General features: G+C 37.5%; 3 protein-coding genes, 1 long non-coding RNA gene and 2 pseudogenes across 7 annotated transcripts; all 6 read left to right on the top strand.

The window, feature by feature from the left end:
* Nucleotides 1-3,379: 3,379 nt before the first annotated feature.
* On the top strand, nt 3,380-6,076 carry LOC137742708 (receptor-like protein 2). The gene is made up of 2 exons (XM_068482648.1): nt 3,380-5,590; nt 5,677-6,076. Exons 1-2 carry the CDS (start codon nt 3,441-3,443, stop codon nt 5,888-5,890), a joined length of 2,364 nt encoding a protein of 787 aa, XP_068338749.1. The 5' UTR covers nt 3,380-3,440; the 3' UTR covers nt 5,891-6,076.
* A 5,948-nt stretch (nt 6,077-12,024) lies between these two features.
* On the top strand, nt 12,025-18,137 carry LOC137743245 (tyrosine-sulfated glycopeptide receptor 1-like; annotated as a pseudogene).
* Nucleotides 18,138-23,703: 5,566 nt separating this feature from the next.
* Nucleotides 23,704-26,547, top strand: LOC137741971 (receptor-like protein 2). The gene is made up of 2 exons (XM_068481689.1): nt 23,704-26,086; nt 26,173-26,547. The coding sequence occupies exons 1-2, from the start codon at nt 23,901-23,903 to the stop codon at nt 26,384-26,386; spliced, it is 2,400 nt and encodes a 799-aa protein (XP_068337790.1). The 5' UTR covers nt 23,704-23,900; the 3' UTR covers nt 26,387-26,547.
* Nucleotides 26,548-42,208: 15,661 nt separating this feature from the next.
* Nucleotides 42,209-49,825, top strand: LOC137741973 (uncharacterized). Of its 4 annotated transcripts, none has more exons than XR_011069355.1 (11): nt 42,209-42,683; nt 42,781-42,876; nt 42,993-43,078; nt 43,585-43,644; nt 44,165-44,320; nt 44,642-44,730; nt 44,859-44,916; nt 46,353-46,464; nt 46,736-46,824; nt 47,439-47,705; nt 48,522-49,820. It is a non-coding gene; the product is annotated as an uncharacterized lncRNA (long non-coding RNA). The 4 variants fall into 4 exon arrangements; XR_011069356.1 differs by having other exon boundaries at nt 47,470-47,705; nt 48,522-49,819; XR_011069354.1 differs by having other exon boundaries at nt 42,762-42,876; nt 46,736-47,705; nt 48,522-49,825.
* Nucleotides 49,826-52,323: 2,498 nt separating this feature from the next.
* On the top strand, nt 52,324-58,948 carry LOC137741972 (receptor-like protein 2; annotated as a pseudogene).
* A 3,972-nt stretch (nt 58,949-62,920) lies between these two features.
* LOC137741539 (receptor-like protein 2) lies at nt 62,921-70,725 on the top strand. Its single transcript, XM_068481237.1, has 3 exons — nt 62,921-64,363; nt 69,346-70,217; nt 70,304-70,725. The coding sequence occupies exons 1-3, from the start codon at nt 63,083-63,085 to the stop codon at nt 70,521-70,523; spliced, it is 2,373 nt and encodes a 790-aa protein (XP_068337338.1). The 5' UTR covers nt 62,921-63,082; the 3' UTR covers nt 70,524-70,725.
* Nucleotides 70,726-72,089: the final 1,364 nt, after the last annotated feature.

Genomic DNA, 72,089 nt, shown 5'->3' on the forward strand with positions numbered 1-72,089 from the left:
AACTGATGCTTTGAAGTCTATCTACATTTTCTACACTTATTTCTCTTCTACATATGTAATGGATCTTATCGTCGACAACTTATTTGGCATCATTCCCGACCAGATTCCAGCCTCACCAACTTGGAGAGACGATTCAGACCTCTCAGGAAGTCATCTATCCGACAGAATCCTAGCGTCACTATCGGAGTATTCGTCCAAGGCCTTAATGCACGGCCGTTGAGGGCAACCTGAGACTTCGCCTCAATGCACTGCTGTTGAGGGCAACACGATACTTCGCGGGTCCCGCTTTCGAATTAGTGCAAGTAATAATACAACTAAGTACATGGAAGATGTATGCGAAAATTGCAAGTATAGAAACTGAATCTCACATTAAGTAAGTTAGGTTACTCCTTATATTGTCAATTAGTTGTATAGTTCAACCTCAACTTTTTTCAATAAATTTACCAGTCATTGCACCTAAAAGTTTCCGTAATTTACAGTTATTTCACATCACAAAACGACCATTTCACTGGCGAAACAGGAAAAAATTATTGGAAAAATTAGGGTCTAATTGTTATATTAAATCACATAAAAATTTAAGAAATAATCCATTCAATTATATATCAAAATTAATGCATGCACATGAGTAACCAATGTTAATGGAACATGATATAATGGAATAGAAAAACCTAGAAAATACGGTCGAGACAAGTGTTGGACACTTTGTCCTTAAGACAAGATTACGCCCCACTACGGAGCTTATGGTTGATCGGCGCATGTCTTCCAAGATACAATGACCCCGTCCTTGTAATAGTAGCACTCCAAATCACAAGGCTCCATGAACCACGATTGTGTTGAAAACTCTCTCATATGGATTCAATGAGACTCTCTAATAGTTAGTGCACTATAGGTATGATTATGTAAAACAATGAAAAGTTTTTTTGTGATTGTAGGGGACTTCCCTATTTATAAAATGTGAGATACCTCTTTGGAAAACATGTTACTATTCATGAAGAGTCAAAAGTTGCAACATTTCATTTAAGTAGACATATCTTTCTAACAAAAGGTTCCACTTCTAATTTCCATTCAATTAATAAATTTAATATAATAATATTATTATTAAATTTTCCAACAAAAATAAAAAACCCAAAGACCATTTTGAGGGGCATTTTCGTCTGCACATTGCATGTGAACAGTGCACCCGAGTTTGGGTTTTAGTATAGGCATAATATATCGAAAAAGTTGATTCTACCATAAAATCAAAAGTGCACAATTACGAATGCTGAATGAAATAGTTGTTGATATGATTTTACAATTAATTCTAATCTGATCAACTAATCCAGTTGAAATGGTGGTTGTCATTCGATAGTTAAATTTTCTAAGTTCTCTTCTTAATTTGGAAAACTTTTTTCTTACTTGTTTGATAATCATTTCAATTTTCAAAAAAGTTAAATAAAAAAAGCAAGTTTAAAAAAAAGCCAAATTTTGAAGGAAATTGACAATCGCACACAAATTTAATTATAGTCGTGGATTATGATTGGTTTATTCAATCTAATAGCTAGGAATAGCCACTTAGTAATACAGTCTAGCGATAGCAATACTATGATTCAAATTTGCTTTTGGCGGAAATCAAACCTAAAACGTCTTACTTACAAGTGAAGAAAAATACTACTAAACCGTAGTACTAAGTGACAATTCACCTCCCATTTAAAACTCAAAAAATTTAGCTGTCAATTTTCATTTTTTGAAAACTAAAAACAGTTACTAAATATATATTAGGTTTCATTTTTTAATAAAAGTGAAAACTAAAACTAAAAACGAAATTATTATAAAGTGGCTCCTATTTACGTTATGCACGAATTTCCTTAACTTGATTGCATGATTGCATCAAAAAACCTGTCTAGTGATTACAAGTATTGTGGGACTCATTGTCAAAGTATGTAAAACCTTCTTTTCTACCAAAAAAAAAGTATGTAAAATTTCTAATGTGAACTATTTTCACTTACTACTACTGATTTTTCATTCTATATATTGCGTACATAAAAGCAAAGACTTCAAATTTCAAATACTGTGGACAAATATCTAAAGCCACCCACCTTTTTAAACCTACTTTTTTAGTGAAAACTATAGCGATACAAAAGGACGTATGAATTAATATGAATTGAAAAACAGGGCTCACCATCTCCTAGTGCAAGATTTGAAAACCCTAGTTGAAGCATGTCTCACGAGTGTGGCTTTTATGCTACGCATTATTCAATAGTATGAAAGTTTTAATTGTTATATTTGATTTTTGCAATTATTTACATATTTTATTTTGATTCTCAACGAACCATGTCCCACATCAAAAACCTAGAAAAGCTCGGTTCATTAGTAGTGGCTCATTAGACTGACTCTACCTCAATTGGGACAATAGATTTGTTAAAATGCTAAAGTTTCAAGTTAATCCTACTATATATTGGTTTGCACATATGGTCAATGTCAATGTTCGATTAGTAGTGAGCTAATAAACTGTCTCTAAATCCTCAATTGAAGCATGCCCAGCATCAAAGAGTTTAAAAACCTCGGTTGGGGCACTAGATTGTCTTTACCCAAATTGGAACAATAAATTTATAACACTAAAGTTGTGGGTTGGCCCAACTATTGGTTTGCACATGTAATCAGTATTTTGTTTGATTAGTAGTAAGCCGATGAACCGTTTCTCGAACTTTGATTACTTTTGATGCCCTGCCTCTAATGTCATCAAAGTCGGAAAGGAATAATCCAAAAACCTTGTATGGACCCTCTTGTGCAACTGATGCTTTGAAGTCTATCTACATTTTCACACTTATTTCTCTTGTACATATGTAATGGATCTTAGCGACAGCAATTTCTTTGGCATCATTCCAGACCAAATTCCAGCCTCACCAACTTGGACAGACGATTCAGACCTCTCAGGAAATCATCTATCCGACAGAATCCTATCGTCACTATCGGAGTCCTCGTCCAAGGCCTCAATGCACTGCCGTTGAGGGCAACCCGATACTTCGCGGGTCCTGCTTTCGAATTAGTGCAAGTAAGTTAGATTACTCCTCATATTGTTAATTGATTGAATGGTGAAACCTCAACTATTTTCAATAAATTTACCTGTTTTTGCACCTAAAAGTCTTTGTAATTTACAGTTATTTCACATCACAATACCCCTTTTTCTCAAAAATCAAAAAACAAAAATAAACAATTGTGGGACAACTCAAGTGGTAGGGTACAGTCAAACCAAAGACCAAGAGATTAAAGAATTTTTCAACGACTTTGAAGTCGTTGCCTTATCGCCCATAATCTACCAAAACATTATATATATATATATATATAATATATATATATATATAGAGAGAGAGAGAGAGAGAGAGAGAGAGAGAGAGAGAGAGAGAAGGCTGCTGCTTAATATATTCATACTCTTACCAACCTGTGAGTAATCTGAACCTGAGATGGATCATCCATTCTCTCATGGCTTCCTTCTCATCCTCTTGTTTTCTTCCGTTATATTCACAATACATGCATGTGATCTAACCGAACGCAGCGCCCTCAAGTCCTTCGCGAGCGCTCTGTCTTCCCCGGCATTGAACTGGACTGCTTCAGTTGATTGTTGCCAGTGGGAAGGCATCACATGTAATCAGAACCGTTGGATCATCCAATTGCGGTTGCCATCCAAGGGCCTCACAGGAGGTACTTTTCCTTCATCACTTGGAAACCTTAAGCTTCTTTCGTACCTCAATCTCTCCTACAATCTGCTTTCCGGCTCTCTTCAAGCCGGGATGTTCTCGTCCTTGAGTCGCCTTGAGATTCTTGATTTGAGCCATAACCTTTTCTCCGGAGAAATACCATTGTCTTTATCATCAAGTTACATCCAAATGGTTGATTTTTCGAGCAATCAATTCAACGGAACAATTCCGTCTTCATTCCTCCAGCATGCCTGGAATTTGAGCAGTTTGAATGTCAGCAATAATCATTTTACAGGCCAAATACCATCCTCTATCTGTCTTCGTTCCTCCTCGCTTAGAGTTTTGGATTTCTCCCACAATAATTTCAGTGGTCCAATTCCTCCCGGACTAGGAAACTGTTCCGAGTTGGAGGTCTTCCGTGCTGGCGACAATACTCTCTCAGGATCCCTTCCTGCTGATATCTACAATGCTCAGGCACTTCAAGAAATTTCATTATCTACCAATGGGCTTGTCGGACCCATCAGTGAGAATGTTGGAAAGCTCTCCAAATTAAGGCTCATGCGCCTTCAATACAACAATCTCCAAGGTCATCTGCCCCCATCTTTGATGAATTGCACAAACCTTGTTGAAATAAATCTGGGATTCAACTTTTTTAGTGGGAATATCTCTGTGCTCGATTTCTCTAGACTTACTCAACTTAGTAAACTAGATTGTATAAGTAATAATCTCACTGGTACCTTGCCAATAAGCCTCTACTCATGCAAATCCCTCAAAGCACTTCGACTGGCTACAAATGATTTCGAGGGGCAAATCCAACCTGAGATTCTTCAATTGAAAAACTTGACCTTCCTCTCGCTTTCTCGTAACAGACTCACCAATGTCACGGGGGCAATGAAGATACTGACGGGTTTCAAAAGTCTCAAGGTGCTCCTTCTTGCAAAAAATTTTAAAGGTGAAGAAATGCCAGATGGGGATATAACTGTCGATTCCGGGTTACAAAATCTGTGTGTTTTCAGTTTACTTATGTGTCATATGACAGGGCACATACCTGCATGGATTTCAAAGCTCGGGAAACTGGAAGTCCTGGATTTGTCTTTTAACAGACTCACTGGCACAATACCTGGTTGGTTGGGGACTCTTCCGCATCTTTTCTTTTTGTTGTTGCATAACAACTTGATTTCTGGAGAATTTCCAAAGGAGCTTTGCAGACTACAAGCATTAGTATCGCAAAAGGCTGCGACTGAAACAGGCCATTGTTCTCTTGAGTTGCCCGTCTACTTTCAACGTGGTAATAATGGAACCGTGCTGTCTTCACAGTACAAGTATCTGCCCAACATGCCAAGAGTAATCTCCCTCGGGAACAACAGTTTAAGCGGCAGCATACCCCTTGAGATTGGCCAATTGCAATTTCTTCAACAACTGGATCTAAGCATCAACAACTTCTCCGGCAACATTCCAGACCAAATAGCCAACCTCCCAAAGTTGGAGAGATTAGAACTCAACAGTAACCATCTGTCAGGCGAAATCCCATCATCACTATCAAATCTCCATTTCTTGTCTACATTTACTGTTGCATACAATAATCTTGAAGGACCAATACCAGCCGGCACTCAGCTCCAAGGCTTCAGTGTCTCTGCATACGAAGGGAATCCGAAACTGTGCGGTGCCCCACTTTCAAACCAGTGCTTTCCAAGTAATGGCAATGAGACAGATGAGAATGAGAACAACCAGGATTTGGACGATGATGAGGAGCAAAGTCTATGGTTTGGGTTATCCGTTGTGCTTGGTTTCTTTGTAGGGTTATTGGGATTCTGTTGCCCTTTGCTTCTCAAGAGGACGTGGAGATATGCATATTTCCAACTCCTTGACAATATTCAATTCATGGTCAATCTGAAGTGGAGAAGGCTTAGAAGAAGGTAGAGTTCTAGAATCTAGACTCTCTGTTCATTTTTCTTTTTTCAATTTGTTTTCAATTCCTAATTCTTGTTCTTCTTCTTAACAGGAAAGCACAAGGCCAAGTCCAAGTCCCAAATCAAAAGGACGAAGTTAAAAGCAGCAAACCGGATAGTGAAACCGAGAGTACAAATCGGTCAGAATATGCAAACAACAGTAACTCTTTCATGGTCCCTGACAACTTCCAAACCACCTCTCTCGTCAATGTTCCAGTTAAAGCTCACTGCCCTGAAGATGAAGAAATATTAATGTGTACGGATTGAGCCAGAATTTCTCTAGTGCAAAATATCTATTTAAGAGTAGGATGTTCATTCCCCAATCGGATTGTAAGTTGAATAGCTCTTTTATTTATTTTCTCTCTTTGTTTAGCCAAAATTATGGACCAAACTATCAATCATCAGCTGAAATCACGATGGAAGATTGATAACATAACATATTAGACGATTTTACACGTGAATAAAGCCTAAGAGTATACATCATATATGTTTAACCACAAAAAGGTATGTCACATAATGAATCAAACTATCCATGAAAATCTCCTCGATTTTCATAAACTTGCGCAATCAGTTTAGTTAAGAAGAAAACTGAAACTAACAAAAGGGTCCTGATTGAATTTGATACTACACATCAAAATCTGTGTATATGCAGAATCATTGAGACGGGTTTATATTTTTCCCAAAGTAAAACAAAAAAACTAGTGTAAGTTGGGTTTTCACTTACTTCTTCTAGTTTGCACGGGTTGCAAGTCGGAAGTCGTTGAACACGAGCAGAAGCCGAAATCACAGAGCTCCAACTTTCGCAAGAGGAGGCGGTTCAGGAAATGTGTTACAGTGGCACCTAAGTTCCTAACCCTGCAAATTGGCCATTGTTGGAAACTTGAAAACAATCTGGAAATCTGGGAAAAAAAAAAAAAATGCAAAAGAACACGGTTCAGGAATTTCATCAAACAGTTTACGTGCAATATCTTTTCAAAAAGTTTAAAACTGCAATTGTATTGTGAGCGTAAGATAGCACATTAAGGAAGAAACATGTCAATGCAGCTTAATCGTCTACAAAACAAGCATGCAATGTAACAGTTTTTTCTGTTGAAATTTTTGGCAAACAAATGTCTGGGTCTACAATTTGATGATGTCGAAAGAGGTTTTCTTCGGGAAGGTTTTTTTGACGAGGCCTAATACACTAGGCCTACCTACAACTAAGGCGTCGGGAGTAAATTTAACTTCAGAGTAGGCTAAAAATAATATAGTTTAAATTCGTTTTTTACGAGAATCGAACCTAAAACTCATCATCTTCCTTAGTTAGGATGGGACTAACGAGTATAAGAATTGTGAAGCTTTATATGCATTAGGAGATGTGGCTGAAGAGGCGTGGGTGTTTCTTCTGTTTTATATAACATGCCCTTTATTCAAATGGATTCCATTTTTTTAATAAAATGGGGACTACTTCTGGCCCATTCTATATTGAATTTTAATATTCAAATTGTTTATTTTTCAAATTATATTTCATAGATCATTTTTAAAAAATATTAGTCAAAATAGAAATGTTTGAGATATTTAATTGAGTTGAGTTTAAAGAAATTGACAAACACTATGTTCTAAAAAATATTGAAATTTCCTTACGACAATTAAATGGGTACATAGTTTTGGAATGAATTGAATTTTTTTTTTATATGATCTATAAATGAAGACTAAAAAAATAGATAGTTTAAATCGTTGAAGTTTGATATAAAGTAAAACCTACAACTTATCCCCATTTTTAATATTATAGTATTTTGAATAAAGCATCTTAATCGCGAAAAAAATAAAAAAATAAAAAAATACAACGCATCTTACCCAACTAAAAAGAAAACAAAATGCTCCATTAAATCCCTTAATCATGACTTAATTAAACCACCGAGTCCAATCTGCTAAGAAATAAAGAAACCAACTTAGATAAGTGGGGCATGTCGATGTCCAAAATTTCAAGCATTCTTGGTGTTAATTATTCTGAGCTTATTTGGATAAAATGTACTTTTAAAATGGCTAAAAGTATTATGCATGTTAATTATTATGAGCTCGTTTGGACTTGATTAATTCCCTTAATCATGACTTAATTAAACCACCGAGTCCAATCTGCTAAGAAGGAAAAAAACCAACTTAGATAAGTGGGGCATTTCGATGTCCAAAATTTCAAGCATTCTTCGTGTTAATTATTATGAGTTCGTTTGAATGTACTTTTAAAATGGTTGAAAGCATTTTTAAATAAAATGTTTGTGATATCCGGTCCCCAAAATTATTTTTATTTTATTTTATTTTATTCTTGATGTATTTCGAATATTTGATTGGAACTGGTTCGTTAATTCTTCAAATTTGAGAAAAACAAAGTGAGAGGTACTTTAGTCATTTCCAATTTTCTCGACCTTTTTGGTCAACTCTTGAATTGGTTAGGTAGAGTTTGATTCCATGAGCGCGTAGGTGTAAACGAATCTTATTTCCAAGTCAGAACGGAAAAGTTAGAGTCGTTTGAAGTTGATGGCATTTTGGTAATTTTACCAAAATGCTATAAATGGGAGTGAAGCCTTCAGAAGAGGGGGAGGTTTCTGAAAATGAAAGGGGGTAGCTGTTATTAACCCGTTTTAGGGGAGTTTTGGAACCATTAACCCACAAACTTGACCCACTTGTATCTTCTTCATCTGAGCTTCATTTTGGGTGATCTTGGTGTTCATGGAAAGCTCTTGACGAACCCTACATTTCTGTGGTGTTAGATTTTCCAATTTCTTTTTCATCTTTGCAGTTCGAAGCCACAAAGCCCACGACTTTTCCGGCGGTTTTATTATTTTTCCGGTGATTCCGGCAACCCTTTCCTTTGAGTGAGGCATGAAACTTCATCTACTCTTCATAATCTTCAAGTTGGTATGCTTAGTTTGTGCTTTCATATTCATTTTAGAGTTGGGTATTTAGAACCCTAGAAATCCGGTTTTCTCCGGTGAATTTAGACGGTTTCTGGTTAGAATTTATCGTTGGCCTAGTTGTGAAAAGTGGTTCCCTTGTTGAGCTCTAGCTACCACGTAAATTTGAGCTTATCTAGTTAATGTTGAAAATTCGGGGTTTCTAAACCATCCATCTTGACTACCACCGCGTGTGGCGGTGCGTGGGGTCGTTCATGAGTGTTGTCTAGGTTCCAAATACCTTTTTGTGACCCTGTGAACCTATGTCTAGCTCGGTTTCCCAAAATTCAATTATTTGGTGTGGTGATCAATCTGGACCGCCACTTGTTTGTGTGATTGACAACAATCCGACCGTTGGATCATAATGAAATTTTAGTATGTTATTCTAGAAACATAATGTGGATTTTGGGAAGTTATGGATCATAAATTTGATGTGCAGATCTTCAAGATTGAATTACGTAGAGTGGTGGACCCTATCATTGACCGAGAGTTGAATTGTTGTCAACATGTCTCATTACATTCTAAATAATAAAATTAGTACGGAAGACTTAAGTGAAGTCTAGTGGCCTACATTGGTTAGAGAGTGACTTGAATATATGTGATATGGTTATTACCTTGATTTCTTATATTGGTATCATCTGTGAATATGACTTAGTTTTATAATGTGAGTTCTATTGACATGTGATTATATATATATATATATATATGTATGTATGTATGTATGTATTTAGCCATAGACCTATGTTTATTAAACATGATTTGGCTTGTGTACTAATAATGATCGTGATATGTGTTTTGACATGCATATTTGAAAGGTGGTTGATTTGCATAGATGGTATGATATGATGAAATGTGAGTGATTTTAATATATGTGAATATGAATTGGTTTTATACTTATGTTTCCTATAAATTGTTAATTTTTATATTTAGCCATCAAGGTAGTTTTATGAAGTGGGATTTGACGTGCATATTGGAAATATGGTTTGTTTTGTATGATTGGCTTGATTTGATGAAAGGTGAGGGTTAGTGGTGGACCGTTAACCCATTGTCATGGGGTTTGTTGCTTCCAAACATGTGTCAACGCTCGTTTCATTATTTCATTTCTTGTTTCGTTGAGCCTTTATAACTTAAGTAACTTGATTCATATGTTGTTTCATTGATTGGTGGTTATGCAATGTACTCCATAATTCCGTTGAGTGATGGTTCGGAATCCTTCCTACTCCACTCCGTGATTCCGTTGAGTGATGGTCCGAAATCCCTCTTACTCCGCGATTCCGTTGAGTGATGGTCCGGGATTGTATCCACCTTCGGTTTCATTGAGTTTAGATTGAGATAGCTTCAAAGATGTAGGCTTCGGCCGAACTGTATCGCTCTAACCCTACTTTTCATTGTGTGCATGAGAATATGGTTGTGAGAGGTTGTGATTGTTTCAGGCAAACCGTTGGATGTCTAGGTGACTCCCTCTGAGTTTTCAAAAGTTTGGTATTGATTACTTATGAATGATTTATATTCAAGGTTTATAAATTGTGATTGATGGCTGGTTTTATTATTGTATCACATGCTTATATTATTGTCACTCACCCGAGCCTCTCGGCTTATCTGAGTGCCTGATTTGCCATTTTACCAATCCCATAATATTGGTATTGACTTTACATATGACAAGTCTGGGTAGATTATGAGAAACCGCTTGATATTTTGGTTCTGTTGAGTGGTCCGGAATCCTTGCCCTTGTTCATTCCGTAAGTTGATCTTAGAATCCTAAATTCGAGTAGATGGGAATTACCCACAATAGATATTGTGAAAATAAATTCGAATTAGCATGTTTATTACTCATAATCCAAGTGGGGAATTATATAGAGTTTCTTGGTTAATTTGTGAAATGTTACATTATCACACTGTTTGATTAACGTAATTAAATGCTAAGATTGTGCATCTTAGATTCATGAATTGATTAATTGACGGGATTGTGGAATGACGTTGGATATGAGTGTGGTTATTATGAGTATTTTAGTTGATTAATATTTCTAGAGAATAATATGTACTTTGTTAATTCTTAAATATGTTACACGCTATGAAATGCGATTTTATGTGGGAAACATGATGAATTATGTGATGGATGAAGTGGAAATGTTAATCGTCATGTGGGATTCTCATGTTGGATATCATTGTTATTGTTATGATTAGACTTGTTGATAAATGTGGCTAGAGAATGGTATTGTGCTTCGTTGGTTCTTTGAAATGATATATGTTGTGAATTGCGGTATCATGTTGCGACATAATGACCTATATATAGATGGAGGGGAAATCATGATTTTCAGGTGGGTTTGTTATGTAACCCTGAGTCTAGTAATTTCATGCTTGTCAAGTTCTATTGATTGATTGAGAAATGTTATGCCTTTTGACTTAATCGGACTGTGATATATGTCAATTATTGTGCATGACGAACTACGAATGGCTTGATCCTTGTTTAGGGTACGTAGGCAGTCTAACAGGAAGGTTAGATGCAGCCATAAGGAATACGAAAAATTACTATGCGATTCGATTATTGAGTTGTGCTTTGCCCATATCCTAGAGGCGGGGTATGATAGAGACAGATTTTTGGTGACGTCATGTGTCAATTCTGGACGTATGTCGGGATTGGGGCCTGACAATGTTCATGTGTTTCTTCTAGGAAACACTTTAAGTGCTTCGAAGATTTACTTACATCTTTACTAAAGATTGGTTCTAAAAACATTTTCACCAAAAACGTTTTCAATCATTATAAAAGTATATTCAAACGAGTTCTATAACTTTGCAAGAGGAATGTTAAGTAGATTCTATCAAAATAAGATTCTCTCAAAATTGACTTTTTGTAAACTCTTTGTCACTTTATATTTTTGGCACAGTGTTTTGTACCGTTGACACAAGAATTTACTTTAGACTGTGAGATGACAGAGAGTTTATAGAAAGTTTCATTTTGAGTGATTCTCTTCAGCATTCCACTCTCTTTCCAATTCCAAAGTTAAGATAGAGATAAAATATAAGAAAAACTAATGAAAATGGGTTGAAAATTTTGAATTTTAACGATAAAGACAAAATAAAGGGTAAAGTGAATAGTACCAGGATTGACTTTTAGTGTAAAAATGTGGTTTTTCGTTAAAATGAACAGTACTACAGGCTTTTCGTTAAAATTTCCTAAAATATATAGTAGTAAAATAAGTCACACATGATGGACCGACACCATTCTATGGTAGTAATTCTAACGCGTGACTGTATTATTTATTTTTTACGAGATATATTTAGAGAAGAAAAATAGAGCAGGTGACCTTGACTTATAAGTTCCTTCATGGAATAGTACTTGTGCGATGCTAAATCTTGGAGAGTTCACGAATTAATTAATGATGATCTCATTTCTACTTTTTAATTCTTAACTACATAATTATTTATCTGTTAGTTCATAACTCTCCTATTTAACACTACTCCAACAACACTTTATCAAACAACCATTTTCACGGTAAAAATGCTTTTAACTCTTCAAAAAGCATGAGCCCAAATTCAATTTAAATTAGGGATAAGCAAGATTTGATTTTGTGCGGTTTTGAGTGAAATTGAAAACAAAACCGAAAGTTTTACGGTTTGATTCGGTATGTTTTTTAGACTAAAATTGAAATGAAACCAAATCATTTGGTTCGGTTTCGGTTCAGTTTTAAACCATTTACAAACAAAATAAAAAAATAGCTTCAAATCTCTTATCTTAATTTAATTTGTCAACTCCCTATACTCTTTCAATGTCGTTTCATAACAATATTATCAAACCATGAAAAATAGATTGCTGAAAGATTAATTAGCAATGTAAGTTCCAAATTCGTGTTGGAAAATATAGTTTCTTGCTAGACTTGTTGAAGTGGAAAGGAGCAAAAGGGACTTCTCATTTATGGGCATATTAGAAGGAGGAAACACCTTCTCTTTCAAATCAAAACAATGTTGTTGACTCTGGAGCTGTGAAAGAGAACTTACAGGCTTACAATGGTTCATTGTTTGGCGGTGGGGGGTTTAGCCTCCAAGAATCAAAGTTGTTGCACGGTGAGCGTGAGACAAATTGATTTGCAAATTTTGTTTTGTGTAAGGTGCGAAGAACATATGAGAGTTGAGATAGAAAGAATGATTGGATGAGTGACCGAGAGTCGAAGACTAAGAGAGAGATGAATTTTTAGCATGGTCGAGTCCATACTAAAGTAATGGACTTTAACAAACAATCAACTATAACACAACACCTAATATGGGTATTTAATTAAATATTTTATTTTTTGCTTTGCGGTTCAGTTTCAAAAGGCTGAAACCAAAGCCAAACCATTTTCCTTCACTGCAATTCGATTTCAAACTGAAACCGTTTCAAAACTGCAAAATCAAACCGTTCGATGCGGTTCGATTTGATTCGTGTTTCAATTTCGATTTCCGATTTCAAATGCCCACCTCTAATTTAAACCATTTTTCAAGACAAAAGTGCTCTTAACTCTTGAAAAAGCACGAGCCCAAAATCAATTTAAACCTTCTAATACGTTGCCAACCCAATGATTAGACCTTCCGTTAGTGACGTCCCATTTCACTTATGGGTAATTCCGAAACCGAAATAGAATGCGAACAAACACAATTACATTTCTCCCAAAGCATTCCAGCGTTTATCGAGCTTTTGAAGAATTAGAAAATTGCTGGGATCCATGTGCAAATAATATTAGTAATCAATTTTCTAAATTACTCAGAATTAGATTACTTAGATGGAGGTGCGATCTGGACTGCAGGGTAAAGTCTCTATCCGGAATCAAACCAAGTGATGTAGAACACTTGTGGCTGTTAGACTTCACACATGCGATAACTTGCTCTGATTTCATGAAGAAGTTGAGGTTCCACTTTAAAATAGCAATGTGGAAGTAGCTCAATTACTCATAAGCACACGCCAAGTCCTTTCTTTTTCCAATATGAGATTTATATTCTCAATAATATTAAGGTGCTTTGAATAAAGCATCTTAGAGCATCTCCAAAGTAGATGCCAATTTTAAACATCAAAATGATATTTGATGGTTTATGTGGTAATTTGACATTTTATACAATATTTTGTTCCACCCGGTATGTTAAATAATAATGTCATTTAATAAAAAAAAATTATCTTTTTGTGGAGTCCAATGATTAAGGCAACCAATCGAATATTTGAAAAACATAACAACATTTATTATATATTATATTAATCTATTAAAAAAATCATTTAATAAATTTGACAGCAAAAGACTTTGCCTTCAAATGACTCAACACCATGTAAGAAATTGAAGGCTAGGTTGGAGAGAGTTTGCTGCCATTTTTTGCTATTGTATGCCTACGTGACAGATTTGAAAACCCAAGTTGAAGCATGTCTCGCCGGTGTAGCTTTTATGCTATGCATTATTCAATTGTATGAGAGTTCTAATTGTTATATTTGTTATACCTTCCTCTAGCTGTCTTCGTTCCTCCTCGCTTAGAGTCTTGGATTTCTCCCACAATAATTTCAGTGGCCCAATTCCTCCCGGACTAGAAAACTGTTCCGAGTTGGAGGTCTTTCGTGCTGGCGACAATACTCTCTTAGGGTCCCTTCCTGCTGATATCTACAATGCTCAGGCACTTCAAGAAATTTCATTATCTACCAATGGGCTTGTCGGATCCATCAGTGAGAATGTTGGGAAACTGTAACAACCCGTCTCGGAATTTACGTAAGAAAATAGGTATTTTTGTATTTTCACTAAGTTTGGGGGATACCTTTCTTTTTAAAATTGTTTTTGAGTTTTAATTGGTGAGCCCAAAGGGCCCATCCCCTGATTCTGTCCCCCCGAGCCTCTCATCTCTTTCTTCTCTCTCAGTCTCTCTTCTCTCTTTCTTTCTCTCTGTCTTTCTCTCCCTCCCTCCGAGCAAAACACACACACACACACACACACCCATGCCCACACCTATAGCTCTTTTCTAACCCCGTGGTTGTGTTTTAGACGTCAAACCATGAAGAAACCACCTCATAGACATTTCCTAGTTTTCCGGCGATCACTGCCCCTTTCGAGGAAATTTCAGGCCAAACCACTGCGATTTGGCCGGCGTGCAAGGTATCAATCTCTTCGTCTCGCTGAGTACTAAAACTTTCCTTTTTGTTTCACCCAATTGCATTGAGTATTGAAGAAGTTATACTCATTTGAATCTTACCCAATTTCCGGCGGACACCCATGGCTTCCAGGCTGTTTTCCGGCCAACTCCGACCACTATGACGGGAACCAAGGGTATATTTCGATTCCTTACCTTCGGGGCTTCAATTTGGTGAATGACATGTTTTGGTTGAGTTTTGAGCTCCATCGGAGCTTGGGAATTCTCCAGCCGAAATCTTGCCCTCTCCCTCATTGGAATCCGGCGAACCACCAAACCCAAGGCCTTTGGGCCTTTCCTGCCAAGTCCAAAACCCTGGGCAGCCCAACCCAACCTTTTTTTTATTATTTTTATTTTGGTTTTGTTACTTTAAAGGCCTTTCGGCTGTTTCCTTTAGGGCATTCGGCCCATTAACCCTAAACCCACTAGACCCAAACCCAGATCCAACCCAAGTCCAAACCCTTTAACCCAATCCGGATCCAAGCCCAAACCCGTTTGACCTGTTGACCTGGACCCAGACCCGGTCAACGGTCATCGTTGACTTTGACCGGTCAACGGTCAACATTGACCGTTGACTTTTTGGGTTTTCGTGCGGGACTCTTCCTAGGCTAATTTCGACGTCCTTAACCCGTTTCCGATGTCCGTTTTCCCAAATTCAATCGTTTGAGTAGAGTTTGACTAAATGTACCATTTATGTGCTTAGGGGCGATTATCTGTGGCGTTTCCTTCCTTGCTAGATGGCGTGGCTTTTTTACGGCAAAGTACTGTGAGTGGACCCCTTCTAAAAATGCATGTTTTAATGGTAGAATTGCATACATAGAAAAGCATGACTTCACAATTATGTTTTATGAACGTTTTACGAGATAATATGCTTACTGAGGCTAGTTTGAATTATTAATATCTTTTCCTATAACCCATGTTCTTGTAGAATATCTGATGGATGACGATATGATATTTAGAACATGTTTAGAACACCTCTTTATAGTATAGATGATGGATGACTTTATACTATGAAGTTGATTTTCAATATATATATGTTAACTGGTTTTGTACTTACCTAGTGGTCTTTTCCGCTACGGGACGTAGAGATAGATCCGGTCCGTCCCCGGCGACGGTTTGGTGTTGGCATAGGGCCTGGAGTGTGTTTTCCTCTGACTGTCTGCTCAGAGACGGGGAGCCGGCATGAGGCTTGAAGAGTTATCGGACATTCACTAGTGTTTATTATTTATGCGAATTATGATTTGAGATATTGCACGACATGCTAGGTTTCGGAAAACCTATGTTTATCATTATATATGTGTTTTCATAAAACCTGGGGGTTAGTATGTTGATAACTGTTTTATTATATATATATATCAACTTGGTCCACTCATGTTTGTTTTGCGCCCCCTTCAGGACTTAGAATTGAGGCATACAATCCCGACGTCCAGGCACTTCCGCATCGACATCTTCGAGTTCTCTCGGTGTAGGACCCACTCCTTTGTTTCTTTCAATTTTATATTATTTTCTTTTAATGTTCTAGATTAGTGGTGTGCTCTGAACACGGTCCTTATTTACATATTCATTATTCTTTTATATTTATAAACCTTATTTATCCTTTGTTTTCAGTATTTACACTCAATAAATGGCTTTCGTCACCCTCGGGTGTCGGCTAGCACGTGCCTATCCTAGTATTCGGGGAATATCGGGGTCGGGGCGTGTCAGAAGCTCTCCAAATTAAAGCTCATGCGCCTTCGTTACAACAATCTCCAAGGTCATCTGCCCCCATCTTTGATGAATTGCACAAACCTTGTTGAAATAAATCTGGGATTCAACTTTTTTAGTGGGAATATCTCTGTGCTCGATTTCTCTAATCTTACTCAACTTAGTAAACTAGATTGTATAAGTAATAATCTCACTGGTACCTTGCCAATAAGCCTCTACTCATGCAAGTCCCTCAAAGCACTTCGACTGGCAACAAATGATTTCGAGGGCCAAATCCAACCTGAGATTCTTCAATTGAAAAACTTGACCTTCCTCTCGCTTTCTCGTAACAGACTCACCAATGTCACGGAGGCAATGAAGATATTGACGGGTTTCAAAAGTCTCAAGGTGCTCATTCTTTCAAAAAATTTTAAAGGTGAAGAAATGCCAGACGGGGATATAACTGTCGATTCTGGGTTACAAAATCTGTGTGTTTTCAGTTTATATAGTTGTCATATGACAGGGCACATACCTGCATGGATTTCAAAGCTCGGGAAAGTGGAAGTCCTAGATTTGTCTTTTAACAGACTCACTGGCACAATACCTGGTTGGCTGGGGACTTTTCCGCATCTTTTCTTTTTGTTGTTGAATGACAACTTCATTTCAGGTGAATTTCCAAAGGAGCTTTGCAGACTACAAGCATTAGTATCGCAAAAGGCTGCGAATGAAACAGGCCATTGTTCTCTTGAGTTGCCCGTCTACTTTCAACGTGGTAATAATGCAACTGTGTTGTCTTCACAGCACAAGTATCGGCCCAACATGCCAAGAAGCAGCAACATACCCTTTGAGATTGGCCAATTGCAATTTCTTCAACAACTGGATCTAAGCATCAACAACTTCTCTGGCAACATTCCAGACCAAGTAGCTAATCTCACAAAGTTGGAGAGGTTAGAACTCAACAGTAACCGTCTGTCAGGCGAAATCCCATCATCACAATCAAGTCTCCATTTCTTGTCTACATTTACTGTTGCATACAATAATCTTGAAGGACCAATACCAGCCGGCACTCAGCTCCAAGGCTTCAGTGTCTCTGCATTCGAAGGGAATCCGAAACTTTGTGGTGCCCCATTTTCAAACCAGTGCTTGCCAAGTAATGGCAATGATGCAGATGAGAATGAGAACAACCAGGATTTGGACGATGATGAGGATCAAAGTCTATGGTTTGGGTTATCCGTTGTGCTTGGTTTCTTTGTAGGGTTATTGGGATTCGGTTGCCCTTTGCTTCTCAAGAGGACGTGGAGATATGCATATTTCCAACTCCTTGACAATATTCAATTCATGGTCTATCTGGAGTGGAGAAGGCTTAGACGAAGGTAGAGTTCTAGAATTTAGATTGTGTGTTCATTTTCCTCGACAATATTCAATTCCTTGTTTTTCTTCTTAACAGGAAAGCCCAAGGCCAAGTCCAAGTCCAAGTCCCAAATCAAAAGGACGAAGTTAAAAGTAGCAAACCGGATGGTGAAACTGTTAGTGCAAATCGGTCAGAATATGCAAACAACAGTAACTCTTTTATTAACTTCCAAACCACCTCTCTCTTCAATGTTCCAGTTAATGCTCGCTGCCCAGAAGATGAAGAAATATTAGTGTGTACGGATTGAACCAGAAATTCTCTAGTGCAAAATATCTATGTAAGAGGAGGATGTTCATTCCCTAATCGGATTGTAAGTTGAATAGCTCTTTTATTTATTCTCTCTCTTTGTTTAGACCAAAATTATGGACCAATCTATCAATTATCAGGTGAAATCACTACTCTTTTATTTACTTTCACTCTTAACGGTTGCGCGTATTCAAGTTAGTCAACAGTCTAGCCAGTGAGAATAATTGAGCTCTATATTAATTGAATACTTACTTTACCCAAGAAAAACAAAAGCAAAATGCTCCATTAATTTCCTTTGATCATGACATAAGTAAACCATTGAGTCCAATCTGCTAAGAAGAACAAAATCAACTTCGATAAGTTGGCATGTCAATGTCCAGAAAGCATTCCTCGTGATAATGATTATACTTTGCAATTTCGAAGTCAAATACACAGAAAAAATATATATAGTAGTGAAATAGGTCACGCATGGTAAATTTATGCTATTTTATATTAAATATTATGCGTAACTGTATCATTTATTTTTATACATATTTAAAGCGGAAAAATCAATCACATAACTTTGCACGTTATTAAATCAAGGAGAATTTTCTGATGAATAAATAAATTAATGATCATCTCAGTTCTACTTATTCTTAACTATATAATTATTCTTCAGTTAGTTCATAAGTCTCCTATTTAATCAAAATTCCTTAACTTGATTGCATCTAAAAAATTGTCCAAAGTGATTAATAGTGTTTCTACTTTCTATTCAAAGCACTTTTAATAAACAACATTTTTGAAGGGCTTTAAACTCTTCCAAAAGCACTAGCCCAAAGTCAATGTAAACCTTCTAATACGTTGCCAACCCATGATTAGACCCTCCATTAGTGACGTCCCATTTCACCTATGGCGTGGTTACGAAACCCGACTGGAATGGGAAGAAACGGAATGGCACTTCTCTCAAAGCATTCCAGCATTTACCAAGCTTGTGAGGAATAAAAAAATAGGTGGGTCCAGGTTCTTCTAAAATTAGTAATTAAATTTCTAAATTATTCAGAATTAGAATACTTAGATGGAGGTGATATTTGGATTCCGGGGTGAAGGCTCTAGCTAGAATCAAACTTTTCCGCTTGAAATACTCATACATTTATTACTTGTAACTCAAATGATTAAAAATATTTATCGTTGCATTTGAGTCCGAGATTTGATTATCCTCTTCTTCACTATTGATTGTATCCAAAAGGAAAAATAAAGAATTGTAATCTAAACGCATTTGACCACTTTGAAGTCAATATAAGTGACTCTTTGAAGTCTTTTGCTTGTTCTTTATTTGTTTACTCTTAAAGTCAAACCAAACCACTCCAAATCCATAAAAGTTCTTTGAAGAAATTGGGAAATAGAAGACAAAACCATATTACATACATACATAGTACGTGTGTGTGTATATATATAATTATTATTAGCACTCTAAAAATCTCATTTTGTACTCCAAACTTTCTATAATTATAAAGAAAAAACATTTATGAGAAGTGTAGAATGAGATTTTAATAGTGTTAATAACACTTTCCCCACACACACACACACGTACACACATACATATTGATCAATATAAAAGCTTGCAAGTTGCAACTTAACAATGTTCATATGCAGCTGTCATGGCTTCCAGAAGATGTATATACTGCACAAGTTGATGCACATTTGACGTATATGTATTTTTTGTTGTTCAAAGATGTATATGTATACGTGTATACGAGTGATGCTTGCGATCCAAGCCAACGCAGCGCTCTCACGACCTTCTCTCGCTCTCCGTCTTCTCCTCCGTTGAACTGGACTACTACTTCCAGTAGATTGGTGCCAGTGGGAAGGCATCACCTGTGAACAAAATGCTCCATTAATTTCCCTTGATCATGCCTTAAGTAGACCACTGAGTCCAATCTGCTAAGAAGAAAAAAGACAAGTTGGCATGTCAAAGTCAATGTCCAAAACTTCAAGCTTTCTTCGTGTTATTTATTACTAGCCTTCACGTTTACACATGTGCAAAAGATATTTGAGGTATTCAACAATTGCCCTCTTGAACTTATGACCATTAGCCAATTTTCCTCCTGAAATTGTGACTATTAGCCAATTTCCTCCCTCAATTTTAATTTTAGCTAATTTCCCCCCTTAATTGTCATAATTAATCAACTTCCCCCCTCAACTTTCATTTAGCCAATTTCCCCTCTCAACTCTCATAATTAGTCAATTTGCACCTTACTGTTATTTTTTTTTAATTAGATCATAATTAAACAAGTGTGTGTAAGAAACTAAATAAGATATATGTTAATCATGTTCCTATCTTTATCCTATTACAAATAGATTAAAATTTAGAATTTTACAATTTATCATAGATAGTATTATTAGTCATAATAAATCAGTACGGAGTAATTTTATTTGATTTTTTACTATACAAAATTGATAACGAAAAGGATTGATGTGTAAATTTTTGTATGTGAATACAATTTTCTTTATAAAAGTGAAAGCTAAGTTCAAGTAAATTGCGGAGAATCGAGCTTTAGTGAAAAAATGGCTAGTCAATTCATAATTTTCGACTCCTTATTAAGAATAACCCATTTTATTGAAATAGGTATGATCCATGAGTTTAGGATTATTATTTCTTCTTCTACATGCTTTAAACCCGGTTCATAACTTTTTCTTATAATCAACCCATATCACATTCTAATTGTATTATGTTTTTGTACATTTTACCCTATATTATGCAGGTGAGTTTATGTTAATTTTAGTACTTTGTTGGATGTTATTAGAAAGATTGAAAATTAAAAAAAAATAGATAGAAAATTAAAAAAAAAAAATTTAACAGTAGGGTGCAAATTGACTAATTATGAGAGTTGAGGCGGGTGAAATTGGCCATATTAAAGTTAAGGGGGGAAATTAACTAATTATGAGAGTTAAGGGGGGAAATTGGCCAAAATTAAAGTTGAGGGGGGGGGGGAATTGATGAATACCTTAAGATATTTTTTGAATCACCGTGTGCTACGCGTGATTACATATTTTTTTAATCATATTATTGCTAGCTCATTGTGAGGTTAAGTCCACCTACTCTTCTTAGTGTAGATAATATCGTATGTTAAAAAAAATTCATTTTGACAACTAATTGAATCATATTTTTTATGCACGTGCGAAAGCCCTTTTTTCTAATTGGCACTACGCCTCTTAAGATGTTTTTAACGTGTTTAAAAATAAAAAAAATAATATTTAATAAATAACTGGTTAAATCACATTATTGTTAGCCCATTATTAGATACTAATTATAAATAAAAAAATTTAAGGAAAAAAAATACTGCACAAAAAAAATTAATTATAAAAAGCATTGTTTATATGATGAAAATACCCTTGCATTATTTGATGCATTATTTTGGACTGTTTTTGAACTTTTTTGTTTGGGGGACATTTTTGTGCCCTTTTTTTTTTCTTTTTTTTTTTTTTTTTTTTTTTGTGAAGCCCGTGACCTCAAATGGGGTTGCTGGCTTTATATAGTAGTATAGATATCTTTGCAATTTCAAAGTCAAGACGAAGAAGAACAAGTATAGTTGTTAAATAAGTCACACCCAAGTGTCCTTCTCGCACAGTAGTAGAGAGAAGTGTTGCTCTTGCACCACGACATAAGTTCAAACCCCGTCGGCTTCCTAATTTAACATCTAATCTAACAAATAAATCGTTTGACAAAAAAAAGTCACACATGGTGGACTCGCTTCAATTTTGTATTAACTAATTACTACGCATAATTATGTCATTTTGTTTGGGTAATGCTAGGAAGATCAAATTTCTAAATCAAATGATGTGGATGTTGATGATTGGATTATTAGTTAAGTGTTGATTAACGTGCTTATTTCCTATTGATGACACATCATTTGGTTTGCAAATTTAATTTAAAATTTTGGTCTCCCTAGCATTAAGTTTTTTTTTTTTATACAAGTGATGGTCAGAGGGAAAAAATCAAGCTCGTTACCTTGACTTATAAGAGCATCTCTCCAATGTAAGTTCTTATTTTTAGGACTCCCACCACTACTTTTGAGTACTCATTTAAGGACTTAATGGGAATCTTTGTGTTCCTAATTTAATGTTTTTATGATTTTACGTGATAATTTGATTAAGTGCACATTTTCTGCTTATATTAACCTTTTTTTTCTTAAAGCACTAAAATCTTCAATCAAGATTGTGAGCCCCGTTTTTCACTCAAGGTGCACATTTTTTTGTTTATGTTAACCATTTTTTAATGGGAACATATTTGGTCATCACTCTAAACTTTGGTGTATGCTCATCATACATTTAATCATTTGCCACGTATCATTTCATTTAATCATGATTATTTTTTTTTTCAAAATTAAAAAAGTAACATTTAATCTGAAAATTAACTAGAACTAGGTGAAAGGACACTTGGAAAATGACTAGGTGTATGGTGAGCATAAACCATAATTATGGTGGTGAGCAAAAATGCACCCGTTTTTAAATAAAGAGCTTTAATGAAAAGGGCTTAAACCAAGATTATTTTAATAAAAAAATAACCCTATAATTTTCTTTAACCAAAAGCACTTCAAAATTAACCATAAAAACATGGGCCGAAATTCAACATGGGCTAGATTATAGAAACCAACAAGGATAAAAATAAGTTTCCAAAATTGCCCCAACACATACAAAAATAAGTTTTCAAAAAGGCGTTGTTGACAATTATCATTGATCCTGGTAGAAAAGATGTGGAGTTATTCTTGATGTTGAAATAACATCTGTCTATTTTAAAAACGGAAACTATGATCTGGCAGCCAGTGGTGGGAGGAGGGAGGGGGCGGCTACCCCTTCACTTGCCAAAAAACAAGTCTAGGAGCTGTCTATTCATGTTGCAGTTTGCGCCCTCGCCTCCAGTCGCCAGTATTCTTTCCCAAAACCATGATTTCGCCCATTTGCTTCAGTGCTTTGTGCTACATTTTGGTTCTCTGGCGGAAGAAATGGAGCATCTGGTCGTGGGAAGCGGGTTTCACTCAGTTTGTGGTTTTGGATTGACGAAGAAAACAAAGCTCTTGGTTTGAAGCAAAATTGCTCTGGTCGCATGGCTTGGGTTTTTTTCTGGGACATGTGGAAGGAAATGGGAGTCCCAATAAATTAGGCCCATTAAACATAACAAACAAGATAAAAAACGTGCAAAAAAAGAGATTTTTCAGTGTGATCATCATACGAGGTGGTACACTACGTGTTTCTATATAAATGGTGGGTTATGTGTGTTAAAAAGTGAATAACTTAAAAATTAAAAATTTTCACCACTTGCATAAAAACACGTAATGCACCATCCGTGTTCCCATTACAACAAAAAATTTCGGGTAAATTACAATTTCATATTCGGGGTCTATTTCAATTCCTTACAACATCTTCAAAACATTTCACTTTCATACCTTAAGTACTATTTTATTTCAAAATAATACATCCGTTACATTTTCCATTCATTGATCTGTTAAATGCTGACTAACTGCCACATATATGTCACGTGGCTGCCAAATATCTGCCACGTGGCAAATAAAATAATTTTTTTTTTTTTTAAAAAACCTGAATTCTCTCAAAAAGAAAAATAAAATAAAATGAAACCCACTATCCTTCCCCCCTCCCCCCAAGTGACCCACATCCCTATCCCTAACCCAAAACCCAAAAACCTGCTACAGCAGCAAGAAGAAGAAAAAGAGGGAGGAAGAAGAAGAAGAAAATGGAGGAAGAAGAAGAAGGAAAAAAAAACCCCAAACCCAGATCCCATTCCTCCCCATAATCCCCACCCGTGCCCACCCTTCCACCCCCCAACACTCTTTCTCCCGCACCACTCTTTCTCGGCAGATTCAGACATATATGCATACCTATGTACGCGTGTAGAAGAAAATACTCTGAACCTGAGATGGATCATCCATTCTCTCATGGCTTCCTTCTCATCCTCTTGTTTTCTTCCGTTACATTCACAATACATGCATGTGATCTAACCGAACGCGGCGCCCTCAAGTCCTTCGCGAGCGCTCTGTCTTCCCCGGCATTGAACTGGACTGCTTCAGTTGATTGTTGCCAGTGGGAAGGCATCACATGTAATCAGAACGGTTGGATCATCCAATTGCGGTTGCCATCCAAGGGCCTCACAGGAGGTACTTTTCCTTCATCACTTGGAAACCTTAAGCTTCTTTCGTACCTCAATCTCTCCCACAATCTGCTTTCCGGCTCTCTTCAAGCCGGGATGTTCTCATCCTTGAGTCGCCTTGAGATTCTTGATTTGAGCCATAACCTTTTCTCCGGAGAAATACCATTGTCTTTATCATCAAGTTACATCCAAATGGTTGATTTTTCGAGCAATCAATTCAACGGAACAATTCCGTCTTCATTCCTCCAGCATGCCTGGAATTTGAGCAGTTTGAATGTCAGCAATAATCATTTTACAGGCCAAATACCATCCTCTATCTGTCTTCGTTCCTCCTCGCTTAGAGTTTTGGATTTCTCCCACAATAATTTCAGTGGCCCAATTCCTCCCGGACTAGGAAACTGTTCCGAGTTGGAGGTCTTTCGTGCTGGCGACAATACTCTCTCAGGGTCCCTTCCTGCTGATATCTACAATGCTCAGGCACTTCAAGAAATTTCATTATCTACCAATGGGCTTGTCGGACCCATCAGTGAGAATGTTGGGAAGCTCTCCAAATTAAAGCTCATGCGCCTTCATTACAACAGTCTCCAAGGTCATCTGCCCCCATCTTTGATGAATTGCACAAACCTTGTTGAAATAAATCTGGGATTCAACTTTTTTAGTGGGAATATCTCTGTGCTCGATTTCTCTAGACTTACTCAACTTAGTAAACTAGATTGTATAAGTAATAATCTCACTGGTACCTTGCCAATAAGCCTCTACTCATGCAAATCCCTCAAAGCACTTCGACTGGCTACAAATGATTTCGAGGGGCAAATCCAACCTGAGATTCTTCAATTGAAAAACTTGACCTTCCTCTCGCTTTCTCGTAACAGACTCACCAATGTCACGGGGGCAATGAAGATACTCACGGGTTTCAAAAGTCTCAAGGTGCTCCTTCTTTCAAAAAATTTTAAAGGTGAAGAAATGCCAGATGGGGATATAACTGTCGATTCCGGGTTACAAAATCTGTGTGTTTTCAGTTTACTTATGTGTCATATGACAGGGCACATACCTGCATGGATTTCAAAGCTCGGGAAACTGGAAGTCCTTGATTTGTCTTTTAACAGACTCACTGGCACAATACCTGGTTGGTTGGGGACTCTTCCGCATCTTTTCTTTTTGTTGTTGAATGACAACTTGATTTCTGGTGAATTTCCAAAGGAGCTTTGCAGACTACAAGCATTAGTATCGCAAAAGGCTGCGAATGAAACAGGCCATTGTTCTCTTGAGTTGCCTGTCTACTTTCAACGCGGTAATAATGGAACGGTGCTGTCTTCACAGTACAAGTATCTGCCCAACATGCCAAGAGTAATCTCCCTCAGGAACAACAGTTTAAGCGGCAGCATACCCCTTGAGATTGGCCAATTGCAATTTCTTCAACAACTGGATCTAAGCATCAACAACTTCTCCGTCAACATTCCAGACCAAATAGCCAACCTCCCAAAGTTGGAGAGATTAGAACTCAACAGTAACCATCTGTCAGGCGAAATCCCATCATCACTATCAAATCTCCATTTCTTGTCTACATTTACTGTTGCATACAATAATCTTGAAGGACCAATACCAGCCGGCACTCAGCTCCAAGGCTTCAGTGTCTCTGCATACGAAGGGAATCCGAAACTGTGCGGTGCCCCACTTTCAAACCAGTGCTTTCCAAGTAATGGCAATGATGCAGATGAGAATGAGAACAACCAGGATTTGGACGATGATGAGGAGCAAAGTCTATGGTTTGGGTTATCCGTTGTGCTTGGTTTCTTTGTAGGGTTATTAGGATTCTGTTGCCCTTTGCTTCTCAAGAGGACGTGGAGATATGCATATTTCCAACTCCTTGACAATATTCAATTCATGCTCTATATGAAGTGGAGAAGGCTTAGAAGAAGGTAGAGTTCTAGAATCTAGACTCTCTGTTCATTTTTCTTTTTTCAATTTGTTTTCAATTCCTAATTCTTGTTCTTCTTCTTAACAGGAAAGCCCAAGGCCAAGTCCAAGTCCCAAATCAAAAGGACGAAGTTAAAAGCAGCAAACCGGATGGTGAAACCGAGAGTACAAATCGGTCAGAATATGCAAACAACAGTAACTCTTTCATGGTCCCTGACAACTTCCAAACCACCTCTCTCGTCAATGTTCCAGTTAAAGCTCACTGCCCAGAAGATGAAGAAATATTAATGTGTACGGATTGAGCCAGAACTTCTCTAGTGCAAAATATCTATTTAAGAGTAGGATGTTCATTCCCCAATCGGATTGTAAGTTGAATAGCTCTTTTATTTATTTTCTCTCTTTGTTTAGCCAAAATTATGGACCAAACTATCAATCATCAGCTGAAATCACGATGGAAGTTTGATAACATAACATATTAGACGATTTTACACGTGAATAAAGCCTAAGAGTATACATCATATATGTTTAACCACAAAAAGGTATGTCACATAATGAATCAAACTATCCATGAAAATCTCCTCGATTTTCATAAACTTGCGCAATCAGTTTGGTTAAGAAGAAAACTGAAACTAACAAAAGGGTCCTGATTGAATTTGATACTACACATCAAAATCTGTGTATATGCAGAATCATTGAGACGGGTTTATATTTTTTCCGAAAGTAAAACAAAAAAACTAGTGTAAGTTGGGTTTTCACTTACTTCTTCTAGTTTGCACGGGTTGCAAGTCGGAAGTCGTTGAACACGAGCAGAAGCCGAAAATCACAAAGCTCCAACTTTCGCAAGAGTAGGCGGTTCAGGAAATGTGTTACAGTGGCACCTAAGTTCCTAACCCTGCAAATTGGCCATTGTTGGAAACTTGAAAACAATCTGGAAATCTGGAAAAAAAAAAAAAGAAAAAAAGCAAAAGAACACGGTTCAGGAATTTTATCAAACAGTTTATGTGCAATCTCTTTTCAAAAAGTTTAAAACTGCATTTATATTGTGAGCGTAAGATAGCACATTAAGGAAGAAACATGTAAATGCAGCTTAATCGTCTACAAAACAAGCATGCAACGTAACAGTTTTTCTGTTGAAATTTTTGGCAAACAAATGTCTGGGTCTACAATTTGATGATGTCGAAAGAGGTTTTCTTCGGGAAGGTATTTTTGATGAGGCCTAATACACTAGGCTAGCTCACAACTAAGGCGTCGGGAGTAAATTTAACCTCAAAGTAGACTAGAAATAATATGGTTTAAATTCGTTTTTTACGATAATCGAATCTAAAATTCATCATCTCCCTTAGTTAGGATGGGACTAACGAGTATAAGAATTGTGAAGCTTTATATGCATTAGGAGATGTGGCTGAAGAGGCGTGGGCCTTTCTTCTGTTTTATATAACATGCCCTTTATTCAAATGGATTCCATTTTTTTAATAAAATGGGGACTACTTCTGGCCCCATTCTATATTGAATTTTAATGATTCAAATTCTTTATTTTTCGAGTTACATTTCATAGATTATTTTTAAAAAATATTAGTTAAAACAGAAATGTTTGAGATATTTAATTGAGTTGAGTTCAAAGAAATTGACAAACACTATATTTTAAAAAATATTGAAATTTCCTTACGACAATTAAATGGGTACATAGTTTTGGAATGAATTGAATTTTTTTTTTATATGATCTATAAATGAAGACTAAAAAAATAGATAGTTTAAATCGTTGAAGTTTGATGTAAAGTAAAACCTACGACTAATCCCCATTTTTAATATTATAGTATTTTGAATAAAGCATCTTAATCGCGAAAAAAAAAAAAAAAACGCATCTTACCCAACTAAAAAGAAAACAAAATGCTCCATCAAATCCCTTAATCATGACTTAATTAAACCACCGACTCCAATCTGCTAAGAAATAAAGAAAGCAACTTAGATAAGTGGGGCATGTCGATGTCCAAAATTTCAAGCATTCTTGGTGTTAATTATTCTGAGCTTATTTGGATATACTTTTAAAATGACTAAAAGTATTCTTCCTGTTAATTATTATGAGCTCGTTTGGATCTGATTAATTCCCTTAATCATGACTTAATTAAACCACCGAGTCCAATCTGCTAAGAAGGAAAAAAACCAACTTAGATAAGTGGGGCATTTCGATGTCCAAAATTTCAAGCATTCTTCGTGTTAATTATTATGAGCTCGTTTGAATGTGCTTTTAAAATGACTGAAAGCACTTTTAAATAAAATGTTTGTGATATCCGGTCACCAAAATTATTTTTATTTTATTTTTGACGTATTTCGAAGATTTGATTGGAACTAGTTCATTAATTCTTCAAATTTGAGAAAAACAAAGTGAGAGGTACTTTAGTCATTTCCAATTTTCTCGACCTTTTTGATCAACTCTTGAATTGGTTCGGTAGAGTTCGATTCCATGAGCGCGTAGACGTAAACGGATCTTATTTCCGAGTCAGAACGGAAAAGTTAGAGTCGTTTGAAGTTGATGGCATTTTGGTAATTTTACCAAAATGCTATAAATGGGAGTGAAACCTCCAGAAGAGGGGGAGTTTTGGAACCATTAACCCACAAACTTGACCCGCTTGTATCTTCTTCATCCGAGCTTCATTTTGGGTGATCTTGGTGTTCATGGAAAGCTCTTGACGAACCCTACATCTCTGTGGTGTTAGATTTTCCAATTTCTTTTTCATCTTTGCAGTTCGAAGCCACAAAGCCCACGACTTTTCCGGCGGTTTTATCATTTTTCCGGTGATTCCGGCAACCCTTTCCTTCGAGTGAGGTATGAAACTTCATCTACTCTTCATAATCTTCAAGTTGGTATGCTTAGTTTGTGCTTTCGTATTCATTTTAGAGTTGGGTGTTTAGAACCCTAGAAATCCGGTTTTCTCCGGTGAATTTGGACGGTTTCCGGTTAGAATTTATCGTTGGCCTAGCTGTGAAAAGTATTTCCCTTGTTGAGCTCTAGCTACCACGTAAATTTGAGCTCATCTAGTTAATGTTGAAAATTCGGGGTGTCTAAACCATCCATCTTGACTACCACCGCGTGTGGCGGTGCGTGGGATCGTTCACGAGTGTTGTCTAGGTTCCAAATACCTTTTTGTGACCCTGTGAACCTATGTCTAGCTCGGATTCCCAAAATTCAATTATTTGGTGTGGTGATCAATCTGGACCACTACTTGTTTGTGTGATTGACGACAATCCGACCGTTGGATCATAATGAAATTTTAGTATGTTATTCTAGAAACATAATGTGGATTTTGGGAAGTTATGGATCATAAATCTGATATGCGGATCTTCAAGATCGAATTACGTAGAGTGGTGGACCCTATCGTTGATCGAGAGTTGAATTGTTGTCAACATGTCTCATTACATTCTAAATAATAAAATTAGTACGGAAGACTTAAGTGAAGTCTAGTGGCCTACATTGGTTAGAGAGTGACTTAAACATATGTGATATGGTTATTACCTTGATTTCTTATATTGGTATCATCTGTGAATATGACTTGGTTTTATAATGTGAGTTCTATTGAAATGTGATTATATATATATATATATATATATGTATGTATGTATGTATATATTTAGCCATAGACCTATGTTTATTAAACATGATTTGGCTTGTGTACTGATGATGATCATGATATGTGTTTTGATGTGCATATTTGAAAGGTGGTTGATTTGCATAGATGGTATGATATGATGAAATGTGAGTGACTTTAATATATGTGAAAATTAATTGGTTTTATACTTATGTTTCCTATAAATTGTTAATTTTTATATTTAGCCATCAAGGTAGTTTTATGAAGTGGGATTTGATGTGCATATTGGAAATATGGTTTGTTTTGTATGATTGGCTTGATTTGATGAAAGGTGAGGGCTAGTGGTGAACCGTTAACCCATTGTCATGGGGTTTGTTGCTTCGAAACATGTGTCAATGCTCGTTTCATTATTTCATTTCTTGTTTCGTTGAGCCTTTATAACTTGAGTAACTTGATTCATGTGTTGTTTCATTGATTGGTGGTTATGCAATGTACTCCACGATTCCGTTGAGTTATGGTCCGGAATCCTTCCTACTCCACTCCGCGATTCCGTTGAGTGATGGTCCGGATTCCCTCTTACTTCGCGATTCCGTTGAGTGATGGTCCGGGATTGTATCCACCTTCGGTTTCATTGAGTTTGGATTGAGATAGCTTCAAAGATGTAGGCTTCGGCCGAACTGTATCGTTCTAACCCTACTTTTCATTGTGTGCATGAGAATATGGTTGTGAGATGTTGTGATTGTTTCAGGCAAACCGTTAGATGTCTGGGTGACTCCCTCGGAGTTTTCAAAAGTTTGGTATTGATTACTTGATAGGAGCATATTCATGCGACTTAAATGGCTTGTTCTCGTGCATTTACGTTATGTTTCTTTAGTTATTTTAGTACTTTAAGCTATTTTCGTGTGTTTATAGGTCCAAAGGGCTAAAGGAGCAAAAAGATGCATTTTGGAGACTTTTGGAGCACTTTTGGGCTAAGGATGGATAGCTTATGCTTGGAGCCAAAGTGTTGGACGAAATTGAAGACCTAATTGGAGCCAAAGTGTTGGAACCTTGTTCTCTTTAGTTTTAGGACATTTAAACCTTTCCTAATCCCAATCATGCCATGCATAACACACATCCATTCTAACACATTGTCATTGCACATGCATTTCCTTCATTAGTTAACCCACATGCACTTATCACTTATCATCACCACATATCATATCACTTAATCACTTATCACTTATCATCACCACTTAACCACTTATCATATCATAACCACATATCATATCACTTATCACTTATCACTTAACATATCATCCACCTACTTCACCTACAACATCCACCTACTTCACCTACAACATCCACTTCACCTACAACATCCACCTACTTCACCTACAACATCCACCTACTTCACCTACAAATGACATAGCCATATGTTCCCTCCACTACTCCTATAAATACCCTTGCATTCATTCATTCATGGACATCTCATTTCATACACAACACATTACAAACACATTCTCCCTTCCCTAGCCGTGAGCTTCCCATCCATTCCCTTATAATCCAAACACCACTCCTCATCCATTTCCATAATCCCCCAAACCTCACCTTAGACCTTGTGCTACAACAACGAGGAAGATAAGAGGGCCTAAACGTTCATACAATTCAAGTGTGAGTTGTTGGAATGTTTAGGTGTTTCTTTGATTTCAAAGTTTAAATTTAATTCTCTTTGTTTTGTACGTATGAGGAATGGAAGAGAATAGTGCCTAAACGTTCATACAATTCAAGTTTGAGTTGTTGGAATGTTTAGATGTTTCTTTGATTTCAAAGTTATGAGGAACTAAAACCCCCTTTAGCTAGGGGGTGATTCGAAACTATGTTTATATTTGCAATATGAATTGATTACTTTTGGTTGGAATTTCATAAGTTGTGGATTCAATTCGTTTAACTGTTTGATTGATAACTTATTTATGTATGTTCATTGAGATTGCAAGCTTAATTTTCATGCATGAATATGACGCTAGAATATAAGTGAGTTTCACCTAATCGTTATGAACTTATATTCACAAGTAGTGGAGGTTGCTTATAAACAATCGCGTTAAACGAATTCTTGGCATAAGTTTCATGCGTATTCCATAGTAACGAATGCCTCGTCAACACTTATAATTTTCATTGAACTTAATGATCTTTGTTGAATGTATCTATCATGCGTATTCCATAGTTAGGGACTTTGATTAAGAATAATTTGGTTGTAATGCGTATTCCATTCAATCCAACGAATTTAGGGAAATCTGAAAGTTAATTTAAGCGGACCTAATTAACTTGGAGCATTGAGTTTCATAATTTATCGAAAGACCAACTGAGAATCAATCTTGTATGCAAGTGTAACATGTGTGGAGAAGAACCCCTTGGCTATTCCATCATCCATATTTTATTCACATTCATATTTACATTCTGTTTTAATTGCAATTTGTTCATTTAGTTTAATTTTGTCAAAAACCTAAATCCCCCTTTACTTTAATGTCAAATTAGTTAGAAATCAATTTAGTTTGTGTTTTTAAGAGTTTTGAGTCTTTTGAACTTGTTAGAATCTGTTTAGTTTATGTTTTAAAGTATTTTTGAATTCTTTGAGTCTAGTTTAGTGTTTTATATTGTTTTTACGTTTTTAAGTCAGTTTCCAAGAGATTAACAATCCCTCCTAATCCCCGGTCCAGAACGATCCCTACTTGCACCTATACTACAATTTGACAAAAAGAGGGTTTAATTTGTGCGCGTATAAAACTCGCATCAAATTTTGGCGCCGTTGCCGGGGATTAGAAAATTTGCTAATCCCTTGGATTGTTTGTTTCTGTATTGTCTTTTAGATTTAGTTTTTTTTTATTTGTGTTTTGTTTGTTAAGAACAAGATGGCACTTAATAATGCTTCTCTTTTGTCACAACTCATGGAAAGGTCCCAAATGCAAAGAGTTGATATATTTAATCTTCAATCAAGGAATAACGTGTTTTCCAATACTTACAATTCGGATTGGAGTGATCATTCAAACTCTATGTGGTGGGAACCTCAAAATGCTCAACAAGGAGGATATTGGCAGCCACCACAACCTCATATTCAATATGCCCAACCAAATTTAAGTTCGTCAATAAATTATAACCAAAAGCTTGATGAATTAATTTGTTTGGTGCAGGGCTTACAAAATCAAGCCAAGGAGGCTCAACAAGAAGCATATTGGCAACCATATGAGGAGTTCAATACAACACCTATGCAGCCACCACAACCTCCCCCACAACAATTCCAATCAAGTTCAAGTATGTCCATGGATAATGATAAAAATTTTCAATTACTAACCTCTTTGACGCAGGACGAACAAAATCAAGACAAGAAGTTGGGTAAATTGGACGAGCAATTTGGGCAGATTATGGAGTTCATGAAACAAATTCAAGAGCAAAGTGAACTTTCCAACTCAACTATTGAAAACTCGAAGGAAGATTTTGAAATCCATAATGCTATCACTTTGGGAAGTGCTATGGAGGTTGGAGCTGACCTAAAAATGTCCAAACATAGCCTAGAAGTGGATGAAGAGCTCCTAATTGAGGAGGAGGAAGAAGACATGCACACGGCAAGGGTAGAACAACCCTTGCCGCAGCCCCCTAAGCCCTCTAAACCACCCACCACCAGTAAGGACGTCCCAATTCCATGTTATTCTGATGTTATTCCACCCAATGTCCCTTTTCCTAGCAGGTTTTTGATTCCCAACCAAGAAGAGAGTAAAAAGGACATCATGGAAGCCTTCCCAAAGGTGCAAAATGCTATTCAAATTCTTGGTGCAACACAACAAGTTTTAGATGGTGTTGAATTCTTCAAAGGACTTTGTACACCAAGAAGAATGATTCAAGAGAAGGTAGTGGCTGGAGAAGATGTAGAAGGCATCAAAGAGGACAAATTTGAAACCACAATTCCCAAGGAAGTTGGATTTTATGACACGGGACAAGTCATAACTTTCGAAGGGGTGTTTATTCTGGAGTTCATTTTGGAGCACACAGGTAAGCCGCCTCCCCGAATTTCAATTTTCTTTTATACTAACATGTGGTTAATGATTCAGGCACCCAATCTGGAATTTAAACTATTACCGGATCATTTCAAGTATCACCGCCCATTCAAAGATAAATTCCATGCCGTTTGATTTTATTTATGTAAAAAAAAAAAAAAAAAAAAAAAAAAAAAAAAAAAAAGATACTAAACATGGAGAAAGGTGGAGCTTCACAAAGGGCGTTTACTTGAAGCCCCACTACGAGGCTTTGAAGAGGAAGGCATCGGAGCGGAAGGCATCGAAGAGGAAGGCATCGGAGCGGAAGGCATCGAAGCAGAAGGCATCGGAGCGGAAGGCATCGGAGCTAGAGCATTCCAGGCCTCAATACTTGGCCAAGCGCTGGATGAGCCAGGAAAAAGGTGCCTCTGGAGGAAAGACGAAAACCTTTGACGGTCACTGTGAATCCGACCTTCAGATTCTTGCAGCTCATCAAGCTTCCTCTTCATGCCCGCCGAATAGTTATTTGCAAGCACATGCAAACTTCTATTCTCGTACTTAAGCTGTTTGATTTCGTGCTTAAGACTTTCCACCTCTGCCATCAACGATTCCACTTGGCGGGACCGAGCAAGCAGGCGTAGGCCCATGTTGGACACAGAGCTCGCACACTGAACACTAAGTGCGAGGGACTCTTGAACGGCCAACTCATCGGACCGTCCTGACAACAGCCTACTATCTTTTGGAGTGAGGAGGTTTTTAGCTACTATTGTAGCTGTTGTGGCGTCCTGCATCACAGAGTCTTCACCTGAAAGAGGACCGTTAGAAGATAAAAAAGAAGGGCGCCATACATTACCTTGACGGGGCGCAACCGGATCGCTGCTGAGACTCAAATCTAAGCTAAGGTTCGATGAGTTTGCCATTTTTTTCAAAAGTGTTCAAAGAGAAGGGGTGGATGGAGTTAAAAATTTCACAAAGGGCCGGAGTCGAGTTTCAGGAATGGGAAATCTTCAGAGTGTGTATGTTGGCGGTGATCGATAGCTCTATAAAATGCCAAGGCGACGCGTCCACCGATTCAAAGAGCCGGATTTTCCGGCGTAAGTTAGGCGACGCTCCCTCGGCTTTTCAGAAAACGCGTTCAACTTTGTCAAAAGATTTCTGACAAAGCTGAAAACACGTGGAGGCCATCATCGCAACTACACGTCTTTAGCCGACAAGCGCAAAGTTCGGCGACGCTTTCTCTGCTTTTCAGAAAACGCGTTCAGCTTTGTCAAAAGGAGCCGCATCTGCACTACCACGTGTCGTTCAGAAAGAGAAGGGGCGTCGTTCAGAAATCGAAGGGGCGCCTGCTCAGAAATCGAAGAGGCGTATTCAAAGATCGAAAAGGCGCCACTATTTCAAAAAGCCGGAATTGCGGGATCAAAACGTTTGTCGACAAGGGTAAAAAGTACCACCACTTGATATTATCTCTATATATGTCGACCTTCGTCTTTTATGGCAGGGCAAACCTGAAGAAAATGCCCAACTCTCCCTCACCTCTGAGGGTGCACTCCCAGCAAAGCCTTTCAAAATACTCAATTCTTTCTTCTTCCCCAAAGATGATACCAGATGCCTGGAGTACATATGACCCAGGAGGAAACGGCGGATTGAAGCATGTGCTGATTCATTCACCGCTTCTTCAAAGCAAAGGTATCTCATATCATCAAGGTCAAAAGCAAAAGTATCTCATATCATGCTCTTTCCCTGTCTTTTTCTTTGTCCTTGTTCTTACTCGCATGGTAAAGTAAAAGAAGCAATCAACCGGCACTTGGAGTCAATCTTCCGATCTGGAGCCAACTGCCTGGAATCTATTCCTGATTGCTTACCTAGCATTGCTCTCGAGTAGTCATCTTCAACGGTTGATACACTTCCGGAGAAGGGACCACTTCTGCAAAGGGGAGCGAGTAAGGCAAGTGAAAATGATACATTGAAGCATGTGGAGACAAACATAGGCTGAGTTATCCTCCAACCCTTTTCAATACGAATTGGAAAGATTGAACAAAGAAACAGACCAAAAGGGTAAGCTCAGACCTTCGGGGGAGACCAAAAGAACCATCCTGCTGCCCAGTTCAAGAAGTAGCACAAAGGAAAATCAATGATGGGCGGAAACCAGTTCGAGAGTAAGCCTGTGGAATCATCAAGATCAAGCCTCAATGCAATCAACAAAGAGAAGAGGGAATTTACACTCCATAACCAGATTTGCGTCCCTAAACTCTTCTCTTTGTTAATTACATTCTGCCATGTTTAGTATGTTTAGTTGTTGTTTGTGTGTTTACTTATGTTTTGTGTGAATCTATGCTTAAAACATTGAGGACAATGTTTGATTTAAGTGTGGGGGGGGGGGGGGTAACTAAGTATGTTGATGCAAATTCGTTGAATTTTATCACCCATAACTTCAAGTGTTGTTCCTTGCTGTTTTAAATGTTTTTAAGGTGTTTTTAAACTGTTTTAGAGTGTTTTGTTTTATAACTCCGAAAATCACATAAAAATTTGAAAAACATTTTTTTGAAAAGCCTAAAAAGAGTGTTTTGAGTTGTTTTTGTGTCTTAGGGAACCTTCCAACGTTATGATGAGGATTTGGTTTGTAATTGCATGACTGTTAAAAAGAGTTATATACATAGAGAAAAGTTTGATTTACTCTTGGTTTATGCTTAGTTATGGTTATAATGTATGACTTCACATGCAATCATAAAAGAAAAATTCGTTTTTGTAACATGCTTGAAGGAAGGAACTCAAACAAACGCTACAACCCTGTGAGACTCGAGGCATTACCTTCTTTGGAGAGTTATTTTCTGTGATTCTTTGTTTTCTAAAGTTGTTGAATGATCTCATTATTCCTTGCTTGGTTGCTACTTAGAATGCAATTGTATCATGATAGAACTAAATGCTAGAACTTATATCCGTTTCATTCAAAGCATGATATTGAGTTGCATAACATATATCAAGATGAAGTTGTGTAGTTGCCACCATAGCCAAATAGCCTTACTTCCCATATTTCGTATATATTGTAAGTCTTAACACCGTTGAGCCTCGTTTAACCTATTTTCTTTGCTAACCATATCACCCCTTACCTAGCCTAGATTAGGACCATCCGTACCCTTGTTCTTAAAAGATAGTGAGCATGACTTAAATGAATTCCTTTTGAGTACATTTTGCAAGAAAATGAGTGTGGGGGAGTAAAAGTTTGTATGTTTTGAGAGTCAAAAGAAAAAAAAAAAAAAAAAAAAAAATTTGTGAAAAACATATGAAAAAGAAAAACAGAAAAGAAGAGAAAAGAAAGAAAAAAAAAAAAAAAAAAAAAAAAAAAAAAAAAAAAGAGCTTGTTCCCCCTTGTTGTTCAAAAGTTGAGTTTTCATTCAAAAGTGAATTCTACATTAATTCAAATGCTTTGCTCGCTATTTCTTTAAGAACCTTTGTTTTCCATATACCTTCTTTGTTAGCCAAACACCTTTAGCCCCGTTACACCCCTTTGACTTCTATCTTGATCGTTATGTGTTCAATAATGTGGAGTTTGAAATTGATATGAGCTTATGGAATCACTGGTTCTCATTCTAAGTAGTAGCATTCCATTCATGAGATCATATTCATGTCATTATCGTAAATCCAGAAAATGCTTTCCTTGTTATAACATATGTGAGTGTTCGTCTACATGTTTACATCAATCTTCTCACATATAACTAGTGTAGGGTGTGTAGTCAGAAAATCTGTGTGAAAAACGAGTGCATATCTTGTAAGGATTTGAGCAATTTCTCTAAGGCATGTTACTACATTCGAAATGTGTTTTAAATGCTTAATTGTGAACTAGTATGTGGTGACTATGATTAAGAATGTACGTAAGTGTAATGATGGCAAAAATCTGTGGGAATGATGATTTTTAACTTGTCATGTGCTTTGGAAATCCCTAAGACGGTTGTTGGAAGGTTTAGGTTGTGTTTTACTTGTTTTGTTTCGTTTGGTTTTGTTTTGTTTTTCTTTCTGTTTTGCTCGAGGACTAGCAAAAGATAAGTGTGGGGGTATTTGATAGGAGCATATTCATGCGACTTAAATGGCTTGTTCTCGTGCATTTACGTTATGTTTCTTTAGTTATTTTAGTACTTTAAGCTATTTTCGTGTGTTTATAGGTCCAAAGGGCTAAAGGAGCAAAAAGATGCATTTTGGAGACTTTTGGAGCACTTTTGGGCTAAGGATGGATAGCTTATGCTTGGAGCCAAAGTGTTGGACGAAATTGAAGACCTAATTGGAGCCAAAGTGTTGGAACCTTGTTCTCTTTAGTTTTAGGACATTTAAACCTTTCCTAATCCCAATCATGCCATGCATAACACACATCCATTCTAACACATTGTCATTGCACATGCATTTCCTTCATTAGTTAACCCACATGCACTTATCACCTATCATCACCACATATCATATCACTTAATCACTTATCACTTATCATCACCACTTAACCACTTATCATATCATAACCACATATCATATCACTTATCACTTATCACTTAACATATCATCCACCTACTTCACCTACAACATCCACCTACTTCACCTACAACATCCACTTCACCTACAACATCCACCTACTTCACCTACAACATCCACCTACTTCACCTACAAATGACATAGCCATATGTTCCCTCCACTACTCCTATAAATACCCTTGCATTCATTCATTCATGGACATCTCATTTCATACACAACACATTACAAACACATTCTCCCTTCCCTAGCCGTGAGCTTCCCATCTATTCCCTTATAATCCAAACACCACTCCTCATCCATTTCCATAATCCCCCAAACCTCACCTTAGACCTTGTGCTACAACAACGAGGAAGATAAGAGGGCCTAAACGTTCATACAATTCAAGTGTGAGTTGTTGGAATGTTTAGGTGTTTCTTTGATTTCAAAGTTTAAATTTAATTCTCTTTGTTTTGTACGTATGAGGAATGGAAGAGAAGAGTGCCTAAACGTTCATACAATTCAAGTTTGAGTTGTTGGAATGTTTAGATGTTTCTTTGATTTCAAAGTTATGAGGAACTAAAACCCCCTTTAGCTAGGGGGTGATTCGAAACTATGTTTATATTTGCAATATGAATTGATTACTTTTGGTTGGAATTTCATAAGTTGTGGATTCAATTCGTTTAACTGTTTGATTGATAACTTATTTATGTATGTTCATTGAGATTGCAAGCTTAATTTTCATGCATGAATATGACGCTAGAATATAAGTGAGTTTCACCTAATCGTTATGAACTTATATTCACAAGTAGTGGAGGTTGCTTATAAACAATCGCGTTAAACGAATTCTTGGCATAAGTTTCATGCGTATTCCATAGTAACGAATGCCTCGTCAACACTTATAATTTTCATTGAACTTAATGATCTTTGTTGAATGTCTCTATCATGCGTATTCCATAGTTAGGGACTTTGATTAAGAATAATTTGGTTGTAATGCGTATTCCATTCAATCCAACGAATTTAGGGAAATCTGAAAGTTAATTTAAGCGGACCTAATTAACTTGGAGCATTGAGTTTCATAATTTATCGAAAGACCAACTGAGAATCAATCTTGTATGCAAGTGTAACATGTGTGGAGAAGAACCCCTTGGCTATTCCATCATCCATATTTTATTCACATTCATATTTACATTCTGTTTTAATTGCAATTTGTTCATTTAGTTTAATTTTGTCAAAAACCTAAATCCCCCTTTACTTTAATGTCAAATTAGTTAGAAATCAATTTAGTTTGTGTTTTTAAGAGTTTTGAGTCTTTTGAACTTGTTAGAATCTGTTTAGTTTATGTTTTAAAGTATTTTTGAATTCTTTGAGTCTAGTTTAGTGTTTTATATTGTTTTTACGTTTTTAAGTCAGTTTCCAAGAGATTAACAATCCCTCCTAATCCCCGGTCCAGAACGATCCCTACTTGCACCTATACTACAATTTGACAAAAAGAGGGTTTAATTTGTGCGCGTATAAAACTCGCATCATTACTTATGAATGATTTATATTCAAGGTTTATAAATTGTGATTGATGGCTGGTTTTATTATTGTATCACATGCTTATATTATTGTCACTCACCCGAGCCTCTCGGCTTATCTGAGTGCCTGATTTGCCATTTTACCAATCCCATAATATTGGCATTGACTTTACATATGACAAGTCTGGGTAGATTATGAGAACGGCTTGATATTTTGGTTCTGTTGAGTGGTCCGGAATCCTTGCTCTTGTTCATTCCGTAAGGTGATCTTAGAATCCTAAATTCGAGTAGATGGGAATTACCCACAATAGATATTGTGAAAATAAATTGGAATTACCATGTTTATTACTCATAATCCAAGTGGGGAATTATATAGATTTTCTTGGTTAATTTGTGAAATGTTACGTTATCACACTGTTTGATTAGCGTAATTAAATGCTAAGATTGTGCATCTTAGATTCATGAATTGATTAATTGACGGGATTGTGGAATGACGTTGGATATGAGTGTGGTTATTATGAGTATTTTAGTTGATTAATATTTCTAGAGAATAATATGTACTTTGTTAATTCTTAAATATGTTACACGCTATGAAATGCGATTTTATGTGGGAAACATGATGAATTATGTGATGGATGAAGTGGAAATGTTAATCGTTATGTGGGATTGTTATGTTGGATATCATTGTTATTGTTATGATTAGACTTGTTGATAAATGTGGCTAGAGAATGGTATTGTGCTTCGTTGGTTCTTTGAAATGATATATGTTGTGAATTGCGGTATCATGTTGCGACATAATGACCTATATATAGATGGAGGGGAAATCATGATTTTCAGGTGGGTTTGTTATGTAACCCTGAGTCTAGTAATTTCATGCTTGTCAAGTTCTATTGATTGATTGAGAAATGTTATGCCTTTCGACTTAATGGGACTGTGATATATGTCAATTATTGTGCATGACAAACTACGAATGGCTTGATCCCTGTTTAGGGTACGTAGGCAGTCTAACAGGAAGGTTAGATGCAGCCATAAGGAATACGAAAAATTACTATGCGATTCGATTATTGAGTTGTGCTTTGCCCATATCCTAGAGGCGGGGTATGATAGAGACGGATTTTTTGATGACGTCATGTGTCAATTCTGGACGTATGTCGGGATTGGGGCGTTACAATGTTTATGTGTTTCTTCTAGGAAACACTTTAAGTGCTTCGACGATTTACTTACATTTTTACTAAAGATTGGTTCTAAAAACATTTTCACCAAAAACGTTTTCAGTCATTTTAAAAGTACATTCAAACGAGTTCTATAACTTTGCAAGAGGAATGTTAAGTAGATTCTATCAAAATGAGATTCTCTCAAAATTGACTTTAAACTCTGTCACTTTATATTTTTGGCACAGTGTTTTGTACCGTTGACACAAGAATTTACTTTAAACTATGAGATGACAGAGAATTTATAGAAAGTTTCATTTTGAGTGATTCTCTTTAGCATTCCACTCTCTTTGCAATTCCAAAGTTAAGATAGAGATAAAATATAAGAAAAACTAATGAAAATGGGTTGAAAACTTTGAGTTTTAACGATAAAGACAAAATAAAAGGTAAAGTGAATACTACCAGAATTGACTTTTAGTGTAAAAATGTGGTTTTTCGTTAAAATTTCCTAAAATATATAGTAGTAAAATAAGTCACACATGGTGGACCGACACCATTCTATGGTAGTAATTCTAACGCGTGACTGTATTATTTATTTTTTACAAAATATATTTAGAGAAGAAAAATAGAGCAGGTGACCTTGACTTAGAAGTTCCTTCATGTAATAGTACTTGTGGTACCGTTTGGTACGTGTCACGGGACGGAACAGAGTGAGAGAAGACGTTCTGTCCCACGTTTGGTGCGCCTAAAACGGGTGGAACGAGCTGTTCCACGGGACGAGTTTTGGGTGAATTTTCGTTCCACCTCACCCCTCTGGAATGACTCGTTCCACATCCGTGGAACACAAAATTATAACCTCTCCATCTTCTTCTTCTTCCTCCTTGTTTCCATCCGAGGGCATCTTTGCTCCCGCTCCGTTCCATTCCGTCCTGTCCCGTCCCGTCCCGTCTGCATACCAAACGATACCTGTGCGATGCTAAATCTTGGAGAGTTCACGAATTAATTAATGATGATCTCATTTCTACTTTTTAATTCTTAACTATATAATTATTTATCTGTTAGTTCATAACTCTCCTATTACTTTAGTCTAAAGAAGTTGGCAAAATTGCACTGTAGAAATGAACAGTGTTTTGGACCACATTTCAATTTATTTACAAGCTTGCCACTAGGGTGAAGACGGCTGGGTTAGTTCGTTTTAGGCTGCGTTTGCTGGGCTTACCTCAATTGTTGATGAGCCCGGCCCTTTGGGTGTTCAAATGATGGGAATGCCCATCTAGGGTTAAGATCGGACGGTGCGGATTAAAAGTTTTGAGGGTACTTTTGTCATCTTAATTGTCGGGACTGATCGGGATCGATGGTGATGGGATTGTAGGACAGACAGGAGGCATGCCGCCTCTGAGATAGAGATGGAGAGAGAAGGAGACCGTGAGAACGACGGTCTCGCCTCCATCCTATCCTCCTCTTGCTGCCGTCTCCCTTCTCTCGCCTCCGTCGTCTTACTCTTCCTTTCTCTGTCTCTCGAATCGTTCGATCTATTCGAAGAGGATCGAGAGTTCTGAAATAGTGTTTCGATAGGTAGGGGGTTATGCGTGTGCGGTCGTGCTTGATAATCGTGCAAGCCAGCGATTCTGCTTCTACGACATAGCCTCGACTCTGCTTCCATCTCCATTTTCTCTTTTCGCCTTTTCTCTCAGAAATCACCAACGAGCTCAAAAACCATCAAGCCCTTAGAAATCTCTTCGATTCTCTCTCTCAGAAACTACGAAGCACAACGACCTCTAGCTGAAAAACCGTGAATTTGGTCCCAATTCGAAGGAAATTTTAAGCCTACAAAAGCCTTGGTTTCCGGGTGAGTTCTCCGGCCGATTTGGAGTAGGTAATTTTGTGATTTGCAGTTTATTTTGGGAAATGATTGTCGTATTTGCAGTTCATTTTACCATTTCCAGAATATTTGTAATTTATTTTGGGGGTTTACCCTAAAATTGAGGAAGCACATATGAACGCAAAGGCTCGAGGATGTACGACAACTTGGATATGATAGGGTACAAGCTATGACATTTGTGCAAATTTATTTATTTATTTATTTTCCTTTCATTTTAGTGGTTTTTTTACTGTTTAGTTTTTGGGTTTTGTCTAATTTTTGTGCTCTGCTTTATAGATTGTTCTCTTTGGAAGCTTCTTTCCAGTCTTGAGCTTCTTCTTGCCTGGTGCCTTCTCATTGAGTATTGGAGCATTAAAACACAGGTGTGTGTGTTTTGTCAACGTAAGAGGAGAACGACATAAGAACATCTGTCTTTGTATTTATTTTTACTTTTTCTAACCCATCAATTTCTTTTGAGTCAACGAAATAGTCCCAACTTGCAACTTATGTTGTGAAGTATTATTGTCTGAAAAATTAAGTATGTATGTATATGTTATGTGTGTGGTGTTAGTCTCTGTGAGTCATTTATGTATATGTAGACATATGTGTGTGTGTGTGGAATGCAACATATCGGATTTAGGTTATACCGTCCATAGTTTTATTGTCTGTTGTTGTCTGCGCTATACCATTTCTATGCAGGCTTTGAAACTTATTCATGAGCTTTATAAGCACTTTCCATAATTTTAGCTGTCTATTTTGGGTTCTTTTTCATTAGGTCTGTTTTGGGTTCTTTTTCATTAGGTCATTAGCTATTGATTAATGGAGAAACGAGGACCATGCCACTGATTTTGGGTTCTTTTTCTAATCTTCTGATTTTGGGGTTTTGCAGGGAGTGCTGATGTTTTCTGGGATTTTTTGGTCCTTGCAGGATTTTGGGCCTTTGAAATGGGTACGTGTTATTTTTAACAGTTCGGTTCTCGCGTGTTCCGTTCTTTTTTCCTTCGTGATTCTCATTTTTCAGTGTTGGGTGATGGAAATTTGTAAAAATAGTTGTAATTCTTTTTTGAGAAAGTTGGCATTTTGTTATATTTTCTATTTAATCCCAAATGTAAGACTGTAAAATAATTGAAATGATGGTTTTCTAAAAACTCCTCTTAATTTTTTTTTCTGGGATTTAAAAGCATCTTTTCCCGATTGGTTACAAGGGTTATGTTCTGTTCATTTGGTTCACCTAATTTTGATTATTTATAAGTTTTGTCCTTTTAAGTTTTGTCTTTTAAGTTTTGTCTTCTGTGGTGTAATGAGAGATTTCTGTTGGCCTTTCGGATTTCGGCATGGGAAAGTTCACTTATTTGTCTAATTAGTATGCGTTCGATTCTTTATTTAATTGTTCTGTTTGCGTTCGGGTGTGATGGTCTAAATTTTATATGTTTGGAATTATCCACTTAACACCAATTTGTTACATTCAGGTCTCCACCCCACATTTCACAAGTTCAAATTCCATTGAAGTCGATTCTACAGATTGTGTCTGCAATTAGATCAGAGATCAACCGCTCTTTTGTATTCTGCGGAAGATTGCTTTTGGGAATGATTTGAAGCAGTTCCTCTATATATGTTTAATCTCTGTATGTTTATTGCCATGTAGCTCTGTCTTTTCTAATTGATGTGTTCATGTTACACTGTGATTCATGATGATGATTTAATTGTTTCTCGATTTGTAATTGTTTGTGAATAATGTGGCATATATGAATTGCAATATGTATTTGTATGAAAGGGATGGCATATCATTTTGCTGACTTAATTGTTTATGTTTTTCATATTTGCGAATGTTGTTATGATCGGTTAGGTGATTCCTGACCTGTGACTTTGTTTGGAGCTCAAATTTTGTGAGCATTACATTGGATTGTTATGCACTTGGTTTGATGTTGTTTTGGTCGACAATGCAGGGATAGGAGAAACAAAGAGGATGACACTTATAACTGCCCCTCCCCATTGGCCATCTTCAAATTTGGATCACAAGAAGGGAGCAACATAGGTGAGAAACAAATTTCTTTGTCTACATTTCAAGAATTTGCAGTTTGCAACTTTCATTGGTTATTATATTTGATTGAGTTGAACTTGGATTTCTGGATTTTGACTTTTTCGTTTGTTTCTCTGTTGCAGAGTTGGCTTCATTTCATTCCAGTGACTCTCTAAATAGGTCCAACAGCTCACTAAATAGGTAATTGTCTTATATCCAGCGATCTATTACCGGTTGAACAATTAATTGGCCATATATCTTGGATATGCAGCGTTTTCGTTTTGGAAACGTGGGAGACTTTATGAATATCCCTTATATATTTATTGTACAAAATATTAGTTCGCTTACACTTTAATTCTATTCATGGTTGTGGTGTCTTTTTAGGGTAAATGGTTTATATTGAAGTTTATTGATACTGCAATTTAATTCTATTCAATAACACTTTTAGTTATTTCTGCTCAAATTTTGGTATCTAGAAACGCATTTAGCCTTACCAAAGCATTCCCAGACACACTCCTTAAGTTGATCAATCATTTGTTTTGTTCAACATGACAAGTTGTTCTTTAATATTTATGTGTATTTGTTAAAAAATCTCTGAAGTGATTTCACTGCGTAATATGGGATTAAGGTTACATTTTTCTTATAATAAAAATCTCTGTATGCCACCCGGACGCTTCCCTTTCAAAGATTCTTTCTTTCCAGTATTTAGGGATTATAAACTGATTTCTCTGCTTAATTGCCGTACTTTCATTGCACGCAGATATTCTGGTATACTCACTAAGCATAAATTTAACGGTTTACAGAAACTTATAATTGTTCCGTCCTAAATATCTTCCTTTATTCTTGATGGCATGCTACTTGCTCGACCCTCTCTTGCATCAATTGTGTCACCTAAAATTAAAATGAAATGAAATAGTTTCCCTACATGCTTAATGTTGTGAATGCCGGTGATGTTAGAAATTTAGTGATTGTTGCCTCTCTATAATATATCTGCTCTCATGTTTTTGAACAGACGTGCAGTTCAAAAGAACTGGTTGCTGCAAGACGTGTATAATTTCATTTAAAAAAAAAAAAAAAAAACCGTTTTGGTTGCTGGTGGTGGTTTATCTGTATTTGATTGGTAATTTCAACATTTGATGATTCAATAATATTTTGAACTTCCATTTCTGTTGTTAGAAGATAACGTCTCCATCTCGATTCTGCATGATCAAAATGTACGTTTGGCTAAGACAATCATGTTTTACAGGTAGAGAGGAAGCTGCGATTAGAAACAATGTTGAGTGAAATTTAAGTCTTCATTTGACAAAAAAAAAAAAAAAAAAAACTTTGATTCAGATATCTATATTTGTTGTTTTATTCATTTGACAATTCGTTGTTTGATTGGTTTTTGCTTTCCTCCACTTTTTAACTCATATTCGTTAATCTACCTATTTTATTTGGGTGATAAGTTCACTCTTTTAATCTTGCTAAAGGAAGATATAGGGTGTGGTTTTGTTAATGGTGGTGGATGATTTGGATGAAAGTATGTATCTTGAGGATTTTTTTGCTTGCAGTTGTTTAGGCCAACACTGAAGAAGTTTTGTGGAATGAGATTCTTATCAGATTCTTATACCAAATTGTTTCTCCGTTTATGGCAGGTAATAAACGTGGTCCAACCAGTAGCTGATAAAATGTCATTGTATATATGCTTTTGTCGATTTCTGCTACGATAATGAGGGAATCCAAAGGATCGAGGCCAATCAATCTGAGGTTTGTACCACTCTATCCCTTTCTCTCTTTCTGTGAATTTCTTGAAATTGACGTTGCACGTTCTAATTCTTGCCGTGTTTGGGAGCAGAGAAAGCTCTAGATTAGCTTTGATCACTTTAATTTTTTCTTATTTAGTTCAGCACAGTCAGACTACATAATCCTACTGTTGGGCTATTTCTAGGGACGTTTATGTTTACTTTTGTTAGTTTGTTGACAGTTTGGTATGTCTATCATATTGATGGAACTAAATTGTGAGTTAATTATGGTTTAGGTTGTTGAATTTTGAATTCGAAATTCCCTTTGGAAACTGTCACAAGTGATGTGTCTGTTGTGGCTACAAGAATCAAAAGCGAGTGAAAGGTAAAGCTTCTCTCCAAACATTCATCGCTAGCAATTCCAACCAGAGCGAAGTATATCTCTCCTCTTGCTTTCTCTCTACGATGTTCTATCCCAATTTCTCTCAGACAGTAAGGGTTTTGGTTTGCTTTCTTGGATTAGATTTGTATATATTCCATTGCATCTCAGTTTTCTCTGATTTAATAGCATAATCTGGCTCTTGGTATTCTAACTTTGCTTTCTTTGCATCAAAATTGTATCTAGCTCTTGGTTTTCTTGATCTAATTTTTTTTATTTCTATGATAGATAAATTAAGGAAAAAATTTCTATTAGTATATGAGTATTCAATTCTGATACATCATTTTCCTCCATTTGACGTGATTTTGGATTATTAGGAGTCAGGCTTGCCTTCTGCGTTTTTGTTGAAAAAAAAGTCTTTTAGCTGAGTAATTTACTAATTTGAGTTGTTGATGTGATTTCCACGTACTCTGAATTCAAATAGAAATGCAAGGATATATTAGACTTTTAGTGTTTTCAGGCATTCGCGTGTTTGCTTATTATAGATGATGTATTTCTATAGTGCACTAATATTTGTTTTAAAAAAATTAATTAGTTTTTCCTCCCTGATATTTGCTAAGGCGCTTCTCAAGGCGACGTTGGAACGTGCAGGTGATGAGGATTCAGGGGTTGAGGAGGAAATGGCAAAGCAGGAGGACCAAAACGCGTTCTCTGTTAGGATAATTGGTGCCCTGAATACCTCAAGACGACGTTGGAACGTGCAAGTGATGAGGATTCAGGGGATGAGGAGGAAATGGCAAGGGAGGAGGACCAAAACGCGTTCTCTGTTAGGATAATTGGTGCCCTGAATACCAGAAAGTCTGCGCTCACCACTCATTAATTATATGGTTTGTTCCATTGGTTTTTATGGTTTAAAGGTGTTTAATTTGATGGTGTTTTTGATAAATTGTTGAAAATATTGTTAGTTTAGTTATTGATTGTATTGAGTTTGGTTTATGCTTTTGGTATTAAGTAGTTTTTTCATATCCCTGAACTCCTTTTCAGGTAGAGAAACGTGAGTTCTCTAAAGTGTTTAAGTGAGTGTCAATTAGTGAGTATTTTGTTCGAATATCTGTCCGAACAAAAATTTCTTTGGAATGAAATAAATGAAACAACTTTTGAGACTCCCACATGAGATGTGTATTGGTTCTTAAAGTATAAGACCATAAGTTACATTTTCATTCCCATTTACAGAAATATAACTTGCAGAATTAGTTAAATGTATCAAATAACTAGCATGTGAATTTGTGTATGGTTAAAAATAATCTTATCCTTAAGGATTATTGATTGGGTAAATTTGGTTGAGTAAATTTAGGGTTATTGATTGGGCTAATTTGGTTGTTTAGTTGATCTGATTTGGATGGGTTTGAGGGTTAGTTTCTAGGAATGTTACATTGGTGTTCTTTTTCTTCTACGCAGTTACCAAAATCTCAAGTCCCCATTTGATCGAGTACAACCCAATCATATTTGCTGTAATACAATCATATTCTTGAGGTTTGGATTTTTTGCTCTCATTTTTCTGCCCAATCATATTTGCTCATGCTTTCGCTGTTAGAAAATACATGCATGTTCTCTATAAACTAAAATACACTTCTCAGATTGCTATGATTATTGGATTGGATTTTCTTATTTACCTTCATATAATGGTGGGTTTAACTTTTCAGGTGAAAGTTTTTACGCAACCTCATTACTTGCAAAATTTTGTTCAGTCAACATTCAATGTCCTGCCATCAGATCAAGTTAAAGGTACGAATCACTATCATACTATTTTCGTCACTTTTTATTCCCTTGCTGAACACAATGGAGTGAATTGTTTTCATTTGCATTCTTGCATTTGAACTTATGGATGTTCTTACCTGACATTTGTAAGCTTTTGATTAGTCATGAAATATGATACATTTTCTCTATGTTAACAAACTTATGACATACATTCAGTTTCTTTTGGTTGGATTGAAATGATATTGATTATGCTGTTATAAAGCTCATTTTTATAGTTGGGTTGAAAATCATGTTAATAGAATCTTTTTTTGGTTGGTCTGACCCCATTCACTCATCTATCTCTCTGTTTATTCATAATTGTGTTGAATTTATTCAGGTAAAATGTGTCTTATTCATGCAGTTCAAGGTGATGCATTCAAGTCCCGCAGCAACGCGCGGGCATATTTTCTAGTTTAACACTATTCCAACAACACTTTATCAAACAGCCATTTTTACGGTAAAAATGCCTTTAACTCTTCAAAAGGCATGAGCCCAAATTCAATTTAAATTAGGGATAAGCACGGTTTGATTTAGTGTGGTTTTGAGTGAAATTGAAAACAAAACCGAAAGTTTTTACGGTTTGATTTGGTGTGTTTTTTAGACTAAAATTGAAATGAAATCAAATCATTTGGTTCGGTTTCGGTTCAATTTTAAACCATTTACAAACAAAATAAAAAAATAGCTTCAAATCTCTTATCTTAATTTAATTTGTCAGCTCCCTATACTCTTTCAATGTCGTTTCATAACAATATTATCAAACCATGAAAAATAGATTGCTGAAAGATTAATTAGCAATGTAAGTTCCAAATTCGTGTTGGAAAATATATTTTCTTGCTAGACTTGTTGAAGTGGAAAGGAGCAAAAGGGACTTCTCATTTATGGGCAGATTAGAAGGAGGAAACACCTTCTCTTTCAAATCAAAACAATGTTGTTGACTCTGGAGCTGTGAAAGAGAACTTACAGGCTTACAATGGTTCATTGTTTGGGGGTGGGGGGTTTAGCCTCCAAGAATCAAAGTTGTTGCACGGTGAGCGTGAGACAAATTGATTTGCAAATTTTGTTTGTGTAAGGTGTGAAGAACATATGAGAGTTGAGAGAGAAATAATGATTGGATGAGTGACCGAGAGTCGAAAACTAAGAGAGAGATGAATTTCTAGCATGGTCGAGTCCATACTAAAGTTATGGACTTTAACAATCAATCAACTATAACACAACACCTAATATGGGTATTTAATTAAATATTTTATTTTTTCCTGTGCGGTTCAGTTTCAAAAGGTCGAAACCAAAGCCAAACCATTTTCCTTCACTGCAGTTCGGTTTCAAACCGAAACCGTTTCAAAACTGCAAAATCAAACCGTTCAATGCGGTTCGATTTGATTCGTGTTTGAATTTCGATTTCCGATTTCAAATGCCCACCTCTAATTTAAACCCTTTTTCAAGGCAAAAGTGCTTTTAACTCTTGAAAAAGCACGAGCCCAAAATCAATTTAAACCTTCTAATACGTTGCCAACCCAATGATTAGACCTTCCGTTAGTGACGTCCCATTTCACTTATGGGTAATTCCGAAACCGGAATAGAATGCGAACAAACACAATTACATTTCTCCCAAAACATTCAAGCGTTTATCAAGCTTTTGAAGAATTAGAAAATTGCTGGGATCCATGTGCAAATAATATTAGTAATCAATTTTCTAAATTACTCAGAATTAGATTACTTAGATGGAGGTGCGATCTGGACTGCAGGGTAAAGTCTCTATCCGGAATCAAACCGAGTGACATAGAACACTTGTGGCTGTTAGACTTCACACATGCGATAACTTGCTCTGATTTCATGAAGAAGTTGAAGTTCCACTTTAAAATAGCAATGTGGAAGCAGCTCAATTACTCATAAGCACACGCCAAGTCCTTTCTTTTTCCGATGTGAGATTTATATTCTCAATAATATTAAGGTGCTTTGAATAAAGCATCTTAGAGCATCTCCAAAGGAGACACCAATTTTAAACATCAAAATGATATTTGATGGTTTATGTGGCAATTTGACATTTTATACAATATTTTGTTCCAACCGATATGTTAAATAATAATGTCATTTAATAAAAAAAAAATTTATCTTTTTGTGGAGTCCAATGATTAAGGCAACCAATCGAATATTTGAAAAACATAACAACATTTATTACATATTATATTAATCTATTAAAAAAATCATTTAATAAAATTGACAGCAAAAGACTTTGCTTTCAAATGACTCAACGCCATGTAAGAAATTGAAGGCTAGGTTGGAGAGAGTTTGCTGCCATTTTTTGCTATTGTATGCCTACGTGACAGATTTGAAAACCCAAGTTGAAGCATGTCTCGCCGATGTAGCTTTTATGCTACGCATTATTCAATTGTATGGGAGTTTTAATTGTTATATTTGATTTTTGCAACTATTTACATTTTTATTTTCAACCTCAACCAACCAAGTCTCACATAAAAAAACCTAGAAAACCTCGGTTCATTAGTAATGGCTCGCTAGATTGTCCCTTCCTTTGACAATAAATTTGTTAAAACGCTAAAGTTTCAAGTTAACCCAACTATATATTGGTTTGCACATGTGGTCAATGTCAATGTTCGATTAGTAATGAGCTAATCAACCGTCTCTAAAACCTCAATTGAAGCATGCCCTGCATCAAAAAGTTAAAAATCTTGGCTACGGCCCTAGATTGTCTTTACTTGAATTGGAACAATGAATTTAAAACATTGAAGTCACGGGTTGGCACAGCTATTGGTTTGTACATGTGATTAGTACTTGTTTGATTAGTAGTAAGCTGATGAACCGTCTCTCGAACTTTGATAACTTCGATGCCCTGTCTCTAAAGTCATCAAAGTCGGAAAGGAATAATCCAAAAACCTTGAATGGACCCTCGTGTGCAACTGATGCTTTGAAGTTTGAAGTCTGTCTGCATTTTCTACACTTATTTCTCTTCTACTACATATGTAATGGACCTTAGCAACGACAACTTCTTTGGCATCATTTCAGACCAGATTCCAGCCTCACCAACTTGGAGAGACGATTCAGACCTCTCAGGAAATCATCTATGCACTGCCGTTGTGGGCAACCCAATGCTTCGTGGGTCCCCGCTTTTTGAAATAGTGCAAGTAATAATACAACTAAGAACATGGAAGACGTATGCAAAAATTGTAAATATTGAGACTGAATCTCATATTAAGTAAGTTAGGTTACTTCACTCAAGTGGTAAAAGTTCGAATCTTGCTCTCTGCTTCACCTCAAACAAAAACCTGAAATTTTAATCGACATGAAATTTGATGAATTTTGGCTCGCTGATTTATGCAGAAACAAACAGTGACAGAGCCTCAAAGAAGAGCAGAGTCGTCCTTTCTAATTTTGGTGTTTCCTTTAAATCTAAGAAACCTGCAATCTAACCGAAGACTAAGAGATTAAAAAAATTTCAGCGACTTCGAAGTCGTTGCCTTATCGCCCATAATCTACCAAAAAATTATATATGTATGTGTGTATATATATATATATATATAGAGAGAGAGAGAGAGAGAGAGAGAAGATTGCTGCTTAATATATTCATGCTCTGCTGTCATGACTCTTACCAACAAGGAATTTCTTGTCTGATGCTTCTTCTTGGTTTTGCTTTCAGTCCCGGGATGCAGAAGATGTGTATATACTCGGCAGATTCATACATATATGCACACCTATCTACGCGTGAAGAAGAAAACCTGTGAGTACTCTGGACCTGAGATGGATCATCCATTCTCTCATGGCTTCCTTCTCATCCTCTTGTTTTCTTCCATTACATTCACAATACATGCATGTGATCTAACCGAACGCAGCGCCCTCAAGTCCTTCGCGAGCACTCTGTCTTCCCCGGCATTGAACTGGACTGCTTCAGTTGATTGTTGCCAGTGGGAAGGCATCACATGTAATCAGAACGGTTGGATCATCCAATTGCGATTACCATCCAAGGGCCTCACAGGAGGTACTTTTCCTTCATCACTAGGAAACATTAAGCTTCTTTCACACCTCAATCTCTCCCACAATCTGCTTTCCGGCTCTCTTGAAGCCGGGATGTTCTTGTCCTTGAGTCGCCTTGAGATTCTTGATTTGAGCTATAACCTTTTCTCCGGAGAAATACCATTGTCTTTATTATCAAGTTACATCCAAATGGTAGATTTTTCGAGCAATAAATTCAACGGAACAATTCCTTCTTCATTCCTCCAGCATGCTTGGAATTTGAGCAGTTTGAATATCAGCAATAATCATTTTACAGGCCAACTACCTTCCTCTATCTGTCTTCGTTCCTCCTCGCTTAGAGTTTTGGATTTCTCCCACAATAATTTCAGTGGCCCAATTCCTCCCGGACTAGGAAACTGTTCCGAGTTGGAGGTCTTTCGTGCTGGCGACAATACTCTCTCAGGGTCCCTTCCTGCTGATATCTACAATGCTCAGGCACTTCAAGAAATTTCATTATCTACCAATGGGCTTGTCGGACCCATCAGTGAGAATGTTGGGAAGCTCTCCAAATTAAAGCTCATGCGCCTTCATTACAACAATCTCCAAGGTCATCTGCCCCCATCTTTGATGAATTGCACAAACCTTGTTGAAATAAATCTGGGATTCAACTTTTTTAGTGGGAATATCTCTGTGCTCGATTTCTCTAATCTTACTCAACTTAGTAAACTAGATTGTATAAGTAATAATCTCACTGGTACCTTGCCAATAAGCCTCTACTCATGCAAGTCCCTCAAAGCACTTCGACTGGCAACAAATGATTTCGAGGGCCAAATCCAACCTGAGATTCTTCAATTGAAAAACTTGACCTTCCTCTTTCTTTCTCGTAACAGACTCACCAATGTCACGGGGGCAATGAAGATATTGACGGGTTTCAAAAGTCTCAAGGTGCTCCTTCTTTCAAAAAATTTTAAAGGTGAAGAAATGCCAGATGGGGATATAACTGTCGATTATGGGTTACAAAATTTGTGTGTTTTCAGTTTATATAGCTGTCATATGACAGGGCACATACCTGCATGGATTTCAAAGCTCGGGAAAGTGGAAGTCCTGGATTTGTCTTTTAACAGACTCACTGGCACAATACCTGGTTGGCTGGGGACTCTTCTGAAGATCAACACCAGCCCAATTGGTGTTTGGATTCTAGAAAAGTCTAGCAAATACAAGCAGCAAGCTTGGAAGGTAGAAGCTTCTAGAAGACTTTGTCCAGCTGCAAATGAACTAGACCATTCTAGATCAAATTTCCATGTTAAAGTCGGTGCGCATGCATAATAAGCTAGATAATTCTAGCAAGTTGTAATATTATATGGCTATTAGCCATATGTCGGTGGCATGCATGATTAGTAGCTAGAATGATCTAGCAATGTCCAAAGTCGGCAAACATGCCCTATAAATATGGGTGTGGTGCTATGTAACCAACCAAGCAAGCTTGTAATCAAACAAGCAAGCAATCAAGTGAGAGTGAGAAGCCACAATAGTCTTGTAGTAGTGTGAGTGATCTAGAGTTTGTCTCTAGAAAGTGAGTGAGTGTCATAGCTTCCCAAGAGTGTCCTTGATAGTTTGTGTTGTAATATTTTGTTTGTGTAATACAAGTAATTTGTTTACTTGTATTGTCTCTCCAACACTTGTGTTAGAGTTGAGTACTCTAAGTTTTTCCCCAATAATTGGTATCAGAGTGGTACGATCAGGGACCGTCTCTATTGAAGTTATTGACAATCGTGAGAAGTTTAGTACTTCGCAAGATTATTGGTTAATCTTGTTCGGCTTATCGAAGCTCTGCCGACACGATGGGAGACCTTCAAGTTGTTGGAGGAATCAAGAAGTTGAACAACAAAAATTACAACACGTGGGCGACGTGTATGGAGTCTTACCTACAAGGCCAAGATCTTTGGGATGTCGTCGGCGGTAATGAAGTTACGCAACCAGAAGAAGACACCAGCGGTGCTTTGAGGAAGTGGAAGATCAAGGCAGGTAAGGCCATGTTTGCCTTAAAAACTACGGTTAAAGATGACATGTTAGAGCACATACGGAAGGCCAAGACACCAAAAAAAGCATGGGACACCTTCGCCACACTCTTTTCAAAGAGGAACGATACAAGACTGCAGCTTCTCGAGAATGAGCTATTATCAGTGGCCCAACGGGACATGACGATTGCCCAGTATTTCCACAAGTTAAAGTCTATTTGCCGTGAAATTTCTGAATTAGATCCTAGTGCTGCCATTGTAGAATCCAGGATAAAAAGAATAATTATCCATGGATTGAGACCCGAATATTGAGGCTTTGTTGCCGCTGTACAAGGATGGCCGACCCAACCATCACGTGTTGAGTTCGAGAATTTGTTTGCCGATCAAGAAGCTTTGGCAAAGCAAATGGGAGGGGTCTCGTTAAAAGGTGAGGAGGAAGCGCTCTGCACTAAAAGTAAAGGCAGCTTTAAGCAGCGTGCTGGTGGTGGATCTAAAAGAAATGGTGACAAGGAAAAAGGTCATCAAAGAGGAGAGAGTTCTCGGCCAGGGGGAGCTCCGAAGTATCACGGCAACCGTGGTCAGTCCCAGAATAATAAAAGATTTGAGGGCAAGTTTTACAATTGTGGAAAGAATGGCCACATGGCGAAGGATTGTTCGTTCAAAAAGCCTGCAGAAAGTAACATCGCTAACTCAGATAAGAAAAGTGAAGATGATTGGGATGTCATTGCGTCTCTAGCCCTGGAGGAAGAATGGAACGCTAAAGCATCCGTTGCTATAGAGAAGCAAGAGTCAGCTCTCACAACAACAAGTCCGAAGTTGATTGACTACCAGAATGATTGGATCGTGGATTCAAGCTGCTCAAACCATATGACAGGTGATGAGAAAAAGTTACAAAGTCTGACTGAGTACAAAGGAGGTCGTTTGGTCGTGACAGCCAACGACTCGAGGCTACCGATTGCTCACATCGGTAAAACAATAATTGAGCCCCGATACAACACTAACCATATGCCGTTTCAAGATGTCTACCATGTTCCAGGTATGAAGAAAAATCTGCTTTCAGTGCCGCAACTGACATCGTTGGGAAATTATGTATTGTTTGGTCCACGAGATGTGAAGGTGTATCGACACCTCAAGATCTTAGGGACGCCAACAATGGAGGGACGGCGACTGCAGTCAGTCTATGTAATGTCAACAGAAACTGCATAGATAGACAAGACAAGAAAGAACGAGACAGCAGATTTATGGCACATGAGATTGGGTCACGTTAGCTATCACAAGCTAAATGTGATGATGAAGAAGTCAATGCTTAAGGGGCTACCTCAGCTTGACGTGAGAACAGACACGGTTTGTGCAGGATGCCAGTATGGTAAAGCACATCTACTACCATACGAAGAGTCGAAGTTTAAAGCGAAAGAGCCGTTGGAGTTGGTTCATTCCGATGTGTTCGGGCCCGTCAAGCAACCATCGATAAGTAGGATGCAGTACATGGTGATGTTCATTGATGACTTCTCGAGGTATGTGTGGGTTTTCTTTATGAAAGAAAAATCTGAAACATTTTCAAAATTTAAAGAGTTTAAGGAGACAATTGAAGGAGAAGTAGGAAAGAAGATCCGTTGCATACGCACAGATAATGGAGGAGAATATACCTCGAATGAGTTTTCCCAGTATCTATGAGAATGTAGAATACGTCACCAGTTCACTTGTGCCAATACACCACAACAGAATGGTGTAGCGGAAAGAAAGAATCGACATCTTAGAGATATATGTTGAAGTATGCTCCATGCCAAGAATGTACCAGGAAGGTTTTGGGCCGAAGCAATAAGAACTGCAGCTTATGTGATCAACAGGCTTCCTCAACCAAGGTTAGAATTTGTCTCACCCTTTGAAAAACTATGGGATATGAAACCTACAGTTAGTTACTTTCGAGTCTTTGGCTGTGTGTGCTACGTATTTGTTCCAAGTCATTTACGTAGCAAGTTTGACAAGAAGGCAGTCCGATGTATCTTTGTAGGATACGACAACCAAAGAAAAGGGTGGAAATATTGTGATCCTACGAATGGAAGGTGTTACACATCACGAGATGTGGTGTTTGATGAAGCATCTTCTTGGTGGTCCTCAGAAAAGGAGGCGTTGCCTGATTCAAGAGAGATAGAAGATAAGTTGCAGCAAAAGATGGGGGAGCAAATTGTTCGAATCCAGTCGAGACCAAATGAGTCTGAAGATTTGCTTGATGGTGATGATGTTGAGCAAGCAGTGCCCCAAAACCCTTGGCAAGCTAACATATATCAACAACCAGAAGAAGATAGACCTAGTGAAGTGGAAGTATCAACTCCACAATCACAACTAAGGAGGTCAACAAGAATCCGGAGGAAAAATCCGAGATACGTCAACGCAGTTATAGAAGAAGAAGCAGCTGGACCTGAGTGCTTCAAAGTTGGGAGAAGAGGTCACTGCAGCAGAGCTAAATCAAGCTTGGAATCTAGTGCCAAAGCAAAGAGATGTGAAACCCATATCATGCAAATGGGTGTGTAAGAAAAAGCTTCATCGTCAACTCGACATGGAGGAAAGAATGAGATGGTGTTGAGGGGGAGTATTGAAGATCAACACCAGCCCAATTGGTGTTTGGATTCTAGAAAAGTCTAGCAAATACAAGCAGCAAGCTTGGAATGTAGAAGCTTCTAGAAGACTTTGTCCAGCTGCAAATGAACTAGACCATTCTAGTTCAAATTTGCATGTTAAAGTCGGTAGGCATGCATAATAAGCTAGATAATTTTAGCAAGTTGTAATATTATATGGCTATTAACCATATGTCGGTGGCATGCATGATTAGTAGCTAGAATGATCTAGCAATGTCCAAAGTCGGCAAACATGCCCTATAAATATGGGTGTGGTGCTATGTAACCAAGCAAGCAAGCAAGCAAGCAAGTGAGAGTGAGAAGCAAGAATAGTCTTGTAGTAGTGTGAGTGATCTAGAGTTTGTCTTTAGAAAGTGAGTGAGTGTCATAGCTTCCCAAGAGTGTCCTTGATAGTTTGTGTTGTAATATTTTGTTTGTGTAATACAAGTAATTTGTTTACTTGTATTGTCTCTCCAACACTTGTGTTAGAGTTGAGTACTCTAAGTTTTTCCCCAATATCTTCCGCATCTTTTCTTTTTGTTGTTGAATGACAACTTGATTTCGGGTGAATTTCCAAAGGAGCTTTGCAGACTACAAGCATTAGTATCGCAAAAGGCTGCGAATGAAACATGACATTGTTCTCTTGAGTTGCCCGTCTACTTTCAACGCGGTAATAATGCAACTGTGCTGTCTTCACAGTACAAGTATCTGCCCAACATGCCAAGAGTAATCTCCCTCAGGAACAACAGTTTAAGCGGCAGCATACCCTTTGAGATTGGCCAATTGCAATTTCTTCAACAACTGGATCTAAGCATCAACAACTTCTCCGGCAACATTCTAGACCAAGTAGCCAATCTCACAAAGTTGGAGAGGTTAGAACTCAACAGTAACCGTCTGTCAGGCGAAATCCCATCATCACTATCAAGTCTCCATTTCTTGTCTACATTTACTGTTGCATACAATAATCTTGAAGGACCAATACCAGCCGGCACTCAGCTCCAAGGCTTCAGTGTTTCTGCATTCGAAGGGAATCCGAAACTTTGTGGTGCCCCACTTTCAAACCAGTGCTTGCCAAGTAATGGCAATGATGCAGATGAGAATGAGAACAACCAGGATTTGGACGATGATGAGGATCAAAGTCTATGGTTTGGGTTATCCGTTGTGCTTGGTTTCTTTGTAGGGTTATTGGGATTCTGTTGCCCTTTGCTTCTCAAGAGGACGTGGAGATATGCATATTTCCAACTCCTTGACAATATTCAATTCATGGTCTATCTGAAGTGGGGAAGGCTTAGAAGAAGGTAGAGTTCTAGAATCTAGATTGCGTGTTCATTTTCCTTTTTTTGATTTGTTTACAATTCCTAATTCTTGTTTTTCTTCTTAACAGGAAAGCCCAAGGCCAAGTCCAAGTCCAAGTCCCAAGTCCAAGTAAAAGTAAAAGTAGCAAACCGGATGGTGAAACTGTTAGTGCAAATCGGTTAGAATATGCAAACAACAGTAACTCTTTCATGGTCCCTGACAACTTCCAAACCACCTCTCTCTTCAATGTTCCAGTTAATGCTCGCTGCCCAGAAGATGAAGAAATATTAGTGTGTACGGATTGAACCAGAAATTCTCTATTGCAAAATATCTATGTAAGAGGAGCATGTTCATTCCCTAATCGGATTGTAAGTTGAATAGCTCTTTTATTTATTTTCTCTCTTTGTTTAGACCAAAATTATGGACCAATCTATCAATCATCAGGTGAAATCATGATGGAAGTTTGATAACATAACATATTAGACGATTTTACACATGAATAAAGCTTAAGAGTACACATCATATATGTTTAACCAAAAAAAGGTATGTCAGATAACGAATCAAACTATTCGTGAAAATCTCCTCGATTTTCATAAACTTGCGCAATCAGTTTGATTAAGAAGAAAACTGAAACTAACAGAAGGGTCCTGATTGAATTTGATACAACAAATCAAAATCTGTGTATATGCAGAATCATTGAGACGGGTTTGTATTTTTTCTGAAAGTAAAACAAAAAAAGGAAAACTAACGAAAAAGATTTGAAAATTTTGAGTTTTAATGAGAATGACAAAATAAAAGGTAAAGTGAATAGTATCAGGATTGATTTTTTAGTGTAAAAATGTAATTTTTCGTTAAAATGAACAGTACCGTGATCTTTTCATTAAAACTCCCAACAAAAAAAACTAGTGTAACTTGGGTGTCCACTTACTTCTTCTAGTTTGCACGGGTTGCAAGTTGGAAGTCGTTGAACGAATGCCAACACGGGCAGAAGCCGAAAATCACAGAGCTTCAACTTTCGCAAGAGGAGGTGGTTCAGGAAATGTGTTACAGTGGCACCTAAGTTCCTAACCCTGCAAATTGGTCATTGTTGGAAACATGAAAACAATCTGGGAATCTGAAAAAAGAAAAAAAAAGGGCAAAAGAAAACGGTTCAGGAAATTCATCAAACAGAACAGTTTATCTGCAATCTCTTTTCAGAAAGTTTAAACTTACAATTATTTTGTGAGCGTAAGATAGCACCTTAAGGAAGAAACATGTAAATGCAGCTTCATCGTCTACAAACACATGCATGCAACGTACCAGTTTTTTCTGTTGAAGTTTTTGGCAAACAAATGTCTGGGTCTACAATTTGATGATGTCTCGAGGTTATGTCGAGAGACTTCGGCTCCGTTTGTGTTCGCCTTTTTAGTGATGATTGGATTATATTCAATGATTAAGCTAGAGTAGTTTGACTTGAATTAAAAAGTACAAGAATTGTGAAGCGTTTTATGCATTTGGAGATGGGGTTAAAGATTTCTTCTGTTTTATATAAAGAACCATTTATTTAAAGGGGTATTCATTTTTTTTAAATGGGAACTAGTTTTTGGTCTCATTGACATCGAACTTAACAAATAGTTTTGTATAATTGATTTTTTTTGTTTGTTTGTTTTTGCAACGGTTGGCTATAAAAGAAGATTGAAAATAGACAGTTTGAATTATTGAAAGTCAATGTAGAGTGATACCCACAATTAGTCTCCATTTAAAAAAAATGACGCTTTTGTTTTCTGTTCTAGCCACTTGGATTTTAGATTGACTATTTCGATCGTGCTTCGTATCGTATCATGGTGTTTTGAATAAAACATACCCTGATAGGTGGGAGGACCCCAAGGACTTAAGTACCACTACACCATTTCTAGTGTAGCCGATGTGGGATCATGACATCACCTCACCCTTGGGAAGACCCGACGCCCACGGCAGCCCTTACTCTGGTGGCTTTCACTCTTAACAGCGGCGCACCCTCTAGTCGTCCCGTTAAGGTAGCCCTTTCCAAGTTGCCCCCTCTGCAAGGTCGGGACCCGACGCCCACGATGGCTCTTACTCTAGTGGCTTTCATTCTTAACGGCGGCGCACCCTCTAGTCGTCTCGTTAAGCTAGCCCTTTCTAGGTCGCCCCTCCGCAGCGTTGGGAACCTAAACTCTGATAACAATGTTAGGTACTAAAGCCCAAGGGAGGAGCCCAACCCAAAAGACTAGCCTAATACGTGGGAGGACCCCAAGGACTTAAGTACCACTACACAATTTTTAGTGTAGCTGATGTGGGATCATAACATCACACCACCCTTCGGAAGACCCGATGTCCACAACGACCCTTACTCTGATGACTTTCACTCTTAACGGTTGCGTGTATTCAAGTTAGTCAATACTCTAGCCAGTGAGAATAATTGAGCTCTATATTAATTGAATACTTACTTTACCCAAGAAAAACAAAAGCAAAATGCTCCATTAATTTCCTTTGATCATGACATAAATAAACCATTGAGTCCAATCTGCTAAGAAGAACAAAATCAACTTCGATAAGTTGGCATGTCAATGTCCAGAAAGCATTCTTCGTGATAATGATTATACTTTGCAATTTCGAAGTCAAATACACAGAAAAAATATATATAGTAGTGAAATAGGTCACGCATGGTAAATTTATGCTATTTTATATTAAACAATTATTACGCGTAACTATATCATTTATTTTTATACAAGAGATATTTAAAGCGGAAAAATCAATCACATAACTTTGCACGCTGTTAAATCAAGGAGAATTTTCTGATAAATAAATAAATTAATGATCATCTCACTTCTACTTATTCTTAACTATATAATTATTCTTCAGTTAGTTCATAACTCTCCTATTTAATCAAAATTCCTTAACTTGATTGCATCTAAAAAATTGTCCAAAGTGATTAATAGTGTTTCTACTTTCTATTCAAAGCACTTTTAATAAACAACATTTTTGAAGGGTTTTAAACTCTTCCAAAAGCACTAGCCCAAAGTCAATGTAAACCTTCTAATACGTTGCCAACCCATGATTAGACCCTCCATTAGTGACGTCCCATTTCACCTATGGCGTGGTTACGAAACCCGACTGGAATGGGAAGAAACGGAATGGCACTTCTCTCAAAGCATTCCAGCATTTACCAAGCTTGTGAGGAATCAAAAAATAGGTGGGTCCTGGTTCTTCTAAAATTAGTAATTAAATTTCTAAATTATTCAGAATTAGAATACTTAGATGGAGGTGATATTTAGATTTCGGGGTGAAGGTTCCAGCTAGAATCAAACTTTTCAGCCTAAAATACTCATACATTTATTACTTGTAACTCAAATGATTAAAAATATTTACCGTTGCATTTGAGTCCGAGATTTGATTATCCTCTTCTTCACTATTGATTGTATCCAAAAGGAAAAATAAAGAATTGTAATCTAAACGCATTTGGCCACTTTGAAGTCAATAAGTGACTCTTTGAAGTCTTTTGTTTGTTGTTTACTTGTTTACTCTTAAAGTCAAACCAAACCACTCCAAATCCATAAAAGATCTTTGAAGAAATTGGGAAATAGAAGACAAAACCACATTACATACATACATAGTACGTGTGTGTATATATATATAATTGTTATTAGTACTCTAAAAATCTCATTTTGCACTCCAAACTTTCTATAATTAGAAAGAAAAATACATTTATGAGAAGTGTAGAATGAGATTTTAATAGTGTTAATAACACTTTCCACACACACACACACGTACACACATACATATTGATCAATATAAAAGCTTGCAAGTTGCTACTTAACAATATTTATATGCAGCTGTCATGGCTTCCAGAAGATGTATATACTGCACAAGTTGATTCACATTTGATGTATATGTATTTTTTGTTGTTCAAAGATGTATATGTATACGTGTATACGAGTGATGCTTGCGATCCAAGCGAACGCAGCGCTCTCACGACCTTCTCTCGCTCTCCGTCTTCTCCTCCGTTGAACTGGACTACTACTTCCAGTTGATTGTTGCCAGTGGGAAGGCATCACCTGTGAACAAAATGCTCCATTAATTTCCCTTGATCATGCCTTAAGTAGACCACTGAGTCCAATCTGCTAAGAAGAAAAAAGACAAGTTGGCATGTCAAAGTCAATGTCCAAAACTTCAAGCATTCTTCGTGTTATTTATTACTAGCCTTCACGCTTACACATGTGCAAAAGATATTTGAGGTATTCAACAATTGCCCTCCTGATACGTAGCTCTTCCAAAAAGCACGACGCCAAAGTCAATGTAAACCTTCAGATACGTTGCTGCCAAGTTGCAAACCCGTCATTAGACCCTTTGTTAATTTTCTATGCTCCCATGTTCTGCAGGTTTGTTTATTTTCTATATAAGTGGAAAGCAAAGAATTCAAAACTCGAACATTGCGCACAAGAATTCGAACCATCACCTAATTACCTTCTTCCCTTTGTTAATTTCCACCTCCTTTGCTCCAAACAAAGGAGTGTATATATACCCCTGAAACGATGTGAGCAATATAATTCCAGTGCAGACATAGCGAAAAACATCATGCCGGAAGCTAGCCGCGTAATAACTTACGGAGTCCTCTTCCTGTTTTTTTTGTTGTCTACTTTCATTTCTACAAACCATGCTTGCAAGGAGGCAGATCACAACTCTCTTTTGTCATCTTTTGATATATCTTCTTCTCGTTTAAATTGGTCTTCTAGCGATTGTTGTCACTGGGAAGGCATCACTTGTGATGCCGATGCTAGGGTAACACATGTTTCGTTGCCCTCTAAGCGGCTCCAAGGAAGCATTTCTCGCTCCCTTGGAAGCCTCACGCATCTTTCGCACCTCAATCTCTCCCACAATCTGCTTTCCGGTCCTCTGGAAGTTGGACTCTTCTTGTCCTCGAATCGCCTTGAAATCCTTGATTTGAGCTACAACCTTCTCTCCGGAGAATTACCCTTGTTTCTATCATCTAGTTACATTCAAATAGTGGATTTGTCGAACAATCAATTCAATGCTACAATTCCTTCTTCATTCCTCCAGCATGCCGGGAATTTGAGCTGTTTGAATATCAGCAATAATCATTTTACAGGCCAAATACCTTCCTCTATCTGTCTTCGTTCCTCCTCGCTTAGAGTCTTGGATTTCTCCCACAATAATTTCAGTGGCCCAATTCCTCTCGGACTAGGAAACTGTTCCGAATTGGAGGTCTTTCGTGCTGGCGACAATACTCTCTCAGGGTCCCTTCCTGCTGATATCTACAATGCTCAGGCACTTCAAGAAATTTCATTATCTACCAATGGGCTTGTCGGACCCATCAGTGAGAATGTTGGGAAGCTCTCCAAATTAAAGTTCTTGCGCCTTCATTACAACAATCTCCAAGGTCATCTGCCCCCATCTTTGATGAATTGCACAAACCTTGTTGAAATAAATCTGGGATTCAACTTTTTTAGTGGGAATATCTCTGTGCTCGATTTCTCTAAACTTACTAAACTTAGTAAACTAGATTCTGTAAGTAATAATCTAACAGGTACCTTGCCAATAAGCCTCTACTCATGCAAGTCCCTCAAAGCACTTCGACTGTGTTCAAATGATTTCGGGGGCCAAATCCAACCTGAGATTCTGCAATTGAAAAACTTGACCTTCCTCTCGCTTACTCATAACAGACTAACCAATGTCACGGGGGCAATGAAGATACTCACGGGTTTCAAAAGTCTCAAGGTGCTCCTTCTTGCAAAAAATTTTAAAGGTGAAGAGATGCCAGATGGGGATATAACTGTCGATTCCGGGTTACAAAATCTGTGTGTTTTCAATTTACATATGTGTCATATGACAGGGCACATACCTGTTGGAAATTCAAATCAAAAAAAGGTTGCTACTAGCCATTGTTGAAAATCAATGTCAAAGTTAGGCATGGAAAGTTAGGCAATGTTAGGTATGGTTGAATAAAAATTATTAGGTGCATTTAATGTGTTTTGTGTGGTAATAAATAATCTTAGTTTAATCATTTGGTTTGCTATAAATACCCAAGTTCTCAAGCATTGTAAATCATCCCATCCAAATCCCACTTCCAATTGTGAAGAAGCTTGTAAGCTTTCTTATTCCAATAGTTTGTAAACCTTTTCATATATCAAAGTTCAAGTGTTTTGCCAAAGCTTGTTGCTTCCCTCCTTTCTCTATTTCTTTCTTTGTCCAATTTTATTTGAGAGTGCAAAGTGAAAGAGGTGTGATAGAGTTTGTAAACTTATCACCCACATATTTTGGTATTGAGTTAGTAAACTGTCAAATACCAACAATTGGTATCAGAGCCAGAATACCACTCTGGCAGGTGCAGCAGTTATGGCGTCCAACTTAGTGCAACTCCAAGTTCCCACATTGAAGAAAGAAAATTATGAAAGATGGTGCATCCAATTCAAAGCATTGTTTGGATCACAGGAGCTATGGGAAGTTGTCAGTAGTGGGTATGTTGTACCCACTGCCGAGCAAGAAGCCGTATATACTGCGGATCAAAGGAACACTCTCAAGGACTTACGAAAGAAGGACCAAAAGGCGTTGTATCTTCTATACCAGGGTTTGGAAGATTCAACGTTCGAGAAGGTTGCAGAAGCAACAACGAGCAAGCAAGTATGGGATACACTCAGTACAATCTACAAAGGAGTAGATCGAGTCAAGAAAGTGAGGTTACAATCACTTCGAGCAGATTTTGAAACTGCTCATATGAATGAAGGGGAGAGCATCTCCGACTATCACTCAAGGCTCATTGTGATAGTAAATCAGATGAGGAGAAATGGCGAGAGACTCGATGAAGTACGAGTTGTGGAGAAGATACTCCGGTCACTCACATCTAAGTTTGAGCATGTGGTGACTGCCATTGAGGAATCCAAGGATTTGGAGGTGATGAGCGCAGAAGAGCTACTAGGATCCCTCCTAGTTCACGAGCAACGCATTCAGAAGAATGCAAGCCCCACAACGCTAGAGCAAGCTTTGGAGTCAAAGTTGAATATTGACAAACCAAATAAAGGTCGTGGGCAGTGGAACTCACGTCGTGGGAGCTCATCCAACCGTAGCCGAGGACGAGCTCGAGGAAGAGGTCGAGGCTATGCACAAAATCAAGGTCAGTCTCAGGAGTGGAGATCTACTCGAGGAAAGGCGCATATCCAGTGTCACAACTGTAAGCAATATGGACATTATGCCAATGAATGTTCACATAAAATTGGTGAGCATGTCAACATGGCAGAATCAAGTGGAAATACTGATGAAAAACTTACAGTCTTACTAGCACACCATGATTCCAGTAGCCAACAAGATGTTTGGTATTTGGACTCTGGTGCAAGCAATCACATGTGTGGAAAGAAGGAGTTTTTTGCCGAACTCAAAAAAGGGGCCTATGGATCTGTAAGTCTTGGTGACTCCTCAAAGTTGCCAGTTGAAGGCAAAGGGAAGATCAAGATCATCCAGAAGGATGGAAGAGAAGAATACATCTCCGATACCTACTACATACCAGGTATGAAGAGCAACATTCTGAGCATTGGTCAACTGCTCCAGAAAGGGTACATTATACATATGGAGAACATGCTTCTCACTCTCAGGAATGCAAGGAGAAAGCTTATTGCACGTGTTCGAATGTCAAAGAACCGGATGTTTCCGTTGAATTTGAACACAAAGATTGGAAGCTGCAACATCGGTGTAATGGAAGATGAGTCATGGAAATGGCATCTTCGATTTGGCCATCTTAATTTCAATGGCCTAAAGTTGCTGTCAAGTGGAGGAATGGTTCGTGGTCTACCCCAGATTGAAGCCACACGCCAAGTATGTGAAGGTTGTGTGCTTGGCAAGCAAGCACGACTATCGTTTCCTGTTGGTGATACATGGAGAGCAAAGGCACCACTGCAGTTGGTGCACACAGATATATGTGGTCCATTGGATCCCATGTCTTATGGAGGTAATAGGTATTTTATTACCTTCATTGATGATTTCAGTAGAAAGACTTGGGTCTATTTTCTCAAGGAGAAGTCAGCTGCCCTAAAAATTTTCAAGGAGTTCAAGGCACTCACAGAGGCAGAAAGTAACCACAAGCTTGTGGCTGTGAGATCAGATAGAGGTGGAGAGTACACCTCCAATGCTTTCCAAGCATACTGCAAGGAGCAAGGAATTAGGCATCAACTTACTGCTGCCTATACCCCACAGCAAAATGGGATAGCCGAAAGAAAGAATCGAACCATCCTTGACATGACAAGGTCCATGCTTAAGGAGAAGAATTTGCCAAAAGAGTTATGGGCAGAAGCTGTAGCTTGTTCGATTTATTTGTTGAATCGATGTCCAACAAAGAGTGTCAAGAGGATGACACCACAAGAGGCTTGGAGTGGATACAAGCCGAATGTTACACACCTAAGAATTTTTGGGTGTGTTGCATATGCTCAAGTTCCAGAAGCCAAGAGGAGGAAACTTGATGATAGAGGTGAGAAGTGTGTGTTTGTGGGCTATAGTGAAGAGTCCAAGGCATACAAGCTCTACAACCCACTAACTGGCAAACTAGTGGTTAGTAGAGATGTCATCTTCAGTGAGGAAGAGACATGGACGTGGAACAACAAAGAAGTCAGTAAAGAGAAGATCGTCTCCACTGATTTTGAAGAACCAGAAGTTGTACCACCGATTGAGCAACAGCCTGCTCAAACAATCACAACAACTCCAGTGCACAGAATTGCAAGGAGTGGTCCTACATCTAGTGAGGAAAGCAGCTCCTCAACTCCAGTGAGGTTAAGGAGTCTCACAGAGATTTATGGACAAGAAGAAGAAGAAGAAACCAACCTTTTCTGCTTGTATGCAGACCACGAGCCTTTCTCATTCAATGAAGCTGTGGAAGAAGATTGTTGGAAGAAAGCCATGGAAGAAGAGATCCATGCCATCGAGAAGAATGACACTTGGGAGCTGACAAAGCTCCCACCAAATCAGAAGGCTATTGGTGTCAAGTGGGTTTACAAGATCAAACGCACTGCAGATGGGAGTGTGGATCGATACAAATCAAGGCTTGTAGCAAAGGGCTACAAACAGAAGTATGGAGTGGACTATGATGAAGTCTATGCTCCAGTTGCGAGACTTGACACGGTAAGATTGCTAATCTCTCTTGCCGCACATCATAAATGGAAAATTTATCAACTAGATGTCAAGTCAGCCTTCCTTAATGGAGTACTTGAGGAAGAAGTGTACGTGGAACAACCGGAAGGCTTCCAAGTACAAGGAGAAGAAGATAAGGTGTATCGTTTGAAGAAGGCTTTGTACGGCCTCAAGCAAGCACCACGAGCTTGGAACTCAAGGATCGACAACTACCTTCACCAAAATGGATTTCAGAAATGTCCATACGAGCATTCAGTTTACATGAAGAATGGTGAAAAATGGGAGTTCTTAATTATTTGTCTCTATGTAGATGATTTATTGTTTACAGGAAACAATGAGGCAATGTTCCATGAGTTCAAGCAATCCATGTTCAGTGAATTTGAGATGACTGACAATGGATTAATGTCATACTTTCTTGGCATAGAAGTGAAGCAAGAAAGTGATGGTATCTACATCTCTCAACAAAGGTACATGAGAGACATATTGAAGAAGTTCAATATGGACAAGTGCAACACTGTCAATACCCCAGTCGCAACTGGATTGAAGCTGTCCAAAGGAGGAGAGGGTGAGTTTGTAAACTCAACAGTGTACAAAAGCCTCGTTGGAAGCCTAAGGTACCTTACAATCACAAGACCTGATATAGTTTATGGTGTTGGACTCGTGAGTCGATACATGGAAACACCAAGGGAGTCTCATTGGCTGGCCGCCAAGAGAATTTTGAGGTACATAAGAGGTACTCTAAACTATGGTCTATTTTATAATTTTGGTGAAGATGCAAAATTATTTGGTTATTCAGATAGTGATTGGGGAGGTGACCAAGATGAAAGGAAAAGCACAACTGGCTATGTGTTTTTTCTAGGATCAACAGCTTTCTCATGGACTTCAAAGAAGCAATCAATTGTTGCTTTGTCATCATGTGAAGCCGAGTATGTTGCTGTAGCCTCAACCGTGTGTGAGGCAATTTGGTTAAGAAATCTGTTGAAGTCAGTGTGTCATCCACAAGTGGAATCGACTGTGATTCACGTAGATAACGTGTCTGCAATCAAACTTGCAAAGAATCCTGTTCAACATGGAAGGAGCAAGCACATTGATACCAGGTTCCATTTTCTAAGGGACCATGTGAAGCAAAAGACAATTGAACTTGTCTACTGTCACACCAAGGAACAAGTGGCAGACATCTTCACAAAGCCATTGCCAATTGAAACATTCCGGCTACTGCGTGAAATGCTAGGAATGAAGGCGTTTTGATTTGAGGAGGTGTGTTGGAAATTCAAATCAAAAAAAGGTTGCTACTAGCCATTGTTGAAAATCAATGTCAAAGTTAGGCATGGAAAGTTAGGCAATGTTAGGTATGGTTGAATAAAAATTATTAGGTGCATTTAATGTGTTTTGTGTGGTAATAAATAATCTTAGTTTAATCATTTGGTTTGCTATAAATACCCAAGTTCTCAAGCATTGTAAATCATCCCATCCAAATCCCACTTCCAATTGTGAAGAAGCTTGTAAGCTTTCTTATTCCAATAGTTTGTAAACCTTTTCATATATCAAAGTTCAAGTGTTTTGCCAAAGCTTGTTGCTTCCCTCCTTTCTCTATTTCTTTCTTTGTCCAATTTTATTTGAGAGTGCAAAGTGAAAGAGGTGTGATAGAGTTTGTAAACTTATCACCCACATATTTTGGTATTGAGTTAGTAAACTGTCAAATACCAACAATACCTGCATGGATTTCAAAGCTTGGGAAACTGGAAGTCCTGGATTTGTCTTTTAACAGACTCACTGGCACAATACCTGGTTGGTTGGGGACTCTTCCGCATCTTTTCTTTTTGTTGTTGAATGACAACTTGATTTCGGGTGAATTTCCAAAGGAGCTTTGCAGACTACAAGAATTAGTATCGCAAAAGGCTGCAAATGAAACAGGCCATTGTTCTCTTGAGTTGCCCGTCTACTTTCAACGCGCTAATAATGCAACTGTGTTGTCTTCACAGTACAAGTATCTGCCCAACATGCCAAGAGTAATCTCCCTCAGGAACAACAGTTTAAGCGGCAGCATACCCTTTGAGATTGGCCAATTGCAATTTCTTCAACAACTTGATCTAAGCATCAACAACTTCTCTGGCAACATTCCAGACCAAATAGCCAACCTCACAAAGTTGGAGAGATTAGAACTCAACAGTAACCGTCTGTCAGGCGAAATCCCATCATCACTATCAAATCTCCATTTCTTGTCTACATTTACTGTTGCATACAATAATCTTGAAGGAAAAATACCAGCCGGCACTCAGCTCCAAGGCTTCAGTGTCTCTGCATTCGAAGGGAATCCGAAACTGTGCGGTGCCCCACTTTCAAACCAGTGCTTTCCAAGTAATGGCAATGATGCAGATGAGAATGAGAACAATCAGGATTTGGACGATGATGAGGAGCAAAGTCTATGGTTTGGGTTATCCATTATGCTTGGTTTCTTTGTAGGGTTATTGGGATTCTGTTGCCCTTTGCTTCTCAAGAGGACGTGGAGTTATGCATATTTCCAACTCCTTGACAATATTCAACTCATGGTTTATCTGAAGTGGAGAAGGCTTAGAAGAAGGTAGAGTTCTAGAATCTAGACTCTATGTTCATTTTTCTTTTTTCGATTTGTTTTCAATTCCTAATTCTTGTTCTTCTTCTTAACAGGAAAGCCCAAGGCCAAGGCCAAGTCCAAGTCCCAAATCAAAAGGACGAAGTTAAAAGCAGCAAACCGGATAGTGAAACCGAGAGTACAAATCAGTCAGAATATGCAAACAACAGTATCTCCTTCATGGTCCCTGACAACTTCCAAACCACCTCTCTCGTCAATGTTCCAGTTAAAGCTCGCTGCCCAGAAGATGAAGAAATATTAATATGTACGGATTGAGCCAGAAATTCTCTAGTGCAAAATATCTATTTAAGAGTAGGATGTTCATTCCCTAATCAGATTGTAAGTTGAATAGCTCTTTTATTTATTTTCTCTCTTTGTTTAGCCAAAATTATGGACCAAACTATCAATCATCAGTTGAGATCACGATGGAAGTTTGATAACATATTAGATGATTTTACACGTGAATAAAGCCTAAGAGTATACATCACATATGTTTAACCACAAAAGGGTATGTCACATGATGAATCAAACTATTCGTGAAAATCTCCTCGATTTTCATAAACTTGCACAATCAGTTTGGTTAAGAAGAAAACTGAAACTAACATAAGAGTCCTAATTGAATTTGATACTACACATCAAAATCTGTGTGTATGCAGAATCATTGAGAAGGGTTTTTATTTTTTCCGAAAGTAAAACAAAAAAAACTAGTGTAAGTTGGGTTTTCCCTTACTTCTTCTAGTTTGCACGAGTTGAAAGTCGGAAGTCGTTTAACGAATCCCAACACGAGCAGAAGCCGAAAATCACAGAGCTCCAACTTTCACAAGAGGAGGCGATTCAGAAAATCTGTTACAGTGGCACCTAAGTTGGTAACCCTGCAAATTGGCCATTGTTGTGCTTTTAAAATGACTAAAAGCACTTTTAAAGAAAATGTTTATGTGCTTCTTTTAGGAAGCACTTTATATGCTTTTCCAAAATTTACTTGCATCTTTACTAATGATTGGTTCTAAAAACATTTTCACCAAAAACGCTTTTTGTCACTTTAAAAGCACATCCAAACGAGCTCTATAACTTTGCAAGAGAAATGTTAAGTAGATTCTATCAAAATGAGATTCTCTCAAAATTAGACTTTTTGTAAACTCTCTGTCACTTTATATTTTTGGCACATTGTTTTGTATTGTTGACACGAGAATTTGCATTAAACTATGAGGTGGCAAAGAGTTCATAAAAAGTTTCATTTTAAGTGATTCTCTTTAGCATTGTTGAGCAAAAATTGTACACAATATGTAAACCAATAATTCACTCGACACAATTTCACCCTTATTCATTTTTCGAAGAGGGTTTTATTAAATTGAGTTCGACCCATTCTAGGCTACGTGCCTATTAATTACAACCCTTCTTTTGAAAAAGGAATACCCTTTGATTCTAATATGAATAAATCATAACTTGGGGATTTGGGTGTTTGTTTGATTTTGTGACTGCATCTAGGTAGAGCCCTAGATTGCCTACGTACGCTCATTGAGGGATCAAGTCACTCGTAGTTCCTTATGTATTTGTTAGCAGTTTCAGCTCATGCAGGCAAGGAGCATTTCATGCCTTGTGCAATTTTAGCTCATGCGGGCGAGGATTTTAAGCCATTGGAGCGTTTGTAACAACCCGTCTCGGGATTTACTGAACAAAAAGGATATTTTTGTATTTTCACTAAGTTTGGGGGATACTTTCCTTTTTAAAAATTGTTTTTGGGTCTTAAATGGTGTGCCCAAGGGGCCCACCCCCTGATTTTGTCCCCCGAGCCTCTCGTCTCTCTTGTCTCTCAGTTCTCTACTCTCTCATTTCCCTCATTTC

The sequence above is a fragment of the Pyrus communis genome, chromosome 8, assembly GCF_963583255.1.
Source record: "Pyrus communis chromosome 8, drPyrComm1.1, whole genome shotgun sequence".
In the NCBI taxonomy this organism is placed as follows: domain Eukaryota; kingdom Viridiplantae; phylum Streptophyta; class Magnoliopsida; order Rosales; family Rosaceae; genus Pyrus; species Pyrus communis.

What these genes read in the sequence shown, in the direction of transcription:
- LOC137742708 (XM_068482648.1), top strand. Translation starts at nt 3,441, where the DNA reads ATGGATCATCCATTCTCTCATGGCTTCCTTCTCATCCTCTTGTTTTCT. An exon ending in TGGAGAAGGCTTAGAAGAAG is followed by an intron (nt 5,591 to 5,676) that starts GTAGAGTTCTAG and finishes TCTTCTTAACAG; the next exon opens with GAAAGCACAAGGCCAAGTCC.
- LOC137741971 (XM_068481689.1), top strand. Translation starts at nt 23,901, where the DNA reads ATGTACGCGTGTAGAAGAAAATACTCTGAACCTGAGATGGATCATCCA. An exon ending in TGGAGAAGGCTTAGAAGAAG is followed by an intron (nt 26,087 to 26,172) that starts GTAGAGTTCTAG and finishes TCTTCTTAACAG; the next exon opens with GAAAGCCCAAGGCCAAGTCC.
- LOC137741539 (XM_068481237.1), top strand. Translation starts at nt 63,083, where the DNA reads ATGCCGGAAGCTAGCCGCGTAATAACTTACGGAGTCCTCTTCCTGTTT. An exon ending in TGTGTCATATGACAGGGCAC is followed by an intron (nt 64,364 to 69,345) that starts ATACCTGTTGGA and finishes CAAATACCAACA; the next exon opens with ATACCTGCATGGATTTCAAA. An exon ending in TGGAGAAGGCTTAGAAGAAG is followed by an intron (nt 70,218 to 70,303) that starts GTAGAGTTCTAG and finishes TCTTCTTAACAG; the next exon opens with GAAAGCCCAAGGCCAAGGCC.